The sequence below is a fragment of the Phodopus roborovskii genome, unplaced genomic scaffold, assembly GCF_943737965.1.
Source record: "Phodopus roborovskii unplaced genomic scaffold, PHOROB, whole genome shotgun sequence".
Taxonomy (NCBI): domain Eukaryota; kingdom Metazoa; phylum Chordata; class Mammalia; order Rodentia; family Cricetidae; genus Phodopus; species Phodopus roborovskii.
Genome location: NW_026126550.1, coordinates 1,755,906 through 1,827,994, shown reverse-complemented (window position 1 = coordinate 1,827,994; position 72,089 = coordinate 1,755,906). Strand labels below are relative to the sequence as shown.

The following is a 72,089-nucleotide window of genomic DNA, read 5'->3' as shown; positions in this document are numbered from 1 at the left end:
CCTTCAAGAAGCTTCAGGGGATGGAACACTAGAGCCCACTAGCTAGCTGAAAGGGCTGTAACTGAATATTCTTGGTTCCAGATCCAAACATTGTACCCACCGTTGATTATGTCTCAGAGCCACTCCAGATTTCTAGAACTTCAATGCAGACAGCTCAGGAGTGGTTCAAATCAGCAATACTCTAAAAGAAACAGAACCTCTCAGACTCACCAAGGAGATAACAAGATCCCCTTCAGAAAATGAGAGAAAGTCCTGGTCATTGATTGCAATGCAGAAGACTGGTTACTTTGCAGAGTTCTCTCTCCTAATGAAAACCTCTACTCAGTGATGGGTGTTTGTTTAGGCTGTTATCCAGCTCTAAGTAGTACAATAAAATGGTTTTGTAATATGCTGGGAAGTTGGGGATAGTGACTGGAGAGATGCCTCAGAGGTTAAGAGCACTTACTGCTTGCTCCTGCTGAGGACTTCCACCCTTTACAGGTCCTACAACCCACAATAGCTCACAGTTCCAGCTAATTTACTGCCCTCTGCTGGCCTCTATGGTACCTGCATGCAAGTGGTAACCATAAACTTCCTGTAGACAGACACATGTACATACAAATAAAGATGGATGGATGGATGGATGGATGGATGGATGGATGGATGGATGGATGATAGGTAGGTAGACAGACAGACAGATAGTGCCAAATCTCAGCTTTGCCACTGAACAATATATTAACAACTCATGAAGCCTTAGTTTGTCCTTCTATGAAATAGAGACAATGCCACAGCCTCCTTCATCAGCTATGAAGACTGGATGAGAAATGTACAGAGCACCAAGCAGCTATCACATAGGAAGTACTTAGTGAACATGAACTATTGCTATCATCACCGTCTACTCTGAGAATTATTGAAGCGTAGGGAAAGTTAATTGAGAATAAGCTGAGTGATACAGAATTCAGCAATCTAGGTCCTAACTTCAAAGTAAATATAAATATTATGTCATGTGAACACTTCCTTGCTTGGCCACTTGAGAAACCATTAAATAATAAAATATAAACACACTAAGAATATGGATTCCAGCTGGACGGTGGTAGCTCATACCTAGGACTCCAGAGGCAGAGGCAGGCAGATTTCTGTGAGTCCAAGGCCAACCTAGTCTACAAAGCTAATTCCAGAATAGCTAGGACTGTTACACAAAGAAACCCTATCTCAAAGGGAAAGAAAATAATATGGATTCTAGAATCATATGTACTCAAATCTATTTCTTCTACTTCTGTCATTTGGACAGATGACTTTATCTCTCTGAAACCCAACTTGCTCACATCCAAAATGAGGATGACAAATGATTGAGTATCGGGGCTGTCCTGGGGGCTAAAGAAGCCCCCATTACCACTCTTCCTCTGGTCCAGCAACAACATACACAAACAATTTGTGGTCTGCTCTTATGAGAACCCTATGGACCATAGTAGCTCCCCACTATAGTAAATACCTCATAATTGAAATGAACCAACTTGTGTGTTATATTTGGCATCTAGAGCCACTTATTAATTTGTTTTTCAAGCTGGCCTTGAATGTGTTATCTAGCAAAGGATGGCCTTGAACTTCTGATTCCCTTGCCTCTCCCTTCCCAGTGCTGAGATTACATGGTGTGCATAAACCCAATTTATGCAGTGCTGGTGGCCAGATCCTGAGCTTTATGCACACTAGGCTTTCTGCCACCATGCCTGCATTTGCTGTCATGGTCCTCTGTTATCACGGCCTCTTACAGCTCTAGAACTATAAATCCAAATAAACCCTTAAGTGGTGGTTTGAATAAGAATGGTTCCCACAGGTTCATACATTTGAATGCTTGGTCCCCAGTTGGTGGAACTGCTTGAGAAGGATTAGGAGATGTGGCTTTATTGGAGGAGGCATGTCATTCCCAGTAGTTCCCAGCTAGCATTCTATGTCTGACTCTGTCTGTCTGTCCATCTGTCTCTGACTGTCTATCCGTCTGTCTCTGACTGTCTATCCGTCTGTCACTGACTGTCTATCCGTCTGTCTCTGACTGTCTATCCGTCTGTCTGTCTGTGCCTGTCTGTCTGTCTGTGCCTGTCTGTCTGTCTGTGCCTGCCTGTGCCTGCCTGTGCCTGCCTGTGCCTGCCTGTGCCTGCCTGTGCCTGCCTGTGCCTGCCTGTGCCTGCCTGTGCCTGCCTGTGCCTGCCTGTGCCTGCCTGTGCCTGTCTGTGCCTGCCTGTCCCCCTCTCTGTCTGTCTGTCCCCCTCTCTGTCTGTCTGTCCCCCTCTCTGTCTGTCTGTCTCTCTCTGTCCTGTCTGTCCCTCTGTCCCGACTGTTTCTCTCTCTCTCTCTCTCTCTCTCTCTCTCTCTCTCTCTCTCTCTCTCTCTCTCTCTCTCTCAGCTACTACTCCAGCACCATGCCTTCCTGCTTCCATGTTCCCTGACATAACTGTCACAAGTTAATCTTCTAGAACCATGAGCTCCAAATTATATGCTTTCTTTTATAAATTGCCTTGGTCATAATATCTTAGAAAAGTAATAAGACGTTTGCCTTTGTCATGGTGTTTTATCACAGCAACAAAAAAGAAATAAGGTATTTGATTGATTTGGAATTTTGTATAAGATGTGATAGCTACCCAGTTTGTCCAGCACCACTTTTTGAAGATTTTATCTTTTTTCCAATATGTACTGTTGGCTTCTTTGTAAAGAGAGGGAGAAGGAGAGGGAGAGGGAGAGGGAGAGGGAGAGAAGAAAAAAGAAGGTAGCTGTAGGCATGGGGGCGTATGTGTGGGTCCTAAATTCTATTCCAGTAGTCAGTATTCCCATTTTCATCCCAGTAATATGCTGCTGTTGTTACTATAGCTCTATAGTATAACTTGGAACCTGCAATGATGACATTTTCAGCAGTTTTGTTGTTGTTACTGTTCAGGGTTATTTTAGCTATCCTGGGTCTTTTGTGTTTCCATGTAAAATTTAAGATTGGTTTTTCAATTTCTGTAAAGAGATGTATTGGGATTTTTATGAGGATTGTATTGAATCTGTAATTTAATTTTGATAGAAAGGCCATTTTCAAAATATTAATCTTGCAAATCCATGAGCATGAGAGATCTTTCCATCTTCATGTATCTTCAGTTTCTTTTTCATTATCTTTCACTTGGTTACATTTATCTCAATATACTTTTGAGGCTATTGGGAGAGGAATTGTTTGATTTCTTTCTTGGTTTGTTTGCAGTTTACATAGAAGAAAGTTCTATATTTTGTGTGTTAATTTTGCACCCTGCTACTTTGCTGTTTTTATCGTCTATAGGAAATTTCTGGTGAAGTTGTGAGGAGTTAGCAAGAAATAGTTAGGCATGAGGTCATAGAGAAAGAGATAACATTCCCATGGAGCAACTGTACTGTAAAGAAAAATAACACCCAGCCTTGCAGATAAGACACAACTTCACTCCCCTTTGTTATGTCCTCAGACCAAGAACCACCTGGGAGAGAGGAGGAGAGAGCCCAGAGTCCCTATAAAAAGACCTATTCAGAGGCCACTGATGGTCTAGCTCTGGAGAGCCTATCTCTCTCGAACAGTGCTTTCTGGTTGCTTTAATCAATGTTTCATTTTCTCTGAATCTTTACTGCATGATCTGCTCCTGGATGTCCAGGTCTGTGTTCACCCTTAGAAGGGACCCAAACCCCTAGACAGCTCAAGATTCCCTGCTACAGAGTCTCTAGTCTCATATCATTGACAAAATAAGAATGCTTTGACTTCTTACTTTCTTATCTGTATCCATTTATCTCCCTCGCTTGTCTTATTAACAATCTTGTCCAAACTGTGAATCCTGTAAGCTAGAAAAATGACCACCCTAAGCCATGCCCACTGGTACAATAGTGTCATGATGTCATGAGAGTAACCAATCACTTTCTGATTGGACTTCACCCTGCTTCACAGTTGAAACCAGTATCTGGCACCAATATCTGGGACAAGCACCTATGACAAGACATGCCATAGGCCCTAGTAGAGAACTTACTATTTTTTTTTTCTGCTAATGACGTTTTATTATACCTGTAGATTAGTACATATCTCATCCTGCATCAGAGAAGCTTTTGTAGCAGGTGGTGATTAACACAGAGACCCACAGATGGTCAAGGTGCAGAGAACAGAAGACTGCAGAATGTGCAGAACTGTTTTCTAGGTACAGAAGGGCGGTTGCACGTGTGAACTCACAGCAGTTGAAGCAGTGTGCATGAGGCCTACTCAAGAACAAGCCAAAGGCTGAGCATGAGAGCAGAAATGGGCACAAAGTTCACACCTTGCTATTGGCAACTGATAGCTGCTGGGAGAGGAAGAATCAGTTTCTTTAAAGGTGCAGTCCTTGGTGGGCTGACCATGTTCCATTGTATACCCAAGGGTAGGTGAGTGACACCATGTATACTTGATGGGTTTAAGAAAAGGAAGAGGACACAAAGTTCATAGAGAAGGAGGTGGGTTGAGGAGGAATTTTGGAGGGAGTAATGTGAACAAAATATCCTGTACAAAATCTCAAAGAAATGGTGATGATGATATTAATAATACTAGATGGTCTGTGGATACAATGTTTGCTATGCAAGCCTGATGACATGAGTTTAATCCTAAGAACTTTGTTTCCAAAAGTTGTTCTCTTACCTTCACACATTCACCATAACAAGCATACACATGTGTGTGTATACCCATACACACATACACACACATCATCATCATCATAGAATGGAAATGGGAGAGAGAGGGGAAGAGGAGAGGCTTATTTTAAGGAAATAGCTCACATTGTTGTTGGTGACCAAACAAAGTCTGTAGGATGAGTTTGCATGCCAGAGACCAGGAAAGAGCTGCCGTTCAAATTCAAGTTTCTTCTTGCTCAAGTCAGGTTAGTGTTTATTCTACTCAATACTTCAACTGGCTGGCTAAGATCCGCTCATGTGGGAACCCTCCTGACTCAAACTGCACTGATTAAACATGGATCTCATAAAAAGACATTTTAATAGACTCATCCCTAATAGTGTTTGACTAAGTATCTAGATGGCCTCAGGCAGAGAAGTTGATAGCCATGATGAGCTGCCATAACAAGCTACCAAAGACAGGGGGCTTAAACAATAGAATGTTACCATCAAGAGTATAGACAGCTGGGTCATGGTGTCAGCAGGACCAGGTTCATCTAAAGCTTCCCTACTTAGGTTACAGCAACCACTTCCTCCCTGTATCTTTAAATGGTCTATATCCATCTATGTCTGTGTCCCACTTCCCTTTTTATAAAGATGTTAGTCATGTCTGATTAGCACATACCCTGATGACCTCTTTAGAGACCTATCTCTAAAACTCAGCTACACTCTGAAGGACTGAAGGGCTGGAGCTTTTCAGCTGTAAGAATTCCAGGGGAACACATTTCATACCATGCAGCTTATCAGAACTGTCATGCGATTCATTTGTTTAGATGAACAGTTCAATGAGATGGGAAGATCTACAGCTATCTTCAAGACTGAAGCAACTGACGCTCAGAAACTAGTTCAAGGCTATGTACCTAGAGTCTAACGGAGAAAAGTCACATGGCTCTGAGGCAGGCAAACATAAGGAATAATAGTCTAGCAGTCTGAACTTTATTTGCTTCAGGTTATGCGCACCCACCCCATTTCTTTTTGTAAAGACTTATTTAATTTTATGTGCACATGTGTATAGTTGAAGGTACGTATGTATACCACATGCATGCAGAATGAATTCAGAGGCCCAGATAGGGCATTGGCTACTCTGGAACTGGAGTACAGAAGAGTTGTGAACTGTCTTATGTGGGTGCTTGGAACCAACCTGAGTCCCTGGCAAGAGCAACAAGTGCTGTTACTAAATGGAGTGCATGTGTCATGAACACACACTGCTCGCCAAACAATGGCACTAGTAATGTCAACTGTCCCATCCCCCAACACTCATCTCTGAGCAACACTATTTTCCTTGCTCCCCAAAACCATAAAATTCATACAGATTCTCTTCAAATATCTTCCAAATGTATCTGAGTACACAGAATGAGAAAGTCGATATAGCCTGAACTGGTATGGGGTACATGGGCAATAAGGTAAAACAGTTTCCTCAAGTAAAGTTTTAGGGAGAATCCTTGCTTTACCATCTTATATCTATGCATTGTAGTTTACCATCTTATATCAGATGCATTGTGGGCATGGACTTGAGCAATAGGAAAAATGAGTATATGACCCAATCTACCAACCAAAAATAGGGAACCACTCTGTCTTGGGATTTCTATTGCTGTCATGAAAAACCATTACCAAAAAGCAAGTTGGAAAGGAAAGGGTTTATTCTGCTCACATTTCAACATCACTGTTCATCACCACAAGAGTCAGGACAGGAACTCAAACAAGGCAGGAATGTGGAGGCAGGAGCTGATGCAAAGGCCAATGGGGGGGGGGTGCTGCTTACTGGCTTTCTCCACATGACTTGCTCAGCCTGATTTCTTATAGAACCCAGAACTATCAGCCCAAAGATGGCCCCACCCACAATGAGCTGCCCCTCCCCATCAATTACTAATTAAGAAAATGCCCTACAGGCTTGCCTACAATCTGATCTTATGAAGGCATTTTCTTAATTGAGGTTCCTTCCTTTCAAATGACTTCAGCTTGTGTAAAGTTGAAAGAAAGCTATCCAGCACAACTGACCCCTTTTCAACTTGACATACAACTGTTACCTACTACTGCAGTTTTCAAAAGTGGCATGGCATGTGAGAGAAAGATGCCATGGGACAGAGCTTGGATGAAGAGTTTGTTTGTTTGTTTGTTTTTAATTAGGGAAAAGTGAATGGGAAAGGGAGGAAGGGGAGACCAGCTTCTGGGAACAGGAGCAGCAGAAGAGAAGAGAGGCAGAAGGTCGAGGGAAAAAGAGAGAGAGAGAGAGAGAGAGAGAGAGAGAGAGAGAGAGAGAGAAGCAGAGGCAGAGAGGGGGCATACAGAGATAGAATAGAAAGAGAGGAGAGAGAGGGACAGAGAGAGAGGGACACACAGAGAGAGGGACACAAATAGAGAGAGGGACAGAGAGAGGGGGACAGAGAGAGGGGGACAGAGAGAGGGGGACAGAGAGAGGGGGACAGAGAGAGGGGGACAGAGGGGGGAACAGGGAGAGGGGGACAGAGAGAGGAGGCACAGAGAGGAAAGAGGGGGACAGAAGAGGAGAGAGGGGGAGAGAGGCCCGTCCATGGGGTTCTGACAGGATACGCCCTCAGCTGCAGCCACTAAGAGGACCACCTGTATACATTTACCTCTTTCCCCTTTAAAAAAGGCCCTGCCTACCCCTCTCTCCCTCTCCCTCTCCCTCTCCCCCTCCCCGTCTCCCTCTCCTCCCACTTTCCTCTCTCCCCCTCTCTCTCCCCTCTCTCTCTTGGATTTTCAAGACATGTTTCTCTGTGTAGCTGTGGCTGTCCTAGAACTCACTGTGTAGACCAAGCTGGTCTCAAACTCAGAGATAAACCCTGCCTCTGCCTCCCAAATGCTGAGATTAAAGGTGTGTGCAATCCCCCATCCCCCCAGCTAGTTCAAAGTCTCTTTTAAAAATTAAAATCTCTTTAAAAACTCAGTCTCTGAACTGTGGGTTCCTGTAAAGTCAAAAATAAATACATCCTTACTTCAAGAGGGAAGGACAAGGAAACAGTCACAATCAAATCAAGTTGAAATCAGACTCTAAATAACGTAATATCTGGGACTCACTCACAGCTTTCTGGGCTCCTCCAAAGGGCTTCGGCCACTTTTCCAGCTCTGCCCTCTGCAGCACACACAGCTGTCTTCTAGGCTCTGGCTGGCTCCGCTCCACTCCACACCTGCCACTATGCTCAGTGATCAGGCCATGGTACTGGCATCTCTACAACGCTGGTGTCTTCTGCTGCAGCTGGGCTGCACTTTCAGCAATAGCCTGTCATAGGCCTTCTTCATGGTGCCAAGCCTCAACATCTCTGCATGATGCTTTAAATCCTGGATCTTCACCTGCCACTGAGGTGTACCTTCACCAATAGCCTCTCCTGTCAAACTTCAGCTGCTCCCTATAACCCCTTCATGCCTTCAAAACCAGCACCACATGGTGACTCTTATACTATCAAATTCAGCTGCCAGCATGAGGTACATACCCCCTCAATCACCTCTAGAACACAACTTCTGTGTGCTGACTCTCAGGAAACACTTCCCAGCAGATTTCATGTCCCCGTTGCTGGTCTCTTCTTAATCGCCACAGCTAATTTCCTCGTTCTAGCTGACCAGCATCAAGTACCCCAACAAAGCAAACGTTTCACTTTAGGAGTTCTGGTACCTTGTTATCACAGCTGATTCTCCAGCCTCAGCTAACCAGAACCACAGGATCTTAATTCAAAACAACAAATGGCCCTGATAGAGTCTTTAAACTTCCCTCTGAAACTTGACCAGCCAGGCCCCCATCCTCTGCCCTGCTCTCAACATTATCTTCCAAGCTCCTATAGAAAAGTTCACCAAGCACTGAACACTCAATGGTGTTTTCCTTTCCTTTATAAAGCCACTTAAAAAGAGACCTCGGATCTGGGGCCCTAGAGCACTGTCTGTGGCTTCTGCTCCCTTGCAGTTACCTGTTTGCCTGTCTGTCTGTTTTGGGAAAAGGTCTCCATGTGAAGCCCTGGCTGGCCTGAAATTTTCTATGTAGATATAGACCAGACTGACCTTGAATTAACAGAAATCCACCTACCTCTGCCTCCAGTTTTTAATCGCTTGAACCCAAGACACTGGAGATTCCCTGTCTTAACCTAGGTACTACAAGGAGAATTTGAGGTGAATGAGAAGTCACTTGTACTTCGTCTTGTTTTAAGTCCTAAGATAAGAATTTAATACCCTGATGCATAGCTTGCTGTGGGTTTTTGTTTTGTTTTGTTTTGTTTTGTTTGAGTCTGTCCTGGAACTTACTTTGTAGATCAGGCTGGCCTTGAACTCACAGAGATCTCCCAAGTCTGAGATTAAAGGCATGAACCATCACTGCCTGGCAACACAGGTGAAATCATGATGCGTGGCTTTTCTCACGCATACCCCATAGCTATGACTGCCTCATTTCCGCTCAGGTTCATCTTAATTCCAGGTAGCCTCAAGTGCTCAGCTAGTGAAGGGTTACTCTGCAGCAGCTCTTCCCCAGGGCTTAACTCACAACATAAATATCAAGAGGAGGAAAAGCCAAGATACTGTTCATAAACGCTGCAGCAGCATCCCCATTTGGGAGAGACCAAACCATTATTCTTATGTATTTTATTTAAAAGGGCAATGTGGAAAATCAAGATAAATGATGTAATGAGTTCTGTGGTTTGGAGATTTAAAGACAAAGAGCAAGAAGGAAGGGCTTCCTCTCCTGTACAGCCCTGCTGTCCTTCTCCCCTTTCACTTACTTGCTAATGTGACCTCAGGCACAGCACTGAGAAGCTACTCTGCAGCTTGCCATTTCCAAACAGAGCTGTGTGGCTTGAAAAGATGCCCATCCAGGACTCTTTCAGGTTAAAGGAAACAGAAAAATTATTCTTAGGTAGTGGGCTCTCTCAAACACACATAAATGGTAAGAGACAAAAATTAACCAGGAACAAAGTTACTCAACAGTTTGTTGTGACATGGCAGATGCTGGCAAAAAGGGGAAGCTGGTTGCTTTCAAATACACTGATGGGTTTGGGTGTACCCTGGTTTTCTAGATCTTTTATGAGCCTCACAAGTTAGTAACAAGATCCTTCATTGTAATAAACATTGCTGTGTGTAGTTGTCTCGTCTTTAACTATGGAAGAACCCTAACATTATAGGGTTGCAGAATTACATAGTAAACTCAGACTAGCCTGTGTTTTGGAAGGTAAATATAGCCCAATTACCAGAGCCAAATACCTACTGGTGAGAAAGGCTTACAGACACATTTTTAGCTGTGTGAGTATTTTTCAGGCCCCAATTCCAGAATCAAGCTCAATACTTCTTGAGGCACAATTTTACTACATGCCCCTGACTGGCCTAGGACTTGCTATATATGAACAAGGCTGGCCTTGAACTCACAGAGATCTACTTGCCTCTGGCTCCTGAGAGGCACCACACTCAGCCCTATTGTTGATTCCTTAAGAGGCCAAGAACCTGGAAATCCCCTTACCATAAGATGATAATCATCTACATATGGTGTGTGTGTGTGTGTGTGTGTGTGTGTGTGTGTGTGTAGAGAGAGAGAGAGATAGAAAGGCAGAAAGGTTAATACTAGAGTATATAGTATATTGACTTCTACTTCACATGTATTGATAATAATAAATCACATTTGTTTATATATACAATTTGAATAAGAATGGCCCCCATAGGCTCATATATTTGAATACTTAGTCATCAAGGAGTGACATTATTTAAGAAGGATTGGGGGGTGTGGCCTTGTTGGAGGACATGTGTAACTGAGGGTTGACCTAGAGATTTCAAAAGCCAACCCAGGTCTTGTGTCTTCCTTAGTGTTTCTATTGCTATGATGAAACACTATGACCAAAAAGCAAGTTGGAGAGGAAAGGGTTTATTTGGCTTACACTTCCACATCACTGCAGATCATCAAAGGATGTTCAGGACAGGAACTCAAGCTGTGCAGGAACCTGGAGGCAGGAGCTGATGCAGAGACCATAGTGGTCTGATACCCAGTGTCAGTTTTTGCATTAGTTACTTTTCTCACTGCTGTGATGAAATACTGAATAAAAGAAATTTCAGTAAGGAAGGGTTTCCTTTGACTTACAGTTTGAGGGGTTACAGTCCATCATGGAGGGTAAGGAATGGCAGTGGAGGCATGAGATGGCTGGCCACATTGCATCTACAGAGAGAGGGACTGGTGCTCAGGCTCATGCTTTCATTTTTCTTGTTTTTTTTTTTCAGTCTGGATTCCAGCCTCTGGGATGCTGCAGCACAAATTCAGGATGTGTCTTCCTGGCCGCAGGCCAAAATAAATGCCTATAAGTGGGGTGTCTCCTAAGTGATTCTAAATCCAGTCCAGTTGACAATGGAGATTCCTCACACAGATCTTAACACTAGGGAAAAAAAAAGTCTCAGGAATTTGGAAAGCTCTAATCCCTCACCCTTCCTTCTGTTCCTGCTCTCCTGGTTTAGACCTCTCTGTGGTTTTACTAGTCTAGAGCATGTCTGTACCTTCTTAAGTGGTCATCTGTTTACATACCACTCCCAAATGCCTCAGTCACATTTTCATCCTGTCACTGTTGTCCAGTCTTATCCTCTGACAAACCTTTCAGCAACTATGTTGCTCACAGAACAGAGCCCAAATTACTCAACATCCTATCAGGCAACTCCATCTTCTGAGTCTCAATCTGCCGGTTTAGTCTTATAATCTCTAACTATATATTCCTTCTAGTGGAATAAGTCCTAAGATTACAGCTTGACTTTTTATCCACAAATTATTTCCATCTTTTAGAACATTAGGAAATAGGGCTGGAGAAATGGCTTAGCAGTTAAACTCACACACTGCTCTTACAGAGGACCCAGTGCTGGTTCCCAGCAATCATGTCTAGTGGTCCACAACTACCTATACCTGAAGCTCCAGGGAGGCCTTTGCAAGCACCTGTACCCATGTGCACACATACAGGTAATTAAAAAAAATCCTTAAAAAAAAAAAAAACTGTATCTTCCAAGGGACAGTTCTGTGCAAATCTTCTGTTGCAAAGTGAATGTGAGAATGTGAAAAGGCCCCTTCAGGTTTGTCCCCCACATGTTAGCCATGCTTGGGAAAGTGTGTGGATGCTTCAGGTGGTGTGACCTGACTGTTGGAAGTATGTCACTGGGGCTGGGCCATTGACGATTACAGCCCAGCTCCTCATTCAAGCCACTCTGTTTCCTGCCCAACATGAGCAGCTGCCACACTCTTCCAATGTTTCATACTAAACAACCCTGAGGTGCCTCCCCTGCTATCGTGAACTGTGACCTTCTGAAACCATGGGCCAAAATAAATGCCTATAAGTTGTTTGACCACAGTGACTAATACAGCTTCTTTCGTTTCCTCAACCTGAAAAGGTTAGGTGTTTCTCATGAACTTCAGTGAGCTGCCCTTAGAGTACTGAACTCCTCTCTGTATATCAGTAAATCATGTACACACCCTACCTAGTTCTTCCAAATCGCAAACTCCACAAAATTGAGAAAATTACCTGTATATCCCTTTTAGTGCCTCAAATAGTCTCTTACATTATGTGTAAATTCATTTATCCACTGAAGGTGAATTTATTCATCATTTAAAAACAGTGAAAGTGCTTCAACTTTTATAAATTAGGTATTTGACAAGAAATGGTGTTAATGATTTCTTGTGTTATCATCTTCCAGTCCAGAGGTTAATCTATATGTAGATGAGCTATAATCATCAGTCTAAGTGAATTGTATTCCAGATAACCCTGCAGGGGCTTCTTGGTGTGTACTGTGAGAACCAATTCTTTTGTCTTCCCTGGGAGTTAGGGGAGGAAAGGAATTTCAGAAGGTTAGGCAACACATTCAAGGTCTCAGCAAATGAAGGCAAAGATTAGATTACAGCTTGGCAAAGCTCAGGCAATGTTTGTGCTGGGCACTCCGAGTGAGTCATCCACGAAGGCATGCTGATAAGTAGTGAAATCTGACCAGCACCCCACACAGGATGCTGAAGACAGGTCCCTGTAGGCAGATAATTATCCTGTTACCTTTGAGTGAATAGAGCTGGACCTTCATCAAATCCCTCCTTGAGGAGTCAGTCAGGCTGTGAGATCTGACCTTAACCCAGGAGAGGGGAGGTGGACAGGGAGTGCAGCAGGCCCGGAAAGGGAGTGGTGAGAAGGAGAAACAAAGTGTTCCTCTCCTGTCCCAGTCCCACTGTATTTGCCAAGAACTATGAGAAATATAAGGACAACAAACAGGTGTGACCTACTGGGGCATGAAATACTCCAGGCTCCCAACAATAATATCTTGGTGGGGATGATTAAAAAGGCTCCCCCACATACATATCTTGATGAGGGGGGGATTGATTCCAGATCCCTTAGTGGACAGATACAAAATTTGTAGAGACTTTTCCTCAAGGAGCCAGGTCTAGTCGAGTAGATATGGAGCTGAAAGATCACCCAGATAACCAGCCTGACACTGATCCTGGCCCCACTATTCTCTGTAAACGCTCTTGGGTGTGTTCTCTGTTAGCAAGCTCTAGAAACCACTCATGTGCCAATGCCATCCAAGCCTCTCTGCCCAATGCAGATTCCTCTCAAACTCATCCTGCCACCCACGTGATCACTCTGAGATCCAAGAGTGGCTGCATCACTCCTCTGCTTGAACCCCTTCAGTGTTTCTTATTGCCCCATCCTTCTGTCCTCTTCAGCATGATTTCTTGCCTCTACCCTGTTCCAGCAGTTCCAAATGGCTTGGGCTAAATTGTTTCTTAATTGCTTTATCAGATTAGAAAGTTTTTCCTCTTCTAAGCATCTTTGGTGCTATCCCATAAATCCTTTACTCAGGTCAGATGTGCCCACAAAGTCATTCCTAGGACTAAAAAAGAGGGGAGGTACTCAAGTCAGAAACTGTGATGAGCATTCAGAGTTTACAGAACAGTGTCAACAACTCTGCAGACCCTGTTCTCCAGGTTATCTACTACCAGTTACACAGCCACAAGCCACCACTGGACCATATGATATCCCAGTTGTAGGTGGGCTTCATGGCACATACCTGTAATTTCAGTACTGGGTATTAGAGGCAGGAGGAATGTGAGTTCAAGATCAGCTTGGCTACATAGTAAGCTCTGTCTCAAACAAACAAACAAAACAAACAAACAAACAAACAACAATACAGAAGTAATAATGGCCCAATCCATTACCAAGCCATATATTGCTTCCCTCACCCATACAACATCCTAACACACATTGGTCATCTCCAACATCACTTTTGGTTTTTTACCCTTATGTATTGAACTTAGGGCCTCATGAATATTAGGCAAGTGCTCTACCATAGAGAGACTCCCAACTATGATTGTTCAATTTAAATGTCAGCTTGACTAGATGTAGAGACAAGTACAAGATAGTGAGGTACAATTCTAGGTATGTCTATTAGGGAATTTCCAGAGATGGTTGAGGGAGGATGGCCCACCCTGAATGTGAGTGGTACCATCTCATGTGAAAGTAACGCAGATGGAAGAGACGGGGAGAAGGCAGAGAACTAACAACATGAGCATTCTTCGCTCAACCACACATTCTGCAGCATCATGAATGAACTACCCTGTCTGCAAAGTAGTTTTTAGGAATACTCATTTAATTATAGTCTGTGCAATGTAAGTAATTTTTGTTCAAGTGCAACACAGGGATGCTTTTCTACTTCCCTTTGGGTACTCAGAATCCTTCCTGTTATTCACTGAGCCCAGTCAGTCCCTCAAATGACTAAGTTCTAAAATGAACCCTTGATTTAATTCAGCCAGATCTCAGGGAAGGCTCTAAAGTCTTCTAAATATTTCTGAGGGAGCCATTGTCCAGAGAGAGAAACTCTGAAAGAAATTCCCCAGCCCGGAGACCACTGTGACATGAAGAGTAGTTTGCTTCAGAAAGTACTTGTGACTTTGAGTAAATCTCAACTCAAAAAATACTGGGGACTGAGTATGGTGGCACCCACCTGTAGCCCTAATACTCAGGATACTAAAACAGGAGAAAACTGTGCTTAAGGCCAGCCTGGGAGCCATAGTGAGACCCTATCTGAAAACCCAAGCAAAAGTATGGGAGGAAAATTACAACTAGGTTCCTTCTTCGATATGAATCCATCTTGTTGATGGAACTATGTCAAAACTGTTTTGTTGGGTTCTGACATGCCACACAGCATAGGATCTACCACTTGCTGTTTAGGAGGAAGAAGAATCATATAATTAAGCCCAATATGCTCGTTTTGTTGCCTTATAGTTACTATACCTGCTGTAGCATATTTCTTAGCCAACAGTCTTGGATACTTTATTAAAAACAAAAAAACGAAAAGAAAAAAAAAAAAAAAGGCCCTGTGCTGCCCTCAAAAGATAGAATTTCAAAGCTTACAAATGGTGTTATTCAAGAACTCCAGCACCTGCCGGGTCTGCTACAGATTCATACAGAGTAGTGTTCTAACTGCCAAGAACATTATTTGGATGATCAAGGCAAACATTCTTTGGATTTTTCCCCCCTTCAGCTATCAGCCAGTGACTTTGCACCCATTGTATTTGTTACAAACTTCCTCCCAGGAAATATGATTCACTGTACACATAGTGAGTGAACAACAAGTTTAAGAATGAACAAGTGGTTTAAGCATAACATATTCTTAGTGTGTCAAAGAAAAAAAGCTAGTGTGTTTGTCTCACCACAAGGAATTTTTACAACAGTTCCAAGGATGGCTTCAAACTCACTATATATCTGAAGATGATCTTGAATTTCTGGTTCTCCTGCCTCTGTGTACCACAATATCTAGGTCATACAGTGCTAGTGATGAATCTAGGGCCCTTTGCATACTAAAAAAATACTTTACCAACATCCCTTGAAGGTTTTGTACATGTATATATTGTAATCTATATTAATGGGTTTTACATTATCCAATATCCAGAAATAAGAACCTGATCATAATAATGTGCATTCTCAGTCCTCCATGCTTGATAAAACATGCATAGAACACCTAGGGATGAGATTACAGTCAGGGATGTGTTTTCTTCACTTAAAAAAAATTATTTATTTATTATGCATAGTGTTCTGTCCAAATATATTCCTGGAAGCCAGAAGAGGGCAATAGATCTCATCATGGATGGTTGTGAGCCTCCATGTGGTTGCTAAGACTTGAACTCAGAACCTCTGGGAGAGATGCTCGTGCTCTTAACCTCTGAGCCATCTCTCCAGCCCAGGATGTGTTTTTTCAAACATGAACTCTAAGCATGGCATGATGATCCTGGGGTCCTTTAAAACAAGAATATATGGATAATGGAGTCAAGTCTAGGTTTATAATAAGTGACAGCAAGCAGTTGTAGCTAAGGGACATTTTAAAGGTAACTCCAAACAAAACTGAAACATTTTATAAAAGAGAGGATTCCTACAATGCCACGATTCTAGTCAATTTCTGTTTTGCTCCTTTCATTTTACCTTAAAAAGTTCTAGGAAAAAACTCACAGTAAAATAAAACATAAAAAGTCATAGTAAAATATAATAATAATAATAATAATAATAATAATAATAATAATAAATCTAAAGGCTGTGATGTTCTTCACAGAGATTCTGAGGTCTTTCCTTCAAATAACTTTGGAGACCAAGATACTACTCATTATAGTATTAGTTTACTCCTAACCAGAAATGTTACATTTATTTTAATTGTACAAAAGAATTGTAGGAGTTTTTTGGAGGTAATTACCACCATTTACACTTTGTTGTATTTTCACAAAAGTCTCTTAATAGTCCTTATCAGCTGGGCAGCGGTGGCACATGCCTTAAGTCTCAGCCCTCATGAGGCAGAGGCAGGCAGATCAACGAGTTTGAGGCCAGCCTGGTCTACAGAGTGAGTTTCAGGACAGCCAGGGCTGCACAGAGAAACCCTGTCTCAGAAAACAAGAACAAAACAAAAGTGCTTAAGCCTCCATACAGCAAGTAAGTTCACATATCACTTGCCCATGAGGCTGAAGACTTGCTTCTGCAAAGCCTGGAATACGAAGGTCTTCAGAAGAACTGTTCACTTTAAAGAGTGTGTGTTTTTGTGTTTGTTTGTTTTTCTGTTCCTAATCTATTCCAAGCTAACTCCCAGAGGAGCAGGCAATACTCATTACAAATGCCTCCTGTTCTGAGACAAATCTCAAGATGTGGTCAGCACACTGTACCTGTTAGTGGGCACCTAAAACCAACCACCCCGATCATACAAACCCCGCTGCAAAGAAAATGACCTCCCAGAATTCTCAGAAAATTCAACATGGATTTTCCTTTAGGAAACACGTTCTGGGAGTTTGGGATTGAGTGAAGCTGTTCAGTTTCCATGGTGACTGATATGGAAGCCTTCTCCAGCATTCTCCTTGATTTCTGAGAAAGGCTGGGGAGTGAATCATCCTTTGATGACTGGAGCACACACACTCCTGCTGTTTCTCTTTAAGGCAGATTTTGATACTTAGTCCAGGCTGGCTTTGAACTCACCATCCTTTTACCTCTGACTTCTGAGTTCTGGGATCACAGGTTTGTTATTCCATGTCCTACAAACGTAACACTGTTTAAAAACTAATTAATCAATCAATTAATTGATGTTTACATCCCAACTGTAGGTTCCTCTCCCTCCTCTCCTCCTAGTCCGTCCCCACCACCCTCCCCTCTCCACTTGACCTCCCCCCTCTCCTACCCCTCAACCCATTCCTCCTCCATTTTTGTTTAAGAAAGGGCAGGTCTTTCATGAGTATCAAGAAAACATAGCATATCAAGTTGTAGTAAAGACTAAGCACCTCCCTGTGTATTAAGGCTGGGTAAGGCAACCTAGTATGAGGAGTAGGGTTCCAAGAGTCAAAAAAGAGTTGGAGACAACCCCTGTTCCCAGGGTTAGGAATCCCACTAGAGGACCAACCCATACAACTGTAACATACATGCAGAGGGCCTAGGTCAGTCCCATGCAAACTCCCTGGCTGTCAGTTAAGACTCTGTGAGCCTCTATGAGACCAAATTAGTTGATTCTGTGTGTTTTCTTTCTTTCTTTTTTAAAGATTTATTTATTATGTATACAGTGTTCTGCCTGCATGTGTATTTGTGTGCCAAGAGAGGGCACCGGATCCCATTATAGATGGCTGTGAGCCACCATGTGGTTGCTAGGAATTGAATGTAGGACCTCTGGGCGAACAGTCAGTGCTCTTAACCACTGAGCGATCTATACAGCCCCCAATTCTGTGAATTTTCCTGTGGTGTCCTTGACCCTTCTGGCTCCCACAATCCTTTCTCCCCTTCTTCTGCAGGATTCTCCAAACTCCACCTAATGTTTGGCTGTGAGTCTGCATCTGTTTCCATCAATTGCTAGATGAAGCCACTATGATGACAATTGGGCTAGGCACCAATCTGGTCACAAGAGATGGCCAGTTCAGGCTACAGATCTGCTATATCTAGGATTCTTAGCTGAGGTCATCCTTGTAGCCTGGAATAGCTCACTAAACTCCAACAGTTCATAACTCACACAAACTAACAGAACCTTCAGCCTTTTCTGTTTCTTCAGTGGCCTGCCTGTTTCCTCCTTCAGGTTTCTTATTGATTTGGGTCTTGCCATCTTTTTCTCATACTCTTGAGTCTCATAATCCATGATTCTTACAAGAAGAACCTGTATCTTCTTTCTGGACCCAGTGTGATTTGCATTTGCCTGTAAGGCCATTTGTGAACTCTGACAAAGCCAGGTGAATCGCATTCCAGTTAACTATGAACAGGCCAAGAATGATCGCTCCATTCCATTGGATGGATCAACAGAGGACAGTAATGAGGAAACAGGTAAGGAAGACAGTACATGTATACCATAGTACCAAAGGGACCCATTAATGTGAGTTATCTTATGTAAACATCAGGGTATAGATATAAGTCATTCAGAGAGGTGTGTATAGAGAGACCCCACATTAAGACTAACACCACACTACTGATGTCTGTCATCATAGTATTACAGCTAAATCTTGTAACTCAGTGAGTCAAAACAGTTGTTTCTCAGTCACAGTAAAATTAGCTTTTTAAACCTTCTAACAAGCAGCCTAGAGCTAGCAAGATAATGCAATCCTAAAGATCCACACTGGAGAGAACTGACTAAAGTCTTCCTCTGACTTCTACCTGTGCACATGCATATAAAACAGTAAGCAGATAAGCAATTAAAACAATCCGCTTTAATGTAATAAACTGTCTGCTTAATCTTACTTAATAAATAGAAAGAACTACCCATAGCCTTTCCTCTGTTTTTGATACAATCATACAAATGGACAAGGCCTTAGGTGGGGTTGAAGATTATGAAACTATTGGATTTAGAAAAATATTATAATGGGTGTATTGTGCATGTTATGCAATACTCACAGTGGGATCTGGGCCTGTGACTCAGAAATGCATTCTTTAAAAACTGTTATTGCATGTATTTATTGTGTACGTGTGCACAGGTACATGTCATGTGTATGTCAGAGACAATTTGGGGAAATCAGTGCTCCCCTTCCACCACATGGGGCAGGGTGGTTGAACATAGACCATCAGTAATGGCAGCAAGTGCTTTACCTACTGAGTCATCTCACCAACAGAACACTCATGTTTCTGAAGAGAAATGCAAGATTATATTATGAGAGAAAACAAGGACTATAGAGAGCCTTGTGACAAATTCTGATTGTCACAAATTCTTAAACTACCAAAATGTTTTGAAACATTTGGGTTTGAGGATTATCTCTAACACTCTGTGGACCAGGTGGCATATGAGGAACTTTTCTAATGATCGAGGCTTACCCTCATGTTATGTTCCCTGAAAAGCATTCTCTGATCATCCCTCTTTTGAATAACTATAGCATTTGGGAGCTTATTCTTCACAACTCAAAAACATCTATTCAAAATAAAATATTCAGTAAACACAAAAGTAGAAATTCAAGAATAATCATCCCTCATAAAAATGTCAACCAACCTTGACAATATTATTAAGTCTATCTCATTTTCCCCAGAATGCAAGACACTGCCATCATGTTCTTCACCTGTAAACACTTTGTGCTGCTTTTTATAATATGTATATGAGAGGATTCGTTTAACACACTGTCTTAATGATACTTACAAATGCTTTCTCTTTGTATTATATTAGGAACAACTTGAGGGAAAGATTGTGTTTATAATTACTCTTTCCCAGTTAGCTTTTCTGAGCAGTAAATAGTACATGATGGATGCAAGGCAAACAAGTTTGTATTCTACTTACAAGCCAGGACAGGAGCTCTGTGGTAGATGGCTTATCTGGCATGCCTGGAGTCCTGGGTTCTGTCTCCAGACTTGGTGTTTTTTACTAAGTAGGGCCGGAAAATTTATATTTATCTAACAAAGTTTAAAACAAGGCCACACCTCCTAATCCTGCCACATCCTGATAGCCAAGCATTCAAATCGATGAGCCTATGAGGGCCATTCTCATTCAAATCATTGCAGTAAGAATACTACCAAATCCAACTTGGTGAACCTGTGAGTTTTATTAGGGTTACTTCCAAGAGTATGAGTAAAGGGTTACTACAGACACAGAATAACTCAGATGAGTCACCAAAAGCCTAACCAGCATGGATGACAGCTCATGAAAGCTGGAGACCTAGGGTACAACACAAAACCTGCAATAGGTTGGAGAATGTTTTTCCCAGGCAGATCAGTTGGTCTGAGCCTCTCCGAAGCAGTTCAGTTTATCGGAGAGTTTTCTAGGCAAATGGACTTATCTGAGAGTAGTAGTCTTTATTGTTTATATATACTTGGGGAAGGAGGTGATCTAGTGTAGCTATTCTGTTTTAGAGATTTCCTTTGACTTTTGAATTGTTCACTTCCTGAGTTTAATGAACTTCCCTGCAGGACAGAATGGTTTTTTTTTCCCTTTAGAACAGTGGTTTTCTACCTTCCCAATGCTAAGATACTTTAATACATGTGTTGTGGTGACCCTCAACCCTAAAAGTGTTTCCACTGCTACTTCACAACTATACTTTGCAACTGTTATGAATCATCATGCAAGCTTTTTTGGAGATTCTAGTTCTCTCTCCAGATTGAATAAATCTTTTGCCTTTTATGTATTAACTAGTGAGTGCTGGAGAGATGGCTCAGCTCGTAAAGGCACTTGCTGCAAAACCTAATTAATAGAGTTCAATTCCCCATGGTGGAAGATAAGAACTGACTCTCATGGGTTGCCCTCTGACTTCCATGCTTGTGTGTGCCCATGTGTGCCAGTACAGGTTCCTGAATACTAACATTCCTCCCTTTTTATATATTATAAAAAGGTGAATTAGAAAGGAGTAGCAGGTGAGTCAGGGATGAGGATGCTGTATCCTCAAGACTTCCTGCTGACTTGGGGGTCATCATTCATCTTTGGGAGACCTGGGAAAGCTGGGGTGCTGACCACATCCTGGAGTAGCTGGCTGTTTCACTTCACTGCGCAAGCTCTGTGGACCATCAGATGCCACCTGGACCTGGCAAAATGCTGTTCTTGGTGGACCCAAGTCACCCCCCTAGGGCTTAAAGCACCTGATCCTTTCCCATCATCACACCATCACCCATACATGTTTGGCAGTCTTGTGCCTTCAGCTCTATGTATGTGTGTACAATAGGAGAGAAACCCCAGCTCCTCACACTCCCAGTACTCTTAAAGGTCAGCCTTCACCTTTGCTCATTGTCTTAGGACACAGCGATAGATGTCATGGAACTATAGGTGGGTGATACATATTTTTAAACCAGGACTGAAGTATTCACTCGTGATGCACGTGCGCAAACATGCATGAGTGTGTGTGTGCGTGTGAATGTGTATGTGTGTGTGCGTATGTAAGGGGAGGGGAAAGAATAACAGTAGGAAGAGGAGCAGCAGCAGAGAGACTACCTTGTCTTTCTAGTAACAAAGTGTTCACTTTTCACCAAGAGGCATTTGACCAATCTCTCAGACAATCTGAAAGTCCCAGTGCATCAGGCAAATGGGTTCCTGTCTTCTTAACATTCACAGATATTGCAATTAATAATTGACCTCAAGCAAACAAAATCCCCTTGTGACAGCTCTTTTTAACCCCTGAGCCTGGAATAATTCATACACGGCTCAAACTTTCAAGGACAACAGAATTTCACTGATGAATTCATGACACTTGAACTTTTGCAGTTTCTATCACTCAGCTTGCCACACCTTGCCTTTCTGGCAGGCAGGGTTATTTCAGGCCACATTTATTTATAGTTCCTCTTTACTGCGGTGGTGACTATGGCAGCCATACCTATTATTTGTCATCTAACTGTAGTTTTCCCTCAAGTGCCCCACCCTTCAGTGTTCAGGGTGGTGTAACTGCCTGCTTTAAGGGAAACACTTCACTTTCCTCTCTCTAGCTTCTCTTAAACATTTCCTATATATTTCCATCATCTTTCTCTTTGTTGCCTCTTATTTACCCTTTTAAAATTAATATTTATATCTCCTAAGAGTATATAGATTCCATTATAGCAAACTTCTAGTGATTACAGTTTCTGAAAAAAAGATAAATACACTGCAAAACCCTAGTTATGGGTGGGAACTGATGTGGGACGGTGTGTGACAGGGCTTGCTGCTTTCAAGGATACGAAGATGAACTGTTCCAGTGCTTTCCCAAAAACACTTTATGTATATTCATGGTTACGGTGGCAGCATTAATGATTAGTAATTTCCCAGGAGGTCAGTAACTGAGCCAGCAGCCACTGAGGATGGCTCAGAAAAACACAGCATCACCAAAGTGCCAGTTTGCGTTTCTTGTGCTCCCTACTCTCCATTATCCTGCGTTGCCCATCTCTTCCCTCCTCCACCGTTGGTCCACGAGAACCCACATCACAATTTCCTCGTGTCTGCTGGACTAGGAGATTGGTACCCGCAGACCACGCGCTGCGCCTGCGCACAGCGTCTTCTCGCGTGAACGCCCTGCGGTGACCGCCGTCTCCCTGCGGACCTAGAGAGCTTGGTCGCTGGCCGGCATAAGCTACCCTCCCGCATCCTCATGGAACTGGGTGCCACTCTGCTCCCTCGAAGCACATCCCTCCTCCCGCCGTCGGGGTCGCAAATGAACCGGTGCGCGCCGCCTTAGAACAGTTAACACCCAGGAACCGGGCGCAGGAAGGTGCGGCCCAGAGGAGCCGAGCCGGGGGCGGGGCCAGGCCGGAGCCACGCCCCACACCAGCTCCCGGTCTCCCATTGGCCTGTGTACGTGTCCGTCCGCCCGGCACTGGCCCGCGCCTCTTTCTCCGCTACCTCTGCGCGTGTGGGGAGCCCCCCCTCCCCGCAGAGCAAGCCGGAGCTGGCGCCGGCTGCCAGGAGCTTACGGGAGGCCGGGCGGGGCGGCGCCAGGGAGCATCTCCGGCTGTAGCGCCACGACCTCTCATCCTGCAGCACCACCTGGCGCGGGCCGGGGTCTGGTAAGGCCCGGAACGGGCAGCCTGGTGCGGGGGTGGGCGGGCGCGGGCCTTTCCGCCCCGGGAGCCGCGCGTGCGGCCCGCCTGGCGGGTGGACAGCGGGGCGGAGGAAGCGGCGCCGCACTCTTGTTGGGCTCCTGCCTCTCACTGGTACCAAGACACCCCGCTTTCCTCCCCGGAGTCCAGCCCGATGGCTTCCTGATCTCCAGCATCCCAGTCTGTTTTCCTGCTGGGCTGGGGAAAGACTTACTTTGTGGTTCGAAACCCCTTTGGTAAGATTTCTTTCTCAACAGAGCTCAAGGAGGCACAGGAGTTGTGCTCTCCTCCCTCCCTCCCTCCCTCCCTCCCTCTCTCTCTCTCTCTCTCTCTCTCTCCCCCCCTCTCTCCCTCTCTCCCCCTCCCTCCCTCTCTCTCCCTCTCTCCCCCCCCCTCCCTCTCTCTCCCTCCCCCCTGTGTTCCATATTTTAAAAGAAAGAGTTGTTACAGGCTAGAAAGTTCTAAGATTGGCATGGTTCTCCCCATTCATCTGTAATGGCACCTGTGCACCGGGATTGGCAGGTGACTCGACTTTTTTGGGGGAAGGGGAGGTACTAGTGATCATTCTAGAAAAATGTGTGTTGCTTGTGGTTGATCAAAATAACTGACCTCAACAGAAGTCCACCCTTAGTAACGTTGGATCCCTGGAATTATCCTCTTAAATGCTTGCGGCAGTCACTATTTAAGCAAAGCAGTTAATAACTTTGTTATTTCTGTTGGTGTAGTAATTGTTGGTAACAGTAGCAGCACTATTGTTAGAAATGGGCTGGGCGCTGTTCTCTGAACAGGTTACCCCAGTTTAACCCTTTCAGGTTAGTGCTCTTATATCCCAGTAAATACCTTGGAAGGTAAAGTAACTATTTCAAGATGCGAGTCTTTACTTAAGCTAACTTCGTAGCTATTTTCCCTCTTAACCATGTGTACTCCTTAAGCGCTGTTTATGTTGTTAAGCGACTGCGAAGTAATGCGAAGTTTTATTTTTAGTTTCCAAATACGGTTGGTCGCATCCCCCGCATAAATTAAAAAAGTAAATGTAGCTTATGCATAACCACTGTAATTAGCTGGTTATATACATCTGCTACACAGTTTCCAGAAATTCAAGACAACAATTGAACTTTTTAAAATAATACTGGATCTTTAAGAAATCAGGCTTGAGCGTCAATTGTAAGCTGAAACCGGCTCTTTGGTGTGGTTATGGAAGCTTGAAAGCTAGATACAGAGGCCAGAAATGCTGATATGGTGATTTATCATCATTAGGCTTGGTGGATCTTGCTGTTACTGGTAGGCCTTCATTCATTCTCCTCAAAAACTGCCAATGGAGAAGCAACTGAGCCACACCTATACAAGGAGTTTAGTGAACTTAGGAAAATACATTTCAAAGTCGTGAAGGGCTCACCGTTTCAGGGTTTGTATGTTCTCACTTGGTTGGTTGGTTGGTTGGTTGGTTGGTTGGTTGGTTGGTTGGTTGGTTGGTTGGGGTTTAGAAAGGGTCTAATGTAGCCCCAGCTGGCTTGAATTCTGAATTCTCCTACCTTGATTGCCAAGTGCTGGGATTGCACCCCTGAGCCTCCAGATGGTGCTCATCTTAGAGGTGGTGGTGGTTAAGTGAATCGCTTCTGTGGTGCCGTTTATGTCTAACTTGTATTCAATTCCATTTTTAAAATTCTCATCCATACTAAATTTTATGTTAAACTAATGTTATAACTCACTGAACTTGAAGCAAACTAGTTATATTTTGATACACACACCCACTAAAATCTGTTAATGTTAGGGAATAAAACCTGGGATTAGCTGGGCAATGGTGGTGCACACCTTTAATCCCAGCACTCAGGAGGCACAGGTAGGCAGAAGCAGATCTCTGTGAGTTTGAGGCCAGCCTAGTCTACAAAGCTACACAGAGAAACCCTGTCTCCGCACCCTCCCCCCCAAAAAAAAACCTGATTCAAAGTTACATTTGGTTTAATAAAAATTTAATTGTCTTATGGAAAATTAACTAGCTTATTTGAAGGTGATCATTTTGCTTATATGGCTGAAATTGATCAATGTTTACAAATTTCAAAGTGAAGAACATATTATTTCTGTAGACAACTGCATAGTATTTTCTGCTGTCTGTATCTTGGTGTTGTCCTTAGCCTCCTTCTTGACCTAGAGGGAATGAAGTATTTTAGATTATTCTCAGAGCCTCTAAATTTAATCATTAAAAATAATGTTGATGCAGAAAGTCGCTGGTGTTTAGAATGTAGCTTCTGGCCAAGGCCAGTGCTTAGTAAGGAGCATTCGAAGAACACCACAAGAAGCTTGTTGAGTCTAATTTAAATCTAAACTGGCTTGATTTAAAAGCTTTGAGGGAGTGAAGAAAGCCCTTTGAGAAGTTCTTGTTTTGAGCTATGAGAACTGAAACCCAGTGAGGATGTGACTTAACTACGAATTAGTTGATTCAGCAAGTGGAGAAACAAGGGTTTATGTCTGGGCAGTTCTACATAGTGCTTGCTCTTAGGCCTCTCTTTATTGGAAAAGCCTTCAAGTCAAGCAGTGAAGCTTGTGACAAGATTACGATACAGCATGTGCGTGTATGTCATTCTGTATGTTTGCATTGGGTTTGCCTTGCCTTTTGTGTGTGTGTGGTGCCTGTGTGCACTTAGTGCAGAGGCTGCAGATGTTAACAGCTGCTTCTCCATCTTCTTTGGAGACAGGATCTGTCATTAAGCCTAGAGTTAACCTTTTTCTACACTGACAAGATCTGCCCCCTCCTCGCCCCTCCCCCCCAATCCTCAGCACTGAGGTTACACCCATGAAACTGGATTTTTATGTTGGGTGTTAGGGATTGAAACTCAAGCCCTCATGATTGTGAAGCAAACACTTTACTCATTGAAACATCTCCCCAGCTTTACAGAGAAAAATGAGTGTTTTGATGGAGTGGCTGGTTCCCAGATTAAACTTCATGAACAAGTTTTTGGGTTACTGTTTTTATTTTGTTTTTAAGTATATATGTAGATGGTATTTGGGGCCAGAGAGGAAACTGCCAACTTCTAAGGAAAGAACCTTCTTTAAAGCTACTGTAAAACCTGCTGCTTGGGTGGCAGAGGACTCCCTTGATTTTTTGAGCCTGTCTTAATTAGTGACTTCAAGACTAATCTTTGGAACATAACAAAACAGTGTCTTTAAGACAACATCAGAAGTCCCCTCCGAAGCCCACTATCCCCATCCTGTCCTAAAAGATAGGATTTAGCTGCCAAAAGGAAAGGCCATAACTAATAACATAAAAACAAAGGGTATATTTACTATTATGAATAACACTGTTACACTGCCCTAGTCTCTCCTTAGGTGGACACAGGATATTGAAGACCTGACTAACCCCAATGCTATTTCAAAGACCATTTGAGATCTCCAGGGCAACAGCTCTTTCTAAACCAGTAATTATCTGAGTCTAGATTCAAGTTCAGGTCTCTAACGGCCAGACTTGCTCATTACTCTAAATCATGACCTCTGCCTTGTGAATACTGTTGCAAGACTCTAGTCTCCGCCGATAGCCATTCCAGGTGATGTCCATCTCCTTTCTGTCTCCAGGGCATGTAGTGACTTGCAGCCTCAGAGCTCAAGAACCCCTTCCTGTCATTGCTTACTCTTGAAAGGGGACAGATAGAATGGCATGGTCATATTTTCTATGAATATGAAATATACTTGGTCTTTGCCCAGTTCTTGTCTGAGAGCTACAAGTTTTAGAGTTTCCTGAGTGATAGGAATGTCCTTCATTGTTCTTGATGAGACTTTCTGATCACATCCTTTTATACTAATGAGGTAACAGGGTAAAGTTCCTGGTGAGCTCTAGGATGGGGCTAGAGCACTGTGGGGACTAGAGGACTGGAACCTTCAACCTCACCCATGACCCCTGGGAAGGCTGGGACTGGACATTAATCTCTATAAAACCTCCCGAATTAGAAGAGTTCGAGTGCTTCTGGGTTGCTGGAGTGCATGGAAGAGCAAGGGAGGCAGTGTACCCTGCCCCTTCGTACTTGCCCAGCCCTTCCTTTTATCTTGCTGGTCTTCTGCATCCTTTCCATATCTCTTATAATTAAACAGTAGATTTACTCTTTCTCCAAGTACTGTGAACCATTCTAGCAAACTACCAAGCCCATAAGGAAACTGCTGGATAAGAAGTATAGGTGGCAATCTACGACTTAGAGTTAGCAACAGGGGTGAGGCCAGTCTTGTGAGCGTGGGTCTCCAACCTGTTATTTGACACTGTGTAGTATCACAGTTGAATGGAATTATAGGGCATCCTTGTTGTCTGCTGAAGAACTGCATGGAGTAAGCCCGTATCCATCTGGTCAGGCATTTGCTGTGTGATTCATAGGAGGAGAGAGATGCTGAATCTCCACAGATTGGTGACTGAAATGTGGAAGGAGTGTAAAAAGTTTTGTCTTTACACATAGTTATTCCCTTAATTTTCCCATAGGCAGTGAATCCACTAATTAGGTCAGGAAATAATTATAGTGCTTGTTTAAATGGGGTGCTGCATGGTAGGAAAAACAGAAACTTCACTTTTCTTAACATTGTCTCCAATTTCCAACATGCAAATGAAAAGGAAATTTAAATCTGAAAAAAATGAGGCTGTTTGGTTTTTAGATCTCCTGGTTTTGTGATTTTCAAACAGTAAAGTTGGGTATCTTTATGGATATTCAGATCATGTATAAGTTGAATTCTAGGAATGACAATAAATAATTGCATGAAGTAAAAATTGAAAGTCATGTTCACTTTTGTCTTCTCTGCTCTCCCATCTTTCCTGAACTTAATGTGTTTATTTATGTTTGCAAATTTGTCTGTAATGTGTTATTCATGTTATATGTATACAGCCACTAAGCAGAGTTCTGCTTCAAAAGATTTTTGCCATCTTTTCTCTTAAAAGGAATCACAGCTGCATTTGAATTGCTGGCTAGAATTGGATCATAGATGGATCTTTGAGGGATTTGGAAATTTTGATTGTTAGGTTTTCCTTAATCTTTTTTTTTTTTTTTTTTTCTTGCCACTTATTTTCTTTGTTAGCTTTTCTTAAGGCTCACACTTAATGCTTAAATTCCTTCCCTAAAATTTTTGATGAAATTCATTTCTGTCTTGGCCTTTTTTTTTTTTTCCCCCTGTCTTGGCCTTTTATGCACAGTGATTTTTTTTCCCCCTTTCTTCAAGAGCAGAAAACCTTTCTTTCACACATTCTTTTCACTATATTCCCTTTCACTCTTTAATGTTGCTTGTATCCAGGGCTATGTAAGTTGAGTAGAACATCTGTGACAGTGTTGCAAGTCTTCAGCTTTACCTTATATCTAACATCAGCATCGCCCTCCAGATGTGGATGTGTTGGTGGGGCTCCAAGCCTTATGCAAAGGTGGGAACCTTTCTTCTGATTTCTGGCGGTGGCAAAAAACACCTTCAGCAAACTGCAATATTTCAGTGGCCATGACTGTGCAATCAACATTACTTTGAAAATTGGCCTTACTTGAAATTGCTGATCTCTGGATTGAAATATTTGTAGAAAACAATTCAGAAATGCTGCTAATTTCCAGGCCCATAGTGGGGGATGTGTGCAAGTGTAACATGGGCAGGAGATTTTATATTCTTGAGATTCTTCAGGGTTTATAGCCTCTGCACAGGGACTAGTGGGTACGATTTTGTGTGTGTGTGTGTGTGTGTGTGTGTGTGTAAAGAACCAGTGAGTAAGTAGTTATGTATTCTGAGCCATATGTGTTTTCTTTATGTTGTGTGTTTTTATTTCACATAATGTGTTTTTGTGGTCCTATAAAAAAAATGTGAAAACCATTCTTAGGTCAAAGACTATGTACAGACAGGCCATAGCCTGTTGCTTTTAGAAATGCACACCCATTTTGATTGCTAACCTACACCATCATAAAACAGTATTGCTTGCCCATAAAACAGTATAATCTTGAGACACTTTGAAGCTAGTGTCTTGTTTGATGATTAAATTTAAAGTGTGGTACACAGTTTTCTTCCCTGGAGAATTCCCATTGTTTCAGTATTGTTTCCTGGGGGAAGCAAAGGAGAAACTAAAAACTAGGAGGAAAGTAAATCCGTGAACTCCATACTGTCTTTGTAACTTCTGTAAAAGCTGGAACTGAGTGCCTACATTTTGTGGTTGCTTTTGAGTAATTTTTCTTTAGTTGGTCAAGCTGTGTTTTTGTTTTACTGCTTCATTAGCAGTCCTTTGACTTTGAAATTCTATTTAGCAAAGGCTCTTCCCGTTTATTGGAAAGGTTGAAAAGAGAAGTGGAGAAGCGAAAAGACTGTCCATAACATCTGCGGACAGACAACCGAGAGCTACACATTTGTGCTTTCTGGGCAGCTACATACTCATTCTACATAGCTGTATATAGGTAGCTGTATGATACATATTACATGTAATGCCATTTCAGTCTTCCTTGGGGTCTTAAAGAAATTAAATGGTTATTACAGCATTTGCTGGCACACTTGACACCACGGCATAGACTTCTTTTTAAAATAATTTCAAAAGATGGATTTTACACATATGTCATAACCTTTCCCCCTATAACTTTGTAACATGCATTCAAAGTAGAGCATCTTACCTGTGGTTACTATGTATTTGGTTTTTGTTTGCTACGATCAAAACCTGACCCCCCCCCCAAAAAAAAACCTAGAGGGGGAGTTTATTTTGGGAAAGGGCCATCTCCTCAGGGAGAGCATTGCAGAGTTCCGAAGAGCTCTTTGCTGGGACCAAAGGGGTAGAGGGACATGAGGGCTGATTTACTCTTTTCCCCTTTGTCATTCAGTCCAGGACCCCAGCCCATGCTGAGTATCACCCACACTCAGTTTAAGTCTTTCCCACAAAACCTTTTTGGAAATGTGCTCATAGACACCGAGGTATGTTTCCTGGGTGATTCTAATTCCAGTCAGATTGACAGTGAAGTATAGTTCAGTTGCCAAGGTCAGGAAATGTAATGTAAGTAGTGTCATCTTCCTCTCTGTCAGCTGTCTCAGTGATGCCTTTAAACTAAAATGTTTTCCAGTGTGCAGTGAGTGTCCACATCTGCTTTTAAAGTGAGTGAGGCGATGTTTTGGGAGCTGTGTGTTTCTTACCAGCACTTTATTTTTCCCAGGTGAGAAAAAAGATGTTTTCCCGAGTAAGAGCCATTGTCACTCCTTGTACTTTGACATGTCGACATTTGCACCTGAAGGAGAAAGGCAAACCACTCATGTTGAATCCAAGAACAAACAAGGTTAGTAACATTAATGCCAACGTGATGTATCTTCCTGGTAGAGGTGTGCTTTTATACTGATAAGGCTTGAAAGATTCCTATCTGATAGCTTTATAGCTGAGTAACTAAGGCCTTTTGGGGAAACTTGCCTTTTCTGTACCACATCTTTTCATTGTTTCTTTGTTTTATTTTTTTTTTTTTTTTCTCCCAAGAAAGGGTTTCTCTGTGAAGCCCTGGCTGTCCTGAAACTCACTCTGTAGACCAGGCTAGCCTCGAATTCAGAGCCTCTGCCTCTTGAGTGTTCCCGAGAAAACATTCAGGTTTTGACTCATCCTGACCTGTATTTACTGTATGACACTGGCATCCAAGTAAGACCCCTTGGCAAGTCACCTGATGTCATCTAAAAAAAAAAAAATGACATAACAGTAGCTCCTGCCTGTTGATGCTTTCTATGGGGGTATAAAACAGGGCTTTTGTTTTGCTTTGCATAGTGTCTGGTGTGTGGTTAAGAGATGTGTGGGTAGTGGTTGGGGAATTAGTTCAGTGGTAGCATTGCACTGTAAAAAAGGCATTGATAAAATATAACTCTGGATAAATATATACAAGATGTACTGGCTGGATTTGTGTGTCAACTTGGCACAAGCTAGAGTCATCAGAGAGGACGGAGCCTCAGCTGAGGAAATGCCTCCTTGAGACCCAGCTGTAAGACATTTTCTCAATGAGTGATTAATGGGGAGAGGGCTCAGCCCTAGGTGAGTGGTGCCATCTCTGGTCTGGTAGTCCTGGGTTCTATAGGAAAGCAGGCTGAGCAAGCCAGGGAAAGCAAGCCAGTAAGAAGCACCCCTCCATGGCCTCTGCATCAGCTCCTGCCTCCAGGTTTCAGCCCTGCTTGAGTTCCAGTTCTGACTTCCTCCAATGATGGACTGTTATCTGAAAGTGTGAACCAAACAAACCCTTTCCTTCCCAACTTGCTTTGTGATCATGATGTTTCATTGCAGCAATAGAAACCCTAACTAAGACAATGAAATATTTTTTAAAAATGTAATTCTGAAAAGAGATTTTTTTAGAGAAATCTTGCAAGAGGAAAGACAGTTTATCACAATCTATGAAGTGTGCCTTTTGGGGAATGCTGCATTGAGAGTAAAAGACTTGCCATAAAATATTTGCCAATCTAATTTTTTTCGACTATAAGAAAAAAAATTTCAAGCTGTTTAGCATGCCATGTTTACAGGAGTTTGAACCCTGCAAAAGACATAGTAGGTGCACAGAGTACTTACTCCTCACCTTAGCATGTCCAGCACTGGCAAAGGGTTATGCAAGCCACTGTTAAAGTGTGCTTAAACAAGGAGATCCGTTCTTGGTTTTCCTCTGCCTCCAGATCTCCAGCACACATCTGGCTTCTTAGAGAGATAGAGTTTTCATTTTTCTTTTCTTCTTTCCTACTTTTTCTCTTCCAAACGCAGCACTGAGTGTCAGACTCAAGGCCTTGTACATGCTGAGCAAACTTCTATCACTGAGCTGTTCTACATTATAGTAGTATTTAAGTGTGGGTTATTTTTATTACATGTAGCTAATGAAGTCTCTGGTTAGTTTGGCAGTCAACCAGTGATAAGACAAAAACTTAAATGTCTGGTGCTAGAACTATTTGGTCTCCCATGCTTTACTAAGGGCTCTGTTGCATGGTGCATGCATGCCTGCACCACTCAAACACCACTTACAGCTCCTGCTCTTAGAGCAGAGCCTGCCAGTTATCGTCTGGCTCTTTCAAGGCTTTCCTGGAAGTTGTATTCCCCTAGTATCTCAGAGCTTTTCAGTGTCTCACTCACATGGTCATCTTATCCCCTAAGCCTTTTCCTGTGCAGCTTTTTGTTCAGCCTGTTGTTTACTGTGGGTGTAGTACATTGTTTCAAGCAGTTGTCTGAAACTAAGTTCAGCTGCTTTTCTTGGATAAATGCTCCCTGAACATTGTAATAAGCCTTCAGTTATTTTCCAGAACTAAAAAAGTTGATTCTGATCATTTGGCCAATGCTTTTACCCCTTTCATGAGGAAAGAAATTTCAGGAATCCAGCATTTTTGCTGGGTTCATTTTAATATAATTAATCCCACAGCTAAAAACTGGAATTTGAATATGTTCTGACATACATTAACTTTTAGCTCTATTTTGTTGATTTCATTTTATATGTTACATGCAACTATATATAACATGAAGTTTTATGAGTTTTCTAAGCATTAATTGATTAACAATGTTCTTTGATTGGCAACTCTAGTATTCATGGTATAGATATACTGTAAATTCTTTGTGACATAGATGATGGCATGGTTAGTTTGTAATAGCCAAGAGATCTAGGCGTACCATTAGAATCAATCATGGTTGTATACCTCTGTGTTCCCTATTTAACTAGATATTTTTCTAGAGTGGCTATGTGCAGGTCATATTGCTTCATTAGAAAATATGTGCATTAAAGTATTTAAGTGTAACCAGGTTAGTAGTACACAACTTTAATCCTAGCACAAGGGAAGCAGAGACCTTACTGGTCTATAGAGCAAGTTTCATGACAGCCAGGGCTACACAGAAATCCTGTGTCAGTACCCCCCAGAAAAACAAGACGTTAATATGTACTTTAGTTTGCCTTCCATTCCCAGCAGCAGTACCTCCAAGAGGTAAAGTAGCCGTTCCCATACATTCATCAATATGTGATATCATCAGTCTTAAGAAATTTTGAAATTCCTGTATTTTACTTTTCAGAATTTTCACTTAAATTGTATTTTAAAGAACGGCGTTATTGCTACTGCAGTTAGTACTAATTTTAATTCTTTATTTCTGTTTTTTAGGGGATGGCGTTTACATTACAAGAACGACAAATGCTTGGTCTTCAAGGACTTTTACCTCCTAAAATAGAAACACAAGATATTCAAGCCTTACGATTCCATAGAAACTTGAAAAAAATGACTAGCCCTTTAGAAAAGTAAGAGTTGACTGGATGTTTAGTTTTTATGTTAGCAGTCTTTTTTTTTTTTTTTTTTTTTTAGAATCATGGTGTGATTGATTATGTCACGAGAAATGTATACTCTCACAATGAAGTTTGCTTTTTCATCAGCTAACTCCTGGTGATTGTGTCTTCTTCGCTTTAAAGCATTCTTGCCAGTGACCACTATTGTAGAGTTTGGCAGAAATAAGTTTTGTGTTGGTGATAATTACTTGGATTCACAACATTCCACATGTGGTTAGAACATTGGAAACAGGAGGTTCTGTCTAATTTGTTCACATTTTATTCCACGGCTTTCACTTGTATCCTACTTGGTGTGTGACATTCTGCTGCTGGACTTGGAAGTGCAGGAATGCAGGGGTAAGGGGCTGCCTCTGGAGAGGGCTTTCTTGCTGGTAGAGACTGTAAGGTTCTAGAGGTTGCATGGGACATCAAACAATGAGGGAGTTAATGGCTTTTATATGTAGGTTGCATCTGCTGATAATGCTCTCCTGATAGCCCAGGGACCAACCCAGTAACATACAGCCCCACCTTTTAGGACTTCAGCAGCTGATAGCTACTCTGACTGTAACTGCACTCTGTCTGTACTGTTGTGTGTGTTATGGTAGAAAAATTGCACATGGTATCTATTCTGAGAACATGGGGGCCATGTAGCCCAACTTTGGGAATGAGATAAAACTTTCTGAAGGAAGCGGTGTCTGAGCTGAAATATAAAGCATGTTGCAAGCCAACAGTCACATAGAGGGGAATTTTCTGAATTCAAGACTGACTGTATCTGTTGGGGTAAATATAAACACTGCTGGCCTGTAGGAGTAGTTCCATTGATGCAATGGGACAAAAAGTAATTGCATTGAAAAGTGAGTGGGTAGAAGGAAAATGTAGTTCATGCTGAAGAAGTTTAAGTGAGAGGAGGGAGAGAGACATTGAACCATAAATAAAGTAGAACTCTGGTTTGAGTGTTCATAGTTGAATGTGTACATAGTTGGCACTGAACAGATCCAGGAGAAACCGCTACAACACGATTCCCAAGGAAGGCTTGGGGTCAAGTACAGAGATGAAAGTCTCTTAATCCAGAGGGAGATAAACATGGATATTGGCAAGGGTAGGTGTGCTAGTGACTTGGGTTTGTTTTTTTTGTTTTTGTTTTTTGTTTTTTGTTTTTTGTTTTTTTATAAAATAGAATTCGAATTCCCAGATAAAATGTAGAAGGATTAAGCCTATTTGGTGAGGAAGAGGCACTCAGTTAAGAAATAAGGTTCTTCCTAGTTAGATGGGTCAAAAAGAGCAACCCTGACATTGTAGTAATTTACTTCTCAGGTGTTACAACACTTAAGAAACTGATGCAGAAGGAGCAGGCTCATAACTTGAAGGCTAGTCTGTGCTACATAGTGAGACCCTGTCTAAACACAACAAAATGTATGAAGAGCAGGCCCTGGAGGAATGATCTCATTTGTACTGTTGTTCTACATGGGCAGTGTTTGTCTCTACAGAAAAGGAGAGATGTAGCATTGGTTCAGGTTTTGGGGCTTTGTTTTAGGCTTCTGACTATGAAGTTAAATCAGCCTGTTTGGAGTTGACTGTCTGATTGGTGGACAGGGACATGCACGCTTTGGTAGGGTTTTGTAGTGGTATGGTAGAGAAGTGCATACGAGTGACTTCCTAAATGGTAATAGAGAAGAGAATAGGGTGGTGATGAGTGTGAAAGTTGGGGTGTTTGTTACCCCTACATCTTAAGAGACTGGGTAAGAACAAGGCCAGTGTGAGGCCGACAGAAGTGACTAATGTAGGATGAAGGTAAGAGTGGTAGGCTGAGGAGCTCCCCTCTCACATGCCTGATGGGTCATCTGTTTCTTTAATACTCTTAGGAAGCTATCTTTTCTGTTTTATAGCCTGATTCTTTTGAATATTTTCCTAGAGTGAAGAGAAATTGTGGGTATATAGAAAATACAGATCATTCATATAAATGGTTTACTTACATATTCACCAAATAAAATATAGAAATACAAAGGTCTCAGCCTAAGAAGGAGTTATGTCCTAATAAACCATTTTTACATTGAAAATATTGTAAGATGAAGGTATGTTTAGTATGCCCAATCCACCAAATACCATAGCTGAACAACTCAATCCATTTCAGAGGAAATTACTGACCTTTGATTGCATGGCTCCCTGGAAGTGACTCCCTCTAACAGCCCAGCATAAGAAAGAGTATTCCCTCCCTTCTACAGATGATCACTCCCTTAAGAGATTTTTTTCCTTAACAGTACAAAAGCAACGTGAAGTTGAGTACAGAAGAAATAATAGGGTATAGTGTGAGCAGAGTACAGGAAGGTCGAGTATGTGTATGCAGTAGGGAATGGCCTCTGAGCTGCTTTAGAAGACATGAGTAAGGGACTGTCCCTAGCAGATAAGCTAGGCCATCAGATGCACCATGTCTAAGAAGATGAAGTCAGAAAATGAGGCTGGAAAGTATACTGGCAGGGGTGTGGGAGGGAGTTAACTTTTAGGGGTTTGAGCCTTATTTTACTGGCATTTAGAATCTATTTAAGGACAGTTAAAAGTGATCACAGACAATGTGTTTTAAAAGAATGGATTGGAGCAAGAAAGGAAAATTGTATAAAGTCTAGTGGTTTCGACTGGATGTGGGGAGAAAAAATGGACATATTTGAAGGATATGTATAGGTGTTCGCTGAAGGCCATGATCTACTAGATTGAGGTAGACAAAGAGAAGAAATTAAGAATGGCCTCTTTTTTTAACCTTTGTTTTCTTGGTGGTGTTTCTGCTCTAAGTACCTAATAAAGCTTAAAACATAACTGTATTATAAGCTCATCAGCATTGGTGGCTTCCTGTGTCCCTGGACTTCAGAGCAGTGCTTGGGGCCTTCAGTGTTTGGTGGACATTGGATGTGTACCACTTCCTTTATCTTCGTCATTTACATGTGGACCTCCTGTTACCCCCTTAGCATCTCCAGGCCTTTGTCCAAAGGGTTAGCTGCTGTTTCTCTTATCATCTACCACTTAAGTAATCTGTGTTTTGCTAATTTTTAGTACTGAGTGTTATAGAATTGTGTGTGTGTGTGTGTGTGTGTGTGTGTGTGTGTGTGAGAGAGAGAGAGAGAGAGAGAGAGAGAGAGAGAGAGAGAGAAGTATGTGTGTATGTGTAAAGGGAACAGTTTTAGACATTTAGGTTAACTTTCAAAAGTCAATTTTCAGTGTGATGCTAGCTAACTTAGTCATTATTTGATGTGTTTAATTTCAGATACATTTATATAATGGGCATACAAGAAAGAAATGAGAAACTGTTCTATAGAATACTGCAAGATGATATTGAAAGTCTGATGCCAATTGTATATACACCAACAGTTGGTCTTGCCTGTTCCCAATATGGACACATCTTTAGAAGACCTAAGTAAGACTAGTTTTTAAACACCAATATATAATTGATTATTGTATAAGAAAAATATCATTCTGTAACATCTAACTAGATTTCTTTGTGTTACAGTCTTATCCCTGCCAGGTTTCTCACCTCACAAAAGCCATTTGTATTAAAAGCCTAATTGATATTAATAAAAAACTCAACATGTTCATATTTTTTATTTTTCTAGAAATTGCTCAATTAAGTAGCCCCTAATAATTATTGCCATTATTAGAAGAGTTGTGTAGTAACTGTACCTCTCTCCCCCCACCACCACCACCACCACAATTACTGTTGAGCCTTTTGGCAGTTTGCCAGGTTGGGGTTGGTTTCCTCATTTATCAGTTTTAATTTCTGATGCTTGTCCTCCCTTTTAAAAGGGAAATTAGCTTTGATGAGTTATTTTAATTTCAGACTGTTCTAACACCATCAAACATTTTAGTACATCTTGGTGGGAAGACTTCCTCTGGGGGCCATTGCCTCAAGTCCCTGAGTGAACATATGGCTGGCTATCACCTAAGGGTGAAAGAACCTGTTAAAAACTATTGAGAGTGTTGGTTGCCTTAATCCTTGTTTTTTTCCTATGGCCAGCTCACATCATATTGGTATCCTTGTGGGCATTTAGACCGGGAATGGCAGCATCTCTCAGTCCTCAGCCACCCCACCCCATCTAGTCTAAGGCACCTCTCAAACTTGAGTCTGTAAGGAGCACCTGTTAAATTATTTAAGAGGCTGAACCCTGCCAACTTTCTCCCTACAAGTTTCTGATGAAGACGAATATCTAGCAGCCTGAACTTAGCACCCTCTGTGCTTATGTGACAGAAACTTGCTGACAGACACTGAAAAGCACTGTTTAACCTGTGTGGTGCTATTACCAGAGTATCTAAAACATTTCTAGGAGATAGCCTGGTGGTTGGCTGTGTGTGTGGTTTCCTATTAGAAGAGTGTTTTTCAACTCAGGCTAAAGGAAACTGGAAAGTGTACTGCCTAGATCTCACCCTATGGTCCAGTTAATCTAGACATGGGCACTGGTATAGTTCATAAAAGCTCCTTCTGTGATTCTCATATGCACCACAGATGACAATTGACAGGAGACATAACAGGGCAGGTCTTTTGGATGCTGTTAAAGAATTAATTCATTGTATCTTATGTAGGAATTTTTACTTTATTTTTCACTTGGATGGTTAGACCATAAAATGTGAATACATCTCTTCTGGGGAAAATGACCACATCAATTAACAATAATCTTTGTCATAGCTCTTCTATAAGCAACATAATTAGCATTTGAAAGAGTGAATTGTGTAGAAATAAATCAGTGCTTAGAAATTAAACCATATCTTGATGTTTTATTAAAATATCTTTAAGTATCCCAACTATGGACAAAAATATAGAAAAAACTGTCAGGAAATGTAAAGGTGTTTTTGTTCTATTGCAGGGGATTGTTTATTTCAATCTCAGACAGAGGTCATGTCAGATCAATTGTGGATAACTGGCCAGAAAACCATGTTAAGGTACTAAGACCACACCCTCCTTCTCACAATGTCTTCTCCTCCTTGTAAGTTAACTCTAGATTGCCAAGAACGAGTTTCCCTTGTCTCTCTGAGTTATTTACACTAATGTACGAGCAGATGTGTGTTTTGTGTCTGAGGAGGTGCTGGTAGTAATCACTGTGAGATGGACAATTGGGACAGTGCTTGTTGTGAGCATGACATTGGCACTAGTGTACAAAGCGAGCTTGGTCATATTCCTCCAGCTTCATCAAATGATGGAGCAAGTGTGCCCATGCAGACCTGTAATCCTCTTATCCCTGCACTTGGAAGGAAAGGCAGGAGGGTCAGAGCTTAAGTTTGAGGCCATCCTGGGGTATATGAGATCCTGGCTCCGAAAAGGAAATGACATAGGGACATTGGTTCTGGGGATAGTTATGTTCTCTCTGTGTCTTTGACTCTTTTGCCTAAGGTGGATTTAGATCCTTGGCAAATACTACACTGTCAAGAGTTTTAAATGTAGCAAGCTATGGCCACTGTAACTGTCTTTCATGAAGCATACCGAATAAAGTATGCTTTATTTAAAGAACTTTGCATGGTGCTGGGCTTGCCACTGCAGTACTCTTACTCCCTTTATTATGAGTGACTTCTTTACCAAAGTAAATACTGATGAATCATGAGTTCAGCCATGCACAACCCCAGCACGTACAAGGTGAAAGTAGAAGGATCGTGTTATCCTTGGCTACTTAGGGAATTCTAGGCCAGCTTGTACTAAATTTGACACCATCTCCCTCTCCTCATCCTTCCAAAGTCATTAGTTCAGAAAATTTAGAAAAAAATTGGTAAAATAACTAAATGTACAGTATCATCTTACAGACTTGTATGTAGACACACACACACACACAGGTATGTATGTATATGTGTATATATATGTGTGTGTGTGTGTGTATATATATATATATATACACACACATATTATATATCAGATGGTTTTTCTCCTTTACTTTGCTAAGGTTTTTCTTGATTGCCCTAGGTTGGTAGATCCTGCTGTTTATTTTTAGACTTTTTAATGTGATAACCTTGGACTTTAATTGTCTTCTGCTATGTTTCAGTCTATGGAAAGAATACTTAGCTTGGTGTTCCTGTCCCCTCATTCTGTTCATAAGCCTAAGTCAGGTGGGAAGTGTGTCTAGTCAGCTCTCCTTTAATACCTCATCGTAGGCAGAAGTCGTAGTTTATGTGTACTCTGTGGGGTTGTAATTGGAATTAGGTAAGAAAGCGAGAGTAGAAGCAAAGCAAAAGAATCCATCCTCTTTAAGATGTGCTCCTTAGTGTCCTACTTTTGGCAGCTTCTAATACCCTTTTTGTCTTATTTATAATGAAGGCTGTTGTGGTGACTGATGGTGAGAGAATTCTGGGTCTTGGAGATCTGGGTGTCTATGGAATGGGGATCCCTGTAGGAAAACTTTGTCTGTATACAGCATGTGCAGGCATACAGCCTGAGAAATGCCTGCCTGTGTGTATCGACGTGGGGACTGATAATAAAGTGAGTAACGCCCTCCTCCTTTGCCCAGCCTTGCCCAGCCTCCCTTAGTGTAAACAGACAAATAAAAAACTATAGCCGTCTTTAAAGATGATTTGTGAAGGGGGAAAAAAAATCTTCTCATTTCAGATGTTAATCTTTGTCTTAAACTTGGCTTTTGATATTTACATAAGAGTGAATCAAGTCTAACTTTCCTAAAGGATTAAAGTTTTATCTTACATGTTTACTGTAAATAAATACTGTAATAAAAAAACTGTATTTTTATATTCACTTTTCTTATATAGGCACTTTTGAAAGACCCGTTTTATATGGGCTTGTATCAGAAGCGAGATCGCTCCCAACTCTATGATGATCTCATTGATGAGTTTATGAAGGCTATTACTGACAGGTACCCCGTGAAGTTGATGGATGGGGGGGAGGGGAGCATTCTTTTATGTTTTCTTTTATGTCCTTGTAAGGGAAGGATTAAATTGTGGGGACCCACTGATACATGCTGGCACAGATGGTACCTCTGTTCTGCATTGCTGGCTGGGATTACCTGACCTTTGGAAGAAGTCCGTTTTTACCTCTCCTAAACTCTTGCAATGTGTTCCTCCCATAAGCCTCCCATGGCTGGGCTCATTCCCACCTCTCCTGAATCCTTGACATCTTACTTGGGCTCATTTTGTGGGCTTGTTTGTTTATGTCTGGAGGAGTGTGCATATGTGCGGGTGAAGTTCAGGACACCTTTAGGAGTCTGTTCTCTCCGTCTTCCTCTATGTGGGTTGGACTCAGGTTGCAGGCCCGCTTGGCAAGCTTTGTACCTGGACCATTGTGAATAGATCCTCTACTTACACATGTGTCTGTGGGCTGCTGTCCTGGGAATGGAGTTCAGGGCCTCACGCATGCTAGACAATAACTATATGATTGAGCTAGACTCTCCGTTCTTGCATGTTAGTAAATTGTGGCCTCCATACATGTGACTCATAAAGCCACCTGTATAGCCCTGTTCTCCAGACTGCTGGGGGATCCTATCTTGAGAAAGTCTGTCACAGTATCTCAGAGTGAATGCTTTACTTTTCCAAACACTCTGCCTTCTCCACTCCTAACTGCTAGTAATGGCAGTAATCTTCACCCTGCTGTGAAACCTTTAATTGTGGTGCCGGTTATGGTTATGACTGGCCTCCATCAACCAACTGTCCCATCAGTGTTTCCTCAGAATCAGCTGGTACTGCTGTTTGCGTACCTCCTAAGCCTGTCTCTTTTGTTAGCACAGCCTTCTTTCACCTCCCCTGGATTCCTCTAAACCCTTCTCCAGCCAGTTTCTCTCTAGTTCATTTCCATCTAATACCAGGATTAGTCTTCTAAAAATGTGTATTGTTTTAGGTTTCTTTTGTTTTGTTTTGTTTTGTTTTTTTTCTGGAAATGTCTCAATGGTTTTCTCTTACCACAGCTTAAAAACCCAAATTCCTTGTCTTTATGCATTCTCTCTCTCTTTCTTCCTCTCTCTCTTCTTCTTTCTCTCTCTTCCTCTCTCTCTCTCTCTCTCTCTCTCTCTCTCTCTCTCTGTGCCCCTCCTGTGTGTGTGTTTGTACATATATGTGCATGTATATGCATTTGTGTATATGAATGCTGGTGCATGTATCAACCCTAAAGCTGGGTCTCTTTGTTGTTTTTTTCTACTACCTACTCTCTTATATGGCATGCTTTTTATGCTGCTAGCTACTTCACAGCTTCCAGAGACAATCCTGCCTCTGCTTTCTACCTCTCTGTAAGCACTGGGTTATTTATGCTTACACTGAGGCCAGCTCTTTTGAGGGTTCTTGGTATTTGAACTCAGGACCTCACACTTTCTGGGCAAGCACTTTTACCCACTGAACCATCTTCCAAACTTTTAAAATTACTGGCACATGGAGATACTCAGTAATGAATTGCTTACTAGAGGGAAAGACAATGACAGATTCAGAGCTGCACTGCTTAACTTCCCCACAGTGCCCTCTGTCCCTTCTTCCTTCATTTTCCTTCCTCAGACAACAAAGCAGTGTCTTCTTAGATCTCCAGACTGCCTTGGCCCTGAACTGCCCCACACTTTCCAGTTTGTTCTGGTATTCCATGGCATCTGCTTCATGTTTCCTGGTCAGTGTAGACTCCTAGCTGTTACTTCAGTCTTCCTCATCTCCCCACACGTGTATGTGCCATACACCACTGGTAAGTTTTCTTTACTAGCAGGAGGCTTTTTGTCAATTCTTCCTGCTCTTATTTAATTTTCCTCTTCATATTATGTGTTTATCACATGAAGATCCAGTACACCTCCTTATCCAGGCTTTTCTGCCCTTTTTTCCCCCCTTGGTTTATTTGTTTGAGTCCATCTCCTATGTTTTCTAGACTAGCCTCAAACCTGTAATCCTCCTGCCTTAAGCACCTCTGGTGCAGGATACACATGTGTGCTCCCATACCTGCACAGCCTTCCCTTCTGACTCCTGTTCACCAAAGTGAACTCACCTAGCAGTTCTTTTCCTACTGTTTACTTAACATGCCTTCCTGTGTTGTCAGTCATCCATTTAGAAGCTCTACTCTCTGACATGCATAAGAATCCCTTTTGGGTGGGGTTGCTTAGTGCTTGTATGCATTAAACACCCTCCTGAGCCTTTGGAAAACACTTTCATGGGCCCATTTATGCCTCTGTGTTCATCAGGTCATGGGTGTCTACATTTTGGCTCTAGACTTTTACAAGCTCTGAAACTCGTGGCCTTGAACCAGTGTAATATCTTACTAGAAACAGTAAACAGGAGATCTGTTTAATGGTGGTACTTTCAACACAATCATTAAAGTGTTTGCTGTTTCTAGATACGGCAGGAACACACTCATTCAGTTTGAAGACTTTGGAAATCATAATGCATTCCGGTTCTTAAGAAAATATCGAGAAAAATACTGTACCTTCAATGATGACATTCAAGGTAAAACAAAAGTGAAATGATTTCTTCCCCTGCCTTTTAAGTATTTATAATGTGTCTTTTTGTTTCATCGTAAAAATCATGGATTTTCCTACAGGGACAGCTGCAGTTGCTTTGTCAGGTCTTCTTGCCACCCAAAAGGTTATTAATAAACCACTCTCAGAGCACAAAATCTTATTTCTTGGAGCAGGAGAGGTGAGTTTTTAAAGCTTTTATACTTTAAAACCAATACTCTATTTTCTTCTATAACGTGAGACTGACCAGGGGTGGTGGTGCACACCTTTGATCCTAACCCTTGGGAGGCGGAGACAGGCAGATCTCTGTGAGTTTGAGGCCAACCTGGTCTACATAGTGTGTTCCAGGACAGCCAAGGCCATATAAAGAGACTGTCTCAAAAGAAAAAAAGTAAGATAACGTGTTGGTGCTTATTGAAGATCACATTGAATTTAGAATTTTCTGAAATGGTGTGAATTGTGATCTCATAAAATAAGTAATTTGTAGTTAGAGAGACTGTGATTAGTAAGGGGAAACAAAACAAATATGGCTGATAATGTGATCCTTTTGAATATAAAGCAATTGAGCATCACCTCATACTCTAGGTTTGATTTCTAAATATGTGCTTACTGGACAGGCTGCACTTGGAATTGCAAATCTTATAGTTATGTCTATGGTGGAAAGTGGCCTCTCAGAAGAGAAGGCACGGAGGAAGGTCTGGATGTTTGACAAGAATGGCTTATTAGTTAAGGTAAGGATGCAGAACTCGGAAAACCAACAGGGCATTTGGCTGGGGTGTTTGAGTTGGGTGCTGCCAGTATCATCCCTTACAGTCTTACATCCCACTACCTGGTGGGTAATGTGTAAAAACTGGCCTCCACTGTGTTGTCAGCAGAGACCGTCCCATCTTGCTGTCTTGGTTTCACTTTATTGCTGTGATAAAATAACCCCAACAAAACAGCAACATAGGGGAGAGAGCGCTGACTTGGCTTACAGTTGCAGTTTATAATCCATTATTGTGGGGAATTCATGGCAGAACCTTTAGTTGTCGCAACCACACTCAAGAGGAGAGAATAAGTGCAAGCATCCTTGCTTGCTGTTGGCTAGCTTCCCTTACTCTTACCCTGTCTAGGCCCAGCCCATGGCATGGAGTTGTCCACATTCAGGGTAGGCTTCCCATCCATCCATCCTCAGTTAAAGCAATCCAGACAATCCAACACACACACACACACACACACACACACACGCACACACGCACACGCGCGCGTAAGGCGTACGGTTTTTCCGCCTGCCGCCTGGTCTTGTCCCGACGCCAAGCCAGCCCCAAATAACACACAGAGACTCTGTATTTGATATTATACTGTTGGCCAGTTACTACTTTCTTATCGGCTAGCTCTGTCTTAAGTATTAACCCATTTCTGCTGATCTATGTATTTTTCTTACCGGGGAGCCGGCCGGCATACTGCTTTCTCCAGATTCTCCATCTTGGCTCTCCTCTTTACTTCCTATTTCCTCCTTGTCTCCTAGTCCCTCCTATCTAGCTTTCCTATTGGCCAACAGTGCTTTATTCATTAACCAGTATGAGAAACATACAGAATGACATCTCCCATCATCTCCTCTTTTCTGTTTAAATAAAAAGAAGGGTTTTAACCTTAACATAGCAAAATATATCACACAACAGTTATCAAATAAGAATTACAGTGAACACTATTTAGTCCGTTAACATTTATCAAGATTTAAGAAAATATTCCATCATCTATTCTATCTTTGTGAGTCTAAAGTCCTATATGTAACTTATCTTTAATCCTAACTAAGGAAAACTATAACCATAACTCTCTGTCTTCAACTCCTTCAAAGACCACAGAAGGATAATATATAAGCTCTAGAAATGACAGAGACAACTCACTGCCTGGTCACCTGTAGTTCTTTTGTAATCTTCCATCTTCAGCCCATAGACCCCCACACACACAAAATCTGACTTGTCAAAGGCCAACCTTGTCTAGATAATTCCTCATTTAGACTCTTCTCAAGTGATTCTAGCTTTTTGTGTCAAGTTGGCAGTACACTGTCTTTTATAAAGACTCCTATTTCATACTTAAATCATAATCTGTCTTCTGGTACCAGACTTATTTTCTCTGGCTGTGTTCTCAAGCTTTTAAAAAATGGGACAGTTACTATATCTGCTTGTATTTGACTCTACTAAACTAAAATTTTTGTGGTGCTGGGGATTGATCCGAAGGCTTTTATGTATGCCACTGGGCTACACCCCTAACACTAAAACTTGAGTTTTGAATTGGAACCCAATATTCTACTTAAACTGTTAGCAATGCATCTAATATTTGAGCAAAAAGTCTTAATGTTGTAATGTCATATAGGTTGTAATCCCATGTCAGTTCATCTGTGGTAGGATCTTCCCAATTATTTTAGCATCTCTGAGCCTGCCTGCCTGCTGCATTCCTTTGCGTTAGTTACTGTTTTTAATCAGCTAAAGAATATTGTGGATCTTATATTGTATGACATATTTTCATCTATCCAGGATGCAGTACTATTTTATTTCTCCATGTTTGCTTGCATCATAATCTAGTGACAGGACAGTTCTTTCCCATTTACATGTATTGGGCATGCTATCCCCACATACACTTACATGCAGAGGACATATGCATGGCTCTAGTCCTGGGCCTTTTTCCTTCACTGGTGTCAGCAACCAGATATTGGGATCACTTTATATGTACTGTTGCCTTTAGTCCTCTCAAAACTCCTCTCGTTTTGGGGGGAGAGGGAGTTGGTTTGTTTTGTTTTCCTTATGCAATTGTATAGTCACAGAAACAAGTTTGAAATGATCATGGAGGACTAGAAAAGCCCTGGTTGCTCTTGAGAAGACTTTTTTTTGTGTTTTGTTTTGTTTGTTTGTTTGTTTTGGGTTTTTGTTTGTTTTTTGTTTTTGTAATGATCAGAAATTCTATTGTTGTCAAAGTCATCAGTTTTAAAGAGATGGAGGCAGAATACCTACCTAGGAATGTTGCTTGAGCATGAAGCTCAGACTGTGAATTATTGAACTGTTGCTCCAAAGGTGCTGATACTGCAGTGTTTTGTAAACATGACATTTTTACCTGGAGGGGAATGCATTTCTACTGGTATACAGTTCAGGGCTTCACTTTGTAGTAGTGATTTTCATCCAGGGTTCAAGTCTAAAATGACTATAGTGTGTTGGTGACTACATCAGTTTCCTCCACACAGGCGAGAATCCCCACTCACCTACACCCTCAAGTGTGTCTTGTTGTTTATAGTTAAAGTAGCTTGGCTTGTAGGTCTCTTCTAGTGATCCTAACCCTGTCATCCATTTGGATACACTGCTGCGTGTTCCCACTACAGAGCTGTGGTGATGTGGAGGTAGTAAAGCCTGTACCCTGAGCAATCTTAATCTTTTCCACTTAGAGACTGTTGGGCAGGGCTTAAACCATGTAGTGAGTCTGAGACCAGCCAAGGCTAGGCCATGCAAGGCCCTATCTTAAAGGGGGAGGGGAGTTGGGGAGTTTGCCTCCGCAGTAGAGCATTTGACTAGTATGTTCCAAGCCCTGGGTTCAATTCTTTTTTTGGTATGACTGTTTATAAATTTGGTAGGCTGTCATTTCCCCACTTGGTGGGCAAACTTATAATATTTGCTATATTACATTTCTAAAATATTAAAGATTCTTCATTGTAAATATTGAATTTAGGAGGACTTTCATGGAAGGAATGAGTTTTTGAGAGAGTCTGCAAAGTTTATGTTCTAGACATGATGTGAATTTGTGGGTTCTGGGAAGTCAGAAGATAAAGGTTGAAGAAAAAATAAACAAAATGCATTTGTGTTATAAGGGCAAAATTATCTAATTGATAATTCATGTGTCCAGTTGAATATACGCTTACTGATAATGTATTTTATTAAAACATTCAGGGGCGGACTGCTAGCATAGATAGTAACCAGGAACCATTTGCTCATGGGGCCCCAGAGAACATACCTGGAACTTTTGAAGATGCAGTAAATAAACTTCAGCCTTCAGTTATAATTGGTAAGTGAAGCTGTTGATAAATAAACCTGTTACATAGCTATCTGCCATAACTACCATATAGGATTACTAAAGTAAATTGATGTATTTTACCTTGTTTTTAGCATATACAGGTAGTCTCTCAGTGTATTGGGACTGGTGCCAGGCCCACTGGACATACCCAAACCTGCTACACCTACGTCTCCAATGTTAAGACGTATAGGACTTGTGGTGGCACACACCTTTAATCCCAGCACTTGGGAGGCAGAGGCGGGAAGATCTTTGTGAGTTTGAGGCCAGCCTCATTTACAGAGAGAATGCCAGGACAGGCTCCCAAACCCATTTTAAAAAACAAACAAACAAGGAGGTATAAGACTTGTTCATAACTGTGCATACCCCACTATATACTTGAGCACACCTGTAGGTGACTTACACTTAAACAGTATAAATGCTGTATAAGTGGTTCTTCAGCTGTGGCTTTAGGAAATGATACCCAAAAAAGGTCTGCACATATTCAATACATACAGTTTTGTTTCCTCCAGAATTTTCAGGCTACATTGAAAAATGTGCATTTATTGAATCTCTATATACATTACCCCACAGATAAAGAGGGCCGACTCCAATTAATATTTTTGGTTACTGTGCATAAAATTCTTTTTATTTTATTTTCTTTGAGACAGATTTCACCATGTAGCATTGTGTGTCTTGTAACTCACTCTGTAGACTGAGCTAGCTGTGAACTCACAGAGATCCGCCTGCCTCTGCCTCCCAAGTGTTGGGATTAAAGGTGTGTGCCACCACTGTCTGGGTCATAAAAATTTTAAGAGACAGAATTTCATGCTAGTTATGGTGGTACACTCTTCCTACTCTCAACACTCTATAGAGATTAAGGCAAGATTAGGCTACATACTGAAATATTACCTAAAAATCTGGAAACAGGGCCGAGCAAGATGACTCAGTGGGTAAAGGCTTACTACCTGATACTAGTGTGTGTTGAGCCCCCCAGGATTCACACAATAGGAGAGGAATGTCTCCCTCAAGTTGTCCTCACCACATTCACTCCATAACAAAGTACCCCCACACATACACATGTAGACACTAAATAGCTAAATGTAATTTTAAAATTACATTTTAACTTTAACTGAAAACAAAACTGAAGTTGTTTTACTGTCCTGTAGGCTGACTTTGAATCACTGGGCTGGGCTCCAGTGAGTGCCCTGCCTGGCCTCTCAAAGTGCTGGGACTATATGCCTTGCTCTCTATAGTGTTTTAGGGTTGTGATTATTGATGCAACTTTAAAAGGCCAAGGTCATTTGATGGACTATACCAGGAAAGTCCAGTGCAGAGTGGGCATTGCATTGACAACAGAATGGAGGCTTTGCATGTGTTTTATGAGGCACGTGTGGCTCACATGTGCTGACACAGCCCTGAGTTCTCAGCTCAGATCCAGTGCTACTGCCTGTGTAACTGTAGATTGGAGTTCACAAGCCTGCATTTCATTAGTTTCCATTTAGGAACCTGGCTTAATGTTGAGCAGTAAAGCTTTGGCATTGAGTTCCTGTGCTCAGACAAGTATGCTTGTGGTTTTTTTTTTTTTTTGTTTTTGTTTTTTTTTTTTTATTGATAAGAATTCTTATTACTTTTTATATTGAGGAGAAATCTTACAGTTTCTCTATTCCACTTCTCTCAAAGCTCAATATAGAAACTAGAATGTTATGTACTCATTGTTTATCTCTATAGAGCAGTGGTTCTCAGCTTGTGGGTCGCAACCCCTGAGGCTGAAACTCTGCCCACTAAATGACTTGGCATTTGCCCCAGGCCCTGGCAGATACTGTCTGATCTCTCTGAGGGTCTGTTTCTGGTCCTTCAAATGAGTGGACTCACTGTCTCCTTGTCACTGGTTAGAATGGAAGATATAGTCATACGTTTTTATAGTTTTTCCTAGAGCTTACTCTGTGCTAGACAATAAGTGTCTCTCATCAAAACAAAGTCTATCTTTGCAATGTTACCTGTGGTTTGTTACAGTAAATGGGTTATAGAGGTACTTAGCAAGAACCCGTTTGCTATACCTGTACTGATGGCTTTTTCCCCTTATTTATTGCAGGAGTGGCAGGCGCTGGCCGACTTTTTACTCCTGGCGTGATCAAAGCCATGGCCTCCATCAATGAAAGGCCCATAATATTTGCACTAAGTAACCCTACAGCACAGGCCGAGTGCACAGCTGAAGAAGCATATACCCTGACAGAGGTATTGTCATTCGTGCACGTGTGGTTGGTTCCTCAGTGCTAAGTGGAGATCGGCAGTGGGTCACCAAGTCTAACATCAGTTCTGAGGGCAGTAGCCTCCTAACGCCGGCAGCCACTCACTCTCACACTTGCTGTGTGTCTTGTGCTTCTCTGGATATTCTGAAATCAAGCATGCTTCCTTTTTCTTGTTTTTTGTTGTTGTTGTTTTGTTTTGTGTTTGTTTGTTCCAATAGCCATCCACACTGCCTGTCTGCTTCTGTCTGGGATCATTTTCCTCCCAAAAGAACTTCAGTACAGGTCTGAGGAATTCTCTTGGTAGTATATTCCTTCATTTTGGGGGGCATTTTTGCCCCACATGGAATTGACAGTTGGTAGTTAGTGTCTTTCAGTGCTTTCAAAAAGTTTGTTGTTTTCTGGATTGTGGTTTGATTTACGTTTGAGCGTGGGCCTGGGTATGGTTTTCTTTGTGTTAGGTCTCCCTGGAGTCTAGAGTGCTCTGAGTCTATGGCTCGATGGCTGGTACTGGAATTTCATTTCTGTTTAGGAAGCATAGGGCTGGTATCTGTGCTTGGCCATATCCTCTCTTGTGAGACTCCGTCTGCATGGCCAGTACTGGAACCATGTCTAGTCTATTTCTTGTGAGTATTGTGAGTGCTGCCGCTTTGCTGTGTTCCTATCTGATTGGCTTGGTCCCTTCTGCTTTGCAGTTACTTTCCTACTGTGTTAATCTGTCCTTAGGGTTTTGGTGTCTATTCGTGTATGTTTTTCACTTGTAGAAATTCAGAATAATCAGAAATTCTGCTTTCTTTTTCTTATTTTATAAATTCTGTTGCTTCCTTCAGATGCTCTTTACCATCAGATTTGCCTTTACTGGGGCTGGCTTTTACTTTGCCATAAACTGAAGGCTGTCTGGACTTGATTTCTTACTTAACCCAGACTGCTAGTGAGTCTGTGTTTTGGGGCCTTTGACATGGGTGCTGTACTATATGTCAGTTACAGATACTATTGTATGTATGTATATATGCATGTATGTATGTACATATGCATGTATGTATGTACATATGCATGTATGTAGTGGGGTTTCCCCTAGTGTTCTATGGGATAGTGTTTTAATCTTCACTGTGTAATCACTTCTTTTATTCTTGTAGATGATCAAAGTGACTCCGGGAAATGGAGCTTTTGTTGTTTGTTTTGTGTAATGAACCTATAGCCTTGCAGATGTTCACATTTAGGCCAGCAAGCTACCACTAAGCTGTATTCATTGACCCTAGGATGTGAATTTTACAGTTCTGTTTACCATGATACACCTACTTCATATTTAATTTCTTGAATACATGAATATTCATGAATATTCTTGTTAGGTTATACTTTTGAGGGTATTTTGTTTTGTTTTGTTTTGTTTGCTTTTCAAGGCAGGCCTTCTCTATGTAGCCCTGGCTATCCTGGAACTCGCTCTGTACCAGACTGGCCTTAAACTCATAGAATCCACCTACCTCTGCCTCCTAAGTGCTGAGGTTAAAGGCATGCACTGCCACTGCCTGGCTTGGTTATACTTTTGAGAATAAAGAATGTAATAAGTTTTCATTGCTGATAACTTGACTGGTAATTTTTTTTTCATCTCTCCCCAGATGATTTTTAGAGATCTTAGTTATCAATTGTATCTCTCAGAAGTTGAGCATTTTAAAATTTATGATATGGGTGCTGGTAACCTGGCTTAGTGGATAAAGGTTTTGCCAACAGCCCTGACAACCTGAGTTTAGTTTCCAGAACCCATAAGGTGAAAGGAGAAAATTGACTTCCACATCTTGTCCTCTGACCTCTACATGTGGGCCCTGGAAGGAGCTCACACAACTCCCTCCAGTAAACAAATCAACAAATGGTCAAAATTATAAAAAGTAATGTACCATCTCTAAAATTTAAAAATACATGTACTTATTTTTGTGTCTGTATGTGTGGCCACACATGCCGCATCATGTGTGTTGGTCAGAGGACAACTTGGTGGACAGTTTTCACTATCTGGTAAGTTGGGTCCTGGGCGTCAGGCTTTTCAATAGGCACACTTAACCCACTGAGCCATCTCACTAGCCCACAACTGTAATTTTAAAACGTATTTATTCTCTGGTGTATCTTTCAGCTTTCTACTGAGTATCCTTTTCCTTTGTGAATTTTTTGTTACTTTTGAAACAAGCTCCTGCCATGTAGCTGCTGCTTGAAACTTGGTATCTTCCTGCTCTAGCCTCCCAGGTTATAGGACAGCACAGCCACATCTGACAGCTGACATTTTCTTTTCATTTAATTTCCCAAGTACATGAATGATAGCTAAAGTTTTTGATTGTAATAAAAATCTCACTTTCTGTAAATCCATTTTTATTAGCTGCTCCCCACCCCCAGTAATTACTTTTTAATTCTCATGTAAGCTTAGCTATTTGTTTGTATGTCTGCGTGCTGGGTAGTGTGGATGGCACGTTGTCACAGTTACTTGAGGCTTGGGGAGAAGATGTTTTACTCCCTGGGGCTGTTGCAGCTATAGGCTGGGCCATAATCCACTTGGCATAGGTAAGGTCTAGGAGGTTTCCATCCTATCTCATTCCTTCCTGCTGGGTGGTAGCTCTGGGTATTAATTAGAGCCCTGGGTGTTTTCTTGGAACCTCTATCTCTGTGCTCCCTGAACTGCAGTTTTCCTATGTTGGCCAGAGATTCCCCAGAGCTGCTTAGGATATCAGCCACAGCTGCGCTGTTGAGATCAGCAGTCACCTGGACGGGAAATGCTTTGAATGCTGGGAATGGGAAAATGGGCCTGGGAACCTTCTTCCTCCATCTGCCAGCACCAAACACAGATTGCTGTGGTTACACTCTGCTTCCTCTTTTTAAAATCCCATAGGGCACCCTTTTTCTCATTGTTACAGAGGGTTTATTTTCTCAGTTCCTTCTGCTGGTGCCACTCCTCCGTTAGAAAAAATAAATTCTGTGACTTAGTTTATAGTAGATACAATGATTTTAATACCGATTGAAATCCTTTCTTTTCAAATCAGTCACAAATCAACAAAGAGTTTTTTGTTTTGCTTTGTTTTTTAAACTGGTCTCGCTTTTCTGTCCTCCACAAGCACCAGGCATGTACATAGTTGCACAGACATACATGCAGGCAAAACATTTACACACATAACATTTTAAATCTTTTTTAAAAAGTTATTCTTTTTAGTCTTAATCTTTTACCCAAAATATAGTATACTATTGTTAGCTTGATTGCTTATCCTGTCTACCAGTTTTAGGTAAATTGATGACTGCCATTCCCCAAATTAAGCCATTCTCTTGCACAATGAACATTGGGCTCAGATCTAATATATCATTAGCTCTGACATTTTCAAAATAAAGAAATAAGTGACATTGTATGTGTATGTATCCATACACACATGCACATATATGTGTGTATATATACACATGTATATATACATAATGGTTTTCAAAGTACTAAATTAAGAAAAGACTGCTCAGGTATTTGAGGATTTTATTTGTGAATAATATTGAACTTAACACACATTTTTGGGAAGAACCAAAATTCTCCAAAGAGAATAGTTTGATAAATGGTAACCAGTCAATTTTAAGATACAGATTTTAGGCCAGGGAGATGGCTCAGCAGCTAAAGTTACCAAGACGAGTATTCTGAGTTCAGTTCTCATATCCTGCGTGGAAGGAGAGAACAAAATCCTACAAGTCATCTGTTTACCTTAACATGTAAACTGAGTACAAACCACACACTCAATTGTGAAAAAACTTGAGATTCCCTTCCCAGAATAAAAAGTATGGCACCATTGAGTCATAGCTTACATGAATTCTTTCCCATTGTCACATAGAACAAGGGTGTTAAGTTTTGTATTGGCCCAAGTTTTTAGTGCTCCTCTTTTTAGAAAAGGTAGAAATGACCTGTTGCTCTATCACGCTCTACTGCTCAGTGAGAGTACTTCCTTTTCTATTGTGAGATGGGGTGTCAGTGTTGTCTGGGCTATCCTCAACACTAGTTAGCTCCTTGTCTTCCTTTAAGCAATAGGGTTTGCAGGAGGAAACTGTTTGAACATTGTCTTCATGTTTTAATAGCCAGGTAAGGCTAGACTGTTATGTTGTGAAATCTGACCATGTTACTTTCTGCATGAGAAACCTCTAGTAACTGTAGAATAAGCAGAAACTACTGAGCATATGGATGTGTACGTCCGAGATAGTTACCTGAGCCATTAACGTAGCTAGCTTCCACACCTAAGCTATGTATCACTTTGTAATTAATTTCAAAACAGTACAAATTTGAAATTTGTGTCACTAAAGTAACACAATATAAAGTGGCCCTTCCGATTGGCCAACATTTACTATGAAGACTATTAGTGTTAGAGCTTGGGAACATAGCTCACTTGGTACAGTGCTGACCTAACATGCACAAAGCCACTGATTACATACCTGTAATCCTAACACTCTGGGGACTGAGACAACTGTAGAATGTTCTAGTAAGTGGCAATTTGTCTTTCCTTGTGTATTGAGATATTTCAGTTTTTGTGAATCATTCTTTAACCTAACTTAACTAACATTAGCTGTTCTTGAACATTCCAAGATAGGTTGCCCTATTTGAGTGCTAGTATATGGCTTTTGCTCTTTGATATTGGTGGGGCAAAGGGGACAATAATGGAAACAGATTTTTATGAATTAAATGTATATAGCCCCTTTCAATCATAAGGGCATCTGTTTTATCTTAGAAATACACATAGTTCCACTAGCATCACATGTCTATAGACATAGTACAAAAATTGGATAAAGGAAATACATGGAGACTTACTTTGCCTTAATAAAGCAGCATGACAAGTTTGTAATGTAATTATGTCATACACCCATATTGTAAACTTGGGGCAGGATGGATATCATGGCATAATAGAAAAAAAAACCATTGGATTTAGATTTATAAAAATTTGAATTCAAACTTAACTGCTACAAATTTTATAGAGTATTTACAAAGTAAACTCCTTCGTTTCTGCTTTACTTGTTCTTTTAATCAGCAAGTGGAAAATGGTAACACGCAATAGGGCTTTCAGGAAAGTTAAGTGAACTGAGTGGCAAATAGACTGCCCAGCACAGAGCCAGATAGACAGGTGGGCCACAAGTGGTAGCAAATTAATTTTGCTATTTCCCATTTCATTTATAAGGTTCACGTCAGTCCTTATTATTTGAGATGCTATTTATTACCAGTTTTAACTTTATAAAGGAAGTAGAATGTTAGGGTTTAAAGAGTTAAATGAATATTTTTCAACTTTGTTTGCATATGCATATACACAAAATAAGCCTCATTCTAATGAAATTTTATATTAAAATACTATTATATATAGTAAATGATTTCTTGTTTCCAGGTAATTTAGTAGTCTAATTTAACTGTAAGATTTACTCTTTTATGAATTTGCCTAAATAAGTGGCCAGAAAAATTGAGACTATTTCATCTTAACAGGGTAGGTGTCTGTTTGCCAGTGGCAGCCCATTTGAGCCAGTCAAACTCCAGGATGGACAAGTCTTCACCCCCGGCCAAGGAAACAATGCGTATATCTTTCCAGGTAAATGCCCTCGTGAATGATATTACAAATCCATCATTAATTGCATAAAAATATTTCAGGGGACTGGCTAAGAGCACCAACTGCTTTTCCAGAGAACCCCAGTTCCCAGCACCCACATGGATGGAGGCTCAGGGTTCTGATGACCTTGCGTGACTTTGCCAGCAATGTGTGAATGTGATGCAGAGAATACACACAGGCAAAAATATCCAGACACATAAAATAATAATAATAATAATAATAATTTCATGGAATTCTTTAGAATTAAGGTTGACATGACCAATATTTACAGAAGTGTGATATTTACAGGGAAACAAGGAACTCACTAATTCTAACTTGCTCTGTTTTCTTTGAAAACTTATTCATACTACCAGATTTTAATATAGAAATAATATATTACATGTGTCATAAAAGTACAGAGGAACAAGCTGGGCGGTGATGACACATATCTTTAATCCCAGTGCTTGGGAGGCAGAGGCAGGAAGATCTCAGTGAGTTCAAGGCCTGGTCTACACAGCAAGTTCCAGGACAGCCGGGGTTACACAGAGAAATTCTGTCTCGAAAAAATCAAAGTACAGAGGGCAGAAGGTTATGTTTTCTTCATCTCTGTTTTTTTTTTTTTTTTTTTTTTAATCACGCTCTGTGTTGTTGTCCTTTTTCTGGTAGATACAATCAACACATGTATTCCAGTAGCATGTTTCTTCTAAATTATCTGTAGGTGTGAGCTTTCCCTGGGAGCCCTCCACAGTACTGCACACATTCCTTCACATACCTGCCACTCCTGCTGCCTAGTGTGTCTTGCTTCTTCTCCTACCTTTACCTTCACAACAAAGGGTTTTGTTGGAAGTTTACATTTTTGTGTCTGTGGTGTTTATGTACATGTGTGCACACAGAGGCCAAAGGATGACATCTGGTGTCCTTCACTGCTCTCTCTGCCTTATTCCTTTGAGGCGGGGTCTCTTCCTGAACCCGAAGTTGATGTTCTTTCAGCTAGTCTGGCAGCCAGCAAGCCCCAGCATTGCTGTCTCTGTACCTACAAAACAGTGCTGTGGTTACAAGCGCATACAAGCCCATGCCTGGCTTTTTATGTGGACACTGGGATCCAAACTCAGGTCCTCATGGTTATATACCAAACCCTCTGAACCACTGAGCTGTCTCAACAGAGATTACTATCAGTTCACTAAATGAAGAAGGAAAATGCGAATGTTTAGCTTTTATCTTACTCAATGTCAGTATTGGTTAGTTGTTGATACTGTACATAATGGAGAGTTTATCAGCAAATATGTGGTATTTTGTTGATTGCCATGCTTTGCCTGGATCGACTGAATGTTCAAAACCATGATTATAAAAAATCATGTAGCACAACAAATAAAATACCCAAAGACAGGTATTGGAGTTCAAGCTTCAAGCTGAAGATCAGAAAAGCAAAGCAGCCAGCCATTAGCTCTTACATCTACCTCAGGCTAAAAAGGGCTCTAGAGCTCTCACCAAGACTCAGACTGCTGCCTCTCCTCAGCGTGGTTGGAGAAAATTCAGTGCCTTCCTATCCTCAATGTGGCTGGAGAATGAATGCCAGCTCTGAGACTCTGTTCCTGTCTTAAATACCTAATACTGGGATCAAAGGCGTGAGCTCTGTTACTCTTCATGCCTGTGTAGGCTATGGTGGTCTTGAACTAAAGAGATCTGTCTACCTCTTAATCCTGAGTTCTGGAGTTAAAGGCATGTGTGTGCCTGGCTTCTATGGCTTGTGGCAGACTTTGCTTTCTGAGTCCTCAGGCAAGCTTTAATAAATCATAAATAATGTATCACCACAAAATCATGATTACATAATTGGTATTCACCAAGTAGATTGTGCTTTGTTAAGCACAAAATTCATTGTTACTGCATTTTTTTCCCCAAGTATCAAGTATGATGCCCCCACCTTTCAGTTTCTTGACTTGACATTTTGATTTCTGTAGCAAACTGTCTCAGGCCTCATGTTCTGCATAGGTGTGCTGTCCCACTCTCTCCCGTGTTTCTAGAATATATCTTTTGTAGTGCTGTCTGGGGGGCCAGCCTCCAGCACTTCAGGGTCTTGAAAGGAAACCACAGTCTGTGTAAGCTAAGACTTTTCTGAGAGGGTTTAGGGAGAAAGAGACTCACAAACTATCTTGATGGCTCCCTTCTCTGTCCTCTCATGTTCTTTCTTCTCTTGCATATTTTTTTCCTACAGATTATATCTACAACAAAGTTTTTTAAAGAAAATATAGGAATTATAATGTGGTTGCATTCTATTTTTCACGTGGTTACAATGAATACAGACAAAAACATGTTTGCTTGTTTTTTTTTATCTCCCTTACATGATTAAACAGTTTATGTATTAAAGGTGAAAAATAAATTATCCCAAGAACCCATGTACATTCATACCCAAGCAACTTGTTATAGATTAACTTTGTGGGCAGGCAAGGGTATTCTTCTCTGTCAGGTCTTTCACTGGCAGGCTGCATTTTGCAGTTACAAAGAAAGGGCCAATTACTTTATTGCTTGAAAGGTAATATTATAAAGAATCTTAAAGGAATCACAAACCTAAACTTTTATATGGAAAAAAGAATGTAACCTTTAGGATTCATGTCCACTCATCAATAGTTTTTTTATCAGGAGATTGAGGGCAGAAATAGGTATAAGGAATTAATTATCAACCTTTGGTCATCAACCAATCCTAGCAAGAAAGGTTCATCAGGCAGTGATAATTGGGCTGCTTTGTTTTTGTTCCCTGATCTTAACGAGTTCCACATTCAACTATATGTCTGTCTAAAACTTTAGATTATCTTCTTGGGTTTTTTCACCTCAAAGCTACTTAACAAAAACATCTTAGCCTATCTTTGTTATTTTCAAAGTTTTGTTTCAGCTGTGATGCACTCAGAAACCTGTGAACACTTCTCCTAACATTAAGGTTAAAAGAATTTAAACTAGCTGAGCAACTAGGACTCAATTGTTAATCATTAACTTGAGCTACAATCTATGCAAATCCGTAGGTGAAACTCACAGGCCCTGGCTGTGAAACATATCCTTGTATTTATTTTATTCAACAAAACTCTGTAGAGGCTATCATTATTATCAATTTAAACAGTACAGTTTAGGGAGGGGTCATCTTCTTGGCAATCCACAGTTAAAATGCCCAGTAGAAGAGGATGTTTCCTAGAGATAAACACGCTATATTACAGGCAGTGAAGATCGTCCCACATCCACTCACACCATGCTATATACCTGAGGAATATTGGGTAATAAACATGTAAAGACACAGCTGAAGCAAAAGACATTCTAGGTTCTATAGTCCCATGGCCTTGTCTGAACAAGATTGACCCATCAGAAAGTTGCTTCCCAGTGGGCCAACACTGGGAACTTCAGTGTGTATCCAAAAACTAAGTATGCCCTCACTTCTCTGACTTTTAGCTAAGAGCAAATGGAAATCAGACACTTCAGTTGTTTCCATAGTGACCATTGTACCGATATCATAATGAAAGATGTTTAGCAGCATGTTTATCAGTTTGTGTAATTTAACAGTTTTTTATTTACCATACCTTATTGTAGAATTCTATTTTTCCTATTTTTTTTAAGTTAAGGATTTTTTTCTGTCATTAGAAATGCTTCTTCCTTTGTTTATTCCCATGAATTTCCATCTTCAGTTGCCTTTTTATTTCTTTACTTTTTTCAATACTAAGGATTGAAGCCAGAACCTCATGCATGATAGGCCAGTGCTCTACCACTGAGCTACCTCCCAGCCCATTTAGAAAGACTGTATTGAGCGAAATGGGGATCTGGCATGAATTCCTTTGCACATGTTTCATATTTCCTCTGTGGGTCTTCCCTAAAGAGCTGGCAGCAGGCTCTTGCTAAGTTCTAAGTAATGCATGACACAGACCACTGTCAAGGTAAAGAAGGTGTTTATTTAACCTGTGATGATCCAGTGCCTTTGTTTTGTAATGCCCCCTCTTCTGTTCATGTTGTTGTGACTGTCTCTTGTGACCTGGCATCTATAAAAAACACTTCCCTACCGTCAATGATTTCTTTCTAGCATTTGGCAATGTTTTAAAGTGTCCTATTCTATCCAGTAGTATTTCTATAGCGTACAAATTTGAGAGTCAAGGAGAGAATACTTTGCTAATTTTGACAAAGCCATTTTAAATTCACATTTGACTTTTGAAAATATTAGGGTTAGAGTTTGAGTGTTTGCCTGCATGTATATGTGTGCCACATGTGTGTGGCCGGTGCTCAGAAGAATGTGTCAGATATCTGGGTGGGTGCTGGGAATCAAACCCAGGTCCTCTGCCAGAGCAGCCTGGGCACTGCCCATCTCTCTAGCCCTCCTTTGACTCCTTAGAAGTTTGGCAATTGATTATTTGTATAAATAGCATTTTAAAGACCTGGCTTTATGAGTAAAAGCTATTAGCCCTATGAAGAGGTAAGGTACAAGTCAAAACAGACCCACTAGTGGGGGATTGTCTAAACATCTTATAAAAAGGAATTTAAAACTCAAAGACTGTGTGATATGTCAGAATTACCAGTCCTAACCTCTCTACCAGTGAGTAAGATTTAAAATTCAAAGTTGAGTATAATGCTCCAAGCTTACAGTTGCAGCACTTGAGAGGCTGGGCAGGAGGAGTTTGAGTTCAGAGCTATCGACTTCATATCAAGAAAGGAAAAGAGGGTCTGGAGAAAGTGCATTTATATATGCAGGCAAAATACTCTTACATAAAATAAAAATAAGTTTAAAAAAAAAAAAAAAAAAAAAAAAAAAGCAGGTGAAGGATCAGAAGCCAGACAGGTGGTGGTGGTGGTGGCGCATGCTTTAATCCCAGCACTCAGGAGGCAAGAGTCAAGATTAAAAAGGAGAGCTTGGTGAGGTGGCCAGGATTTGTAGCCACCATAGCACAAGAAACACTCACTGATCAGAAAATAAACAACCAGAGAATAAGTTGTGTTTGTCCTTGAGTTTTGTTTTAGCTTCAGCACAGTGGCTGCATCTTAATCTGCTATCTCAGCCAGCAATCACAAGCCCTCACTTACTGCCTGCTTCTCTAGCAGCAGCCTGGCCCCTCAGGCCATAGCCTGGTGGGAATTCTATTCCCATGGGTATTGGCTCTGTCTTTGCTGCTAAAGGTAGCTTTAACTAAATCTCTATCACTCTATTTATAAATAAGACTTGAGGTTCAAAAGCTGGAGTAAAAACCTGTGAGTTCAGAGAGGCTGAGCAGCTCTCTCCTTGCTGGCGTTTCGGAAATACCGTGCTTCTGCTTTGCCAAACCAGAAAAGGCTGCACTACTCCGAATCCCTCCCTGCTACTTCCTGTGTCTCTCTGATGCTGCATGGTTACTTCTTGTCAACTGTTTGCTGACACAGCCTCCTGACCCAAGGTTAATTATATTGAATTAATGCAAATGCAAACTCAGGGTTACAGTGTGATCGAATATCCCCCAACACTAGAGGGGAAATATTGACATCTTATCCAGGTATGACTCCTCCTTTTATGAATGGCCACCCACCCTGGGCTGAAACCCTATGGTACTGCACCTGGGAGTGGACTATGGTTTATAGCTGTGCATGATCTAGAAGACTCCAGCCTCTGTTCTGGTCTGCCAGTGCCTGGCAGAAGCAAACAGAAGTTTCTGAAAACATGACACCAGTTCTCAGGTTGTTTTTCTGAAGAAATATACAAATGCCACTCAGGTTTGGAAGGAAAAAGGAGACCTCTGCAAACACCTAACACCACCAGCAGAGGCCGCAGGACAAGAAGACATGTTCAGGTCTACATGGAAGACAAGTGCCATAACACAAACATGATTGTTGATTTAGAGCAATAAAAGCAAAGCTTCAGAAGTTTAGTCAAAATCAGTTCCCTTCTAGAATTGAATAACAGTATTAATCTAATGGGTGGATGAAGATTAGACCAAAGCAAATAACTGGAGGATGGCACAGAAGAAACTAAATGAAGGAGAGTCAAAGGGGAACATATGGAAAAACAAGTAAGAAACAGACATTTAATTGTCATTATGAAGGCCTGGAAGACAGGGAGAGAGGGATGGAGCAGACACAGCAGTGTATGCTGCATGGCCAAGAATGTCTTCCAGGGTAGACAAGAAGTCTGTGTCTAAGACCCTCGCTGTGAGGCTCCAGGAAGTCCCAAGAAAGAGAAATCATGACAGCAGCTGGTGCAGCTGTGGGAACAACATCTGACTTCTCAGTATCGCTGAAGGCCAGAGGCAGTGGAGTGATCTGTTCTTGTCTGTTGGAAATACTTGATGATCTAGAATTCATTACACAGTGACAGTATCTCACAAGAATTAGTGTGGTATTTTTGTTTATGATCTAATAAAGCTTGCCTGAATCACCCTCATATAGCCTAAGGTGACCTTGAACTCACAGAGATCCATCTGCCTCTGTCTCCCTAGTGCTGGGATTAAAGGTGTGTATCATCACTACCTGGCATCTATGGCTGTGGCTTGCATTGTACTCTGATCTTCAGGAAGCTGTATTAGATCATAAGTATAATATCACCACAAATTATGGCAAATGGAGATAATCTCAGTATTACATAGAACTCACTGCCTATGTGAAATGAAAGGAGGTCTGGTTCCTTAGGTTAATGGAAAGCAGTTCAGGGATTAGGGGGGAATGAGGAACAAGGCATGTTGTAGTTGTGCAGGTAGAGCAAATGTTTATAGACCAAAAAACAGTGATGCAGCATTTCCAAAAATGTATTGAGACAAAATGCACAACAAGGCATTTTCAGTTAAATAGACTTGACCTGTTAGGAGGGGTTTGTATTGTCTGGCAGGAAAATAAATTTTAAACTAATGGAAATTTTTGGTGAGCATATGCTACAAACTTGAGGACAATAACTAGAATGCTAGGGGGAAAAAATGCCATTTCCAGTCAGGGAACACTGGGGGATAAAATGCAACAATTAAAAAGCAAAACAAAAACACTCAAAAGCAAGAAAGAAAAAATGAATCATAGGCTGGGCAGGACAAATATAAGACAAAACACTAGTTTTAGCCTTAGATACTAAAGCATCTAAAGTGAGATAGACCACTACAGAGGGAAGGGATAGAGAAGGGTGTTAAAATAAACTTTGGGGCTGGAGAGATGGCTCAGCAGTTAAGAGCATTGGCTGCTCTTCCAGAGTTGTCATCTAAGTCTCTCGTAAAACTTTTTTTTTTTTTTTAATGGTTCATATCATAAGAGACCAAAGCAGTGTTTAGACAAAATGGACATCTTGGAAGAAAACAGGTCTGTGGTGAAAGTTCTTGAAAGAACTATAAATATCCTGGTAGAGATACTGTATTCCAAAACAAAATAGAATTTCAAATTAGAAAGCAACAAATTCTTGAAAATAAAGTTGATAGCAGAAAGATTATAATAAAAGTTGAGGGAGCCCCTTGAAAATAAAGAGTTTGGAACAGGAGATAACAAATAAAGAATAAAGATGTCAGCACCAGAGAGGTACAAGTTCAGAAAATAGAAATTTCAGGACAAAAGGGGGGGGGGAAGCACACAGGGGGTTGGGAAGCATGACATCAAAGACAAACATTTCTCCAACTGGAAAGGCTTGGGTTCAGAGAGCGGCTCACCACTGAGCACCAGACACGGTGGGTTTGAAAACATACCCGAGACACAGTTGTAAAATCAGAATCAAAGAGCTCCATGCTTCCAGAGATGGAAACACAGTGCCCAAACAGGACCTAAAACCAGACAGACCCTGGACCAAAGCTCTGGAAGCCAAGAGATGCAGAGCTGTTTTCAGATTTAAATTCTAAGCCCAGAGGGGTGGAAATAGGTGAGCACACACATTCTCAGAGATGCTGGGTGTGAAAAAATAAAAATATGTATTTCCCATCAGTTGTTTCTCAGAAAGAAAGGGTAACAAAAGACTAAGAAAAGGGGCTTGGTAAATGGCCTTAAGCACAGTCCCTAAACGACGGAGAAGAATCAGCTTAGGAGAGCGGCTGCAAAGGACTACACCAGAAAATACACTGGATGCTAAAATGCAAGAACATCTGGCAATTAAAGAAGAGTTCCAATGTGAAATGTTAGTTGCTAAAGATCACAGTAAAGGGGAAAACAGAATAGCAAACTCGGGGAAAAAGAAAGTCTATACAGAAGGGGAAATAGCCCCAGCATGGCATTAACACAGCCTGGATTGGGGTGGGGGGGAAGCTTCTAAAGTCATAACAGTGTAGAGCAGACCCAAATGTTTTTGTCCATATCAAGAAGAGAGAAAAGCTGGAAAAATAGCAAAAGGGCAGGATACTTGCATTCAACCAGGAGGAACCACAGGTCTCTAAAGCTCAAAAGGAAATTAAGGCAAGTTGTTAAAGATTGGGAAGCCATGAAATAATAAGTTGAAGGGGTGGCAGCTGCTGCTGCTGTGAAGTCAGGTCTGAGGTGGCTTGGGCCTGCTTTGTTGTTTTCTGTACAAATCAGTGAGTGCATATTTTTATATGGCTGATTGGTCTTTCTATGAGGTTTATGTTGTTGTCGTGTGTGTGTGTGTGTGTGTGTGTGTGTGTGTGTGTGTGTGTGCGCGCGTGCGTGCGTGCGTGTGTCCCCGTGTCCATCATCCATCCATCCATCCGCTCCCCCACCCACACCTCCACGTGTGTCTATGCACATGTGTGTCTGTGTGTCTTTTGCTCGCTCTTATATTTTGACACTGGAGATTGAAGTAAGCCCTGACACAAACCCTGAAGTATTTGCTATGTTGATAAATGTAAAAAAAAAAAAAAAAAAAATTTGAAACAGCCACTTACTTGTAAAATGATTTTGTCAATGAATAAGAAGTACACATTACCAAAGACCATTTGCTTTCATTTCAGTTGGGTTTTGCTTTCTCTTGAGTTGTTTGGGTTGGGAGTTTATTACTGTTTATTTTTCTCAATTTAGAAAGTTAGCCCTTCGTAATTTGCAAAGTGACCTTATTAAATAAACTGTGTAATGTGTATTCTAGGTGTGGCTTTAGCTGTAATTCTCTGTCAAACCCGACACATCAGTGACAGCGTTTTCTTGGAAGCTGCAAAAGTAAGGTTTAAATACTACTGATTGTATGAAGTATGGGCTATGGAGGTGAATGGATCTTAAAACCAGAGTGGATTAAATATTCTTATGGATGAAAAGGAAGTTAGCAATATATTGCTTTTTGTTTGTCTACTTGTGTATTATGTTAATGTTTTTAAGTCATAACTTTTCAAGTGCCTGCTTATAAGCTGTGAGGCAGTTCATATTTGCTATTTGTACCTATGTCTCGTGTGTATATGAAGGTGACATAGCTCTGCCCTGTTCTCATGTAATCTGTCATTTGAAGGTAGTGGCTATGACAGGGTAGATTGTGACAACAAAGATAAACTCCTTCCATAATCTTAATGGAGCACCCCACTTTGAGTAGAAATTCTGAAGAACTCATGTTAATGCTAATACTGTTGTCTATTTTCTTCTTAGTTGTTGGTATGCCCGGCTTTGTATTGTGAAGCAGCACAAATTATTAAGTCTTAGGCCTGGTGATTTATTGATGAGTGAGTGAGTGAGTGAGTGAGTGAGTGAGTGAGTGAGTGAGTGAGTGAGTGAAACAGTGAACAGTGTTTGTTTTTGTTCTATTGTGTTTTTGTGGGTCCTTTTGATCTTGTTTTTTGAGACAGGCTCTCACTGTGTAGTTCTGACTGTCCTAGAACTCACAGTGTAGACAAGGCTGGCCTCAAACTCACGGGGTCACCTGCTTCAGTCTCTGGGTGAGATTAAAGGTGTACCCCATCATGCACAGCAGATTATTAGCAGTATTAATTTCTGTATTGGTTTAGGTAGTCCTAAAAGAAATAAAAATGCTGTTGTCAATAATATTTTTTGTTTCTCCAATGCTTTGTTCATTTTACTATATTTTTCTGTTTAAACAAAAATATGATGCTGGCTTTCCTTCCAGGCACTGACAAGTCAGTTGACAGATGAAGAGTTAGCCCAAGGGAGGCTTTACCCATCACTTGCTAATATTCAGGAAGTTTCTGTTAACATAGCTATTAAAGTAAGTAATTTGTACCATCTTCTGTAAACTCTGATGCCTTTTTCTTATACTGCTAATGCAGTGCTTTAGAAATAAGTTCCTAATGTTTGGAAGGAATTTTTATGTGATGTATGTTCTGACGTTTCTGTTTGAAAAGGGAGTGATATAGCACAGTCTACTATGTCCTATATGACGCAGTGAAGGAGGCCTGCTCTGGGTTACTATAGGATTGTGAGCCTAGGTTTGTTGCACCCTTGGCCTGGGGAAGGGAAGGAACTGCTGCCGCTTCCTTTTTAAAAGAAAAAGCTCAGGAAAATACAAATGGCTCTGTAGCCACAGGAGCCTGCAACCATACCCAGTGGCTAGAGAGTTCTGCATCAGGACAGGGCTATTGTGTGCTCTCCATTTTGCTGCCAGTCACCCCTGCACACTTGCATGACCAACTGGGCTTTTATCTGATGGCCATTTTGTCTGCATGTCTGGGTGGGGGGGAGGGGGTAAATGCCAGTGTGAATTACTCTGTGCCAGGCTAAAGCACAAGCTTGCGTTCACTTTGGCAGAACCTTAATGTTTTATCTGCCCATTGTTACCTACACTCTGAGGAAGTGTACCACCTTCCCTTCAAGAGTTTTGTCCACCTTTTGATTGCTTTTTTTTTTTGAGATTTTTATTCTATGTGTATGAGTGTTTTGAGTACATGTATGTAAATGTACCACATGATTGTGGTGCCCAAGAATGCCAGAAGAGGGTATCATATCTCCTGACACTGGAATATAGGCTGTTGTGAGTCACCATATGAGTGCTGTGAACTGAATCCCTGGTCCTTGGCAAGAACATCAAGTGTTCCTAACTACTGAACCATCTCTTGAGCCCAGAATTTCAAGTTTCTTTGTTATCTTTTATTGTTATCTCAGTGGATGGGCCTAAGAAATTTTAGTGCCCTGACCAGCAAATCTCAAATGGGAAAATGCATCACAATTGCCTGGAATGCTTGCTGACAGAATCCAGGGCCCTAGATGAGGCTTGGATCCTGAGAAGCTATGTAGATTTGGGGTAGAGCCCAGGGTTTGCATTTCCAAGTTCCCGACTGATGCTGATGCTCTTGGTCTGAGAACTCTGATTAGCACTGGTGTGAACATCTGGGTCCCATCTGGATTGCCAGGAAGCTAAGCACTGTCCTGTGTACCCCGTCAGTATCTCATATGTTGTAGGAAGGAAGAACTGTATAGAACCAAGAACAGGAAGTTTTGAGCAGGAGAACTTGCATACGCAAAGACGCACTCTAATGGCAGTAGAAGGCCCTGGATGGTTAGTCAGCCTTCCGCACACTTCAGGACAGTGTGGCTGGCTGCAGCCATGCTTCTGGATGTGTCTGCTTCCTTGTCAGTCCTCGATCTTGTTTGGCGCATACATATTTAGATTGGGTTTTGCTCTTTGGGGCAGTTCTGTTAGGAGGTAGAATCATCTAAGCAGCATGTTCTTCAGCAGGGCTATGGGAATGGTGGCTGGTACATCACCTGCCTGCATGTAGATTAACCTCCTGGACTTTGATTTGCTTGTTGAATTTAAAGAAATACCCATAATTCTTTTCTACATCAAGAAAGGTGACAAGAACACATCCACGTTATCATGAGATGGCAGATAATTTTCATTATGTCTTTCAAACTTGGCATAGTTTAAAAATAATTTAAAATGAGTCAAAATAGTATTATATTTTGGAAAAAAGAAAAGTGCCGTTCTTCTTAATTTGTTTCTGTGTGTTGTAATGCTATTTTATTTCTCTGATAGGTGGGCATTCAGAGCCTAAACTGTAATGGTGTTTATTTTCCAGGTAACAGAATACCTATATGCTAATAAAATGGCTTTCCGATACCCAGAACCTGAAGACAAAGCCAAGTATGTTAAAGAAAGAATATGGCGGAGTGATTATGTTTCCCTGCTGCCGGATGTATATGATTGGCCAGAGTCTTCATTGAAGCCTCCTCAGATATCAGAATAGAAGCTTACCCATTAAGACATTCCATGATGCAGGGAACCACTATTTTTAGACAAAAAGATACTATTCTCAGAGTTGCAGTGTCGTCTGTGTTTTATTCCTCCGCCACACTTTGCTTGGCCTTTTTTTCTTTTCTGTGAATCTTTCATTGGAGACAGATGTATTGAGTGTACTGTTAACGCCCAACAGTGCCCACAGTCCACTCCTGAGAATGCTTTAGTTCTAGCATTTGTCACCATGTATGCTCTTGTTAGAGCTTACCGTGGTGATTTTGCTGTTACAGGAATGTATCTTTCACTTCTACTCACTTCTCCTAGGCTGTGGATATGTGTACAAAATGTTGAGAAGAAGCCAAAATTTAACCTAATCCCAAAGAACTGTCAATGCTTACAGCTGTTCTTTTATTTATTCTTCATTTTACTTCCATGCTCTGAAATCCCTTTGTAGTAGACAGTTCTGGGGAAAAATGGAAAAAAAAAAAAAAATTCCCAATTTCCTGGAACTAAATCAAGGCTAAATATAACATTCTAAAAGAGTGGGAGGAGCCACTGCTGCCTTTAGACAAGCTGAACAGCCATTTGCAACAGTGTACAAAAACCACTTTTATTTAATAAAAGTAATACCTTACATTTAACTGTTTCAGTTACATTATCTTATTGACCAAACAGAAACTTAGGTTTGTTGATTATGAAAATACAGCTTCATTGTCTTCACTTCTAGTTGAGGAAGTCTCATTTATCTAACATCTTATGACTAATGTCATATGATTTGGAAATCACATGTGAAGGATTTAACTACAACCTATTACCTTTTTTCTGTCTGTAATATTCTTTATTTTGCAGTAGTTAGGGATTTTCCTATGACATATCCCTTTGAGTATTGGTAGTAACATCTTTCTTTCTCTGCTGAGAATGGATAATAGAATTCCAAGCTCAGTGGCTATAAATAAAATAGATTCAGACTTTTCTTGAGGCAGGGTAACACTGTCTGTCCTGGAACTAACTCTATAGACCAAGCTGGCCTAGAGCTCACAGAGATCTACCTGCAGAGTGCTGAGATTAAAGGTGTGCACCTCTACACCTGGCAGGAAATGCCATTTTTATCCCAGTCAGATGGTAAGCACTCTGTAAAGATACAGTGTTTATGGGTCACATGTTGGGGATCCTGAAGGAACTCTGAAGTATTTTGAGAAGTTGCAGTATGGCTGTGATGTTTGCCTATCTAGATGCTTTGGGGGACAAAGCTTGTTTTTGCTTTGAGACTATAGCAAGCTGGCCTGGAATTTATTGTGTGTCCCTGGCTTGCTTTCCAGTGTTGAGATCATAGTTGTAAACCACCATGCCCTCCTTGGGGACAGAACTTAAAAATTTGCACCCTGGAATGGAATGCATTACAAAGCAACTCATAGGTGCATATCACAGTACATATTTTATACTCTGTAGGTGAAAAGGACCTCTCTAGCTTCCTGCTTAAAGAGATTGATTTGGAATTCTGATGTTAAGACTGCGTAGTGTGCAGCAGACCTTGGGTTCAGTCCACAGGACCACCCCAAAAGGAATCAGGCTTGCAATGGCATTGCCATTTTAAGTATTGGTAGATATGGTAGTTAATATATGAGTAGTAAGAAGTCTGTTTAGTAAAATAAGCAATTCATAGTTTGATTCCTTTAAAGATGAAAGGTTATGTAAGCATAGGTCCAGCATTGGGGGGGTAACCCTCAAGTTCAAAGCCAAACTAGACTACATAGTATCATCCCGTCTACAAAAAAAGATGAACCCACAAAAGTGAAAGCAAGGTAGTTCAGAGGTTAAGGCCCCAAGACTTGACACTTAGAATTAATCCAGAATTCATGTGGTGGAAAGAACCAACTTCCAGTTGTACTCTGATACATACATACATACACATACATACATATATACATACATACATTCATACACATATTCATACACACACACCATAAATAAATGTAACAAAAAATTCTGAAAAGGTTTTTTCATGTTTTTTTGTTAACATATATGTGAAATCTTAATTTTGAACATTACAGGCATAAAAATTGCTAGTTTTTTTGCTTTAAGTTTGTTACATGCTGAATTAGTCTTACTAAGACATTGCTTATTAGATGTCTAGCAAAATTCACAGCCGTCATTTTTAAAGAGAAGATGGCAAAGTTAAATACAGCCTGCTTATAAATATCAGTCGCTTTATATAAATGGGAGGCCATGATGGCATCAAATTGAGGGGGATAAATCTTTGAGCCTTCCTTGGGGCTTTTGCCAAGCAAGAAGGTAATTACTTGGAAGCATGGTAATAGGGTTTCACTCTACAGAGATGGGTTTCCAGTTATCAGTAGGAAAAGGGTCCCTATTTTCTTTCTATTGTGAGACAAAGTTACTTGGTGAAGGTAAAGCTGATGCATAGATGATAATGTTAAGTTCTGAAAGTTTCATTAAACCATTTTCCAAGGGTGGCTTCTTAACTCTGAAGTTTGCCTCGGAATCACTGTGAACCTTTTAAATGGAGGTTTCCCCTCCTCCCCATCTTAAATGACATCCAAGGGAGAGAGCCTGGCAGTATGGAGTATTCATCATTGCTCCCACAGGGATGGTGACAGAGTACAAAGAGCCTTCCTTGCCTTTGGGGAGAGTACAGGCATCCCTGTAGTGTTATGTTTGGGCTTTGTTGAAGTGTTCATGTTCTCGAGTTTGCCTAAACAGAACCAACCCTGGAGACCATCTGCCATACTTGAGAACATTACTACAAACCTCAAAGCCTTACTGGGATTCCATTCCCAGGGAGATCCTGCAGGGACAGCAGCAGCATCATGTTTGCATTCAAGATGTACTCCAGTGCAGAAACTGCTAACTGCACACCTGGAACATGGCTGTCAGGACATATCTGTTATCAACTAGTGTGATTTGCTCTTTGTACATGATGTTAAAATGAGACTCAGTAGCCAAGGGTGCTGTGAGCCTCATCTCCACACTTGGGAAGTAGAAGCAGAAGGATCAGGAGTTAAAGACCAGCCTGGGTTACGTGAGAACCTGCCTCAAAAAACAAAATCCCTCTAAAGATACGATAGTGTTGTACTCTAAATATTCTTAATATTCAGGATAATTCAGCAATAAGATACCGCCTCATCTGAAATCAGATGTCTTAATATGTGCTGGAATAAAGAGTGTTGGGTCTTTGTTTTTTCTTTCAAATTTCAAGACATTCAGATAGTCCAACAGGGATAATGGCTTGTGGAACTCTAATCTTTACTGGGACTTAAACTAGTGTTTAGATTTTAAAGCAACTTTTTGCTCTCTCTCTTTTTTATTTATTTATTTTTTTCCTTATTGAGATAGGGTTTCTCTGTGTAGCCCTGGCTATCCTGGCACTCACTCTGTAGACCAGGCTGCTCTCGAGCTCTCAAGAGATCTACCTGCCTTTGCCTCCCAAGTGCTGAGATTAAAGGAGTGTACCACCACTGCCCAGCTTAAAGCAGTTTCTTAAAACTGTGTCCCTATGAGAGAAAAGGAAATATATAGTTTGTGTTACTTGCATGTTTAATTTTACCTGTGCGTTTCCAGGAAGGCCCAGGCTAGCACATGTCAAGTAAATGTCTCTTCAGCTAAGTGATACTTCCCCAATAACTGAACTCTTCTTCTAAGTTAAAATGAATGTGCAGATTTGCTACTTTAGACATTATTTCTGCCTTCCATACCCTATTTAATAATTCTTAGACTCTGAAACATGTTTCTTTATTCCTCCATTTTTTTGCTTTCACTTGGTTTTTTTATTTCTGTTTTTGTTGTTTTTGAGGAAGGGCCATTGTAGCCTAGTCAAGCCTTACACTTGTGACTTAGCCTCCCCCATGTCCATTCTAGAAACATTATTTTCCCTTTCCTAACTGAGTACTTCTAGAAAATCACCAATTTTCATGTGATCATTGAATCGTCACCATTGCATTTCATATAGAGTTGGCAAGTCATGACAGACTAACTTGTGTGGCTGTATCAGCCGTTCAAAGCATCTTGTACATTTGCACTGGAGCACTGTGTTTCTGGCCCTGTGTTGCAAGGTAAGGAGCTCATGGTGAACATCCAAGCTGGAGCTCAGTTGTCGGTGAAGGGTCGGCCTGCCTACAGCCAATTTTATGAGTGAGAATTCTTTACCTACTTGTACAAGGTTAGTTTTGAGTCCTCTTGAATGCATTTTACCAGTTCATGTGGCTTTTTCCTTGTTCCTACTTAACAAACCTCTTATTAAGTATTGGTTGTGTATATTAAAGTGATTTATTTTGAACTTGATAGATTTTTACCAAAGATTCCCAATAGCTAGTTCACTAACACTTGGTTTAGTAATGTCCATAGATCCAGCAGCTGCTATCACTTTTCTGGGAATCGGTGTCAGTAGCACTTGTCATTCACTTTGTGAATCTGTTCCTGTCAGTGTGCACCTGGAACATATACTCTAAGTGACATTATTGTATTATGTGCACACACAACTTCCATGAAGGAGGGATGTGTGTAGAATAAGGAATTTCTAGAAAGCCATATTCGCTAAACATTTGACAAAATTTTTACCCAGTGTTTTTTTATTGTACTTTGCCTAATAAGCTTTCAAATCACCAGTAAGATTTTTAAACTTGATGCTTTTACATCCCCTTTCGTAATATTGCCAGCATCATTCGTTGACTTGGAGAAACCACACATTGCATATCATCACTTAGCCTTTCTTACCTCTGCGTTAAGGTAAAATAATGGGATGACAAGTCTTGTGGTGATTCCCTAGTGGGAAGACCAAGAAGAATGCTCTGTGTAGAGTATATCATGCTGTGTTGACATCTTACAGACAGTCCTGAGACCAATATAAAAACCTGATAGTTATATGAACTATTTTTCCTTTTTATATTATTACTTGTAATAAAATGTGTTCTTATATTTTCTTAGTAAAATTTTTCTTATGCATAAAAATGACTGTGACCTTGTTTTTTTATTAATTAAATTTATTCATTTATTTTACATCCCACTTGCAATTTCCCCTCTCTCCTTCCCTCCCATTCCCTTTTCCCCTCCACCCTTTCCCATTCACTCTTCCTCTGTTTCTGTTCAGGAAAGGGAAGGCTTCCCTGGGTATCAACAAAGCATGGCATATCAAATTGCTGTAGGATTGAGCTCCTCCTATTGTATTAAGGCTGGGCAAAGCAAATAGTATAAATGGGTTCCCAAAAAACATCCAAAACATTAGGGACAGCCCCTGTTCCAACTGCTAGGAGTTCCACAAGTAGACCAAGTTACACAACTGGGTGATCTTGTTTTTAAAGAGTGTATAGTATACCTTTAAAACTTGGTATCAATGTGAATCCCTCCTTTCCTCCCCTCTCTTCCCAAATGCTTGACCCCTTGGGAATTTGCTAGACTTAAATCCACACATAGAACACTAATTATGCTCCTCATCTTTGCCCTTTACTTTCTTGTGTTCCGTTTCCTATCTCCTAATTTAGCTTTAATTGCTAACGCTTTTAGGAATGTATGCTGACTTAATGATGAGGGAAGTGCATTCTGTAATGGGTGGCACCCACCCAATCC

General features: G+C 41.1%; 1 protein-coding gene across 1 annotated transcript; it reads left to right on the top strand.

The window, feature by feature from the left end:
• The first annotated feature begins 22,870 nt into the window (after nucleotides 1-22,870).
• On the top strand, nucleotides 22,871-67,150 carry Me2 (malic enzyme 2). The gene is made up of 16 exons (XM_051201254.1): nucleotides 22,871-23,033; nucleotides 30,191-30,310; nucleotides 33,123-33,256; nucleotides 36,534-36,683; nucleotides 38,125-38,200; nucleotides 39,561-39,722; nucleotides 40,004-40,107; nucleotides 42,546-42,655; nucleotides 42,750-42,847; nucleotides 43,284-43,397; nucleotides 46,581-46,695; nucleotides 48,776-48,918; nucleotides 54,394-54,496; nucleotides 63,480-63,550; nucleotides 64,443-64,541; nucleotides 66,352-67,150. The coding sequence occupies exons 2-16, from the start codon at nucleotides 30,203-30,205 to the stop codon at nucleotides 66,517-66,519; spliced, it is 1,755 nt and encodes a 584-aa protein (XP_051057211.1). The 5' UTR covers nucleotides 22,871-23,033; nucleotides 30,191-30,202; the 3' UTR covers nucleotides 66,520-67,150.
• The last annotated feature ends 4,939 nt before the right edge of the window (nucleotides 67,151-72,089 follow it).

What these genes read in the sequence shown, in the direction of transcription:
- Me2 (XM_051201254.1), top strand. Translation starts at nt 30,203, where the DNA reads ATGTTTTCCCGAGTAAGAGCCATTGTCACTCCTTGTACTTTGACATGT. An exon ending in TCAGCCTTCAGTTATAATTG is followed by an intron (nt 46,696 to 48,775) that starts GTAAGTGAAGCT and finishes TATTTATTGCAG; the next exon opens with GAGTGGCAGGCGCTGGCCGA. An exon ending in AAGCATATACCCTGACAGAG is followed by an intron (nt 48,919 to 54,393) that starts GTATTGTCATTC and finishes TCATCTTAACAG; the next exon opens with GGTAGGTGTCTGTTTGCCAG.